The sequence below is a fragment of the Asterias amurensis genome, chromosome 10 (genome assembly GCF_032118995.1).
Source record: "Asterias amurensis chromosome 10, ASM3211899v1".
Classification (NCBI taxonomy): domain Eukaryota; kingdom Metazoa; phylum Echinodermata; class Asteroidea; order Forcipulatida; family Asteriidae; genus Asterias; species Asterias amurensis.
The window spans coordinates 2,410,446-2,482,534 of NC_092657.1; the positions used below are offsets into that span (position 1 = coordinate 2,410,446).

The window sequence follows — 72,089 nt, forward strand, 5'->3', positions numbered from 1 at the left end:
GAACTAAAAATGCCAGAGAGGTGCAGTTTGTACCTTAGTCATCCTGGCATGTCCCTGCATCCATTTTTTAAAGGTTTAGGGCGACTTGCACACTTCTTGATAGGAAAAAGCTCAAGTAAGCGGGGTTGCTCAGAAACGATTTCAACAATCTCCACTATGGGAGTTTTGTGCACAGAGCTGTCGGAGAGAAAAACAAGATGTACAATGGGTAATTTCGATCCCAGTATCGTGCTCAATCTTCAAAATGTTACCACCACAGGATTGCCATGTTTAAGGACTTTCCTCTCGTACGAAACTTAATGCTCTGAAGATTTTGAAGGCGGGGCTAGATGCGACGGCGTGAGCAGGCACCCATCAGAAAATGACGTACACTGTGCGTGTACACAACGTACACAAACACACGACGCAGTCAGGGAACCCAACCAAAAATAATAGTCATTCAAAAAATAAGCCCGGACAATTAAAAACTTTCAGCAATGGTCTGGAATAACTCTGGAACTAAAAATGCCAGAGAGATGCAGTTTGTACCTTAGTCATCCTGGCATGTCCCGGCATCCCTTTCTTAAAGGTTTAGGGCGACTTGCACACTTCTTGACAGGAAAAAGCTCAAGAAAGCGGGGTTGCTCAGAAACGATTTCAACAACCTCCACTATGGGAGTTTTGTGCACAGAGCTGTCGGAGAAAAAAACAAGATGTACAATGTGTAATTTCGATCCCAGTATCGTGCTTAACCTTTAAATTTTTACCACCACAGGATTGCCATGTTCAAGGGCTTTCCTCTCGTATAAAACTTAATGCTCTGACGATTTTTAAGGCGGGGCTAGATACGACGGCGTGAGCAGGCACCCATTAGAAATTGACGTACACTGTGCGTGTATACAATGTACACAAACACACGGCGCAGTCAGGCAACCCAACCAAAAAATAATAGTCATTCAAAAAATAGGCCCGGACAATTAAACATTTTCAGCAATGCTCTGGAATAACTCTGGAACTAAAAATGCCAGAGAGATGCAGTTCGTACCTTAGTCATCGTGGCATGTCCCGGCATCCATTTTGTAAAGGTTTAGGGCGACTTGCCACTCCTTGAGAGAAAAAAGCTCAAGTAAGCGGGGTCGCTCAGAAACGATTTCAACAACCTCCACTATGGGAGTTTTGTGCACACAGCTGTCGGAGAAAAAACACAAAATGTAAACCGGGTAATTTCGATCCCAGTATCATGCTCAATCTTCAAAATTTTACCACCACAGGATTGCCATGTTCAAGGGCTTTCCTCTCGTACAAAACTTAATGCTCTGACGATTTTTAAGGCGGGGCTAGATGCGACGGCGTGAGCAGGCACCCATTAGAAATTGACGTACACTGTGCGTGTATACAATGTACACAAACACAAGGCGCAGTCAGGGAACCCAACCAAAAATAATAGTCATTCATAAAATAGGCCCGGACAATTAAAAACTTTCAGCAATGCTCTTGAATAACTCTGGAACTAAAAATGCTAGAGAGATGCAGTTTGTACCTTAGTCATCGTGGCATGTCCCTGCATCCATTTTTTTAAAGTTTAGGGCGACTTGCACACTTCTTGATAGAAAAATGCTCAAGTAAGCGGGGTTGCTCAGAAACGATTTCAACAACCTCCACTATGGGAGTTTTGTGCACAGAGCTGTCGGAGAGAAAAACAAAATGTACAATGGGTAATTTCGATCCCAGTATCGTGCTCAATCTTCAAAAATATTACCACCACAGGATTGCCATGTTCAAGGGCTTTCCTCTTGTACAAAACTTAATGCTCTGACGATTTTTAAGGCGGGGCTAGATGCGACGGCGTGAGCAGGCACCCATTAGAAATTGACGTACACTGTGCGTGTATACAATGTACACAAACACACGGCGCAGTCAGGCAACCAAACCAAAAATAATAGTCATTCAAAAAATAGGCCCGGACAATTACAAACTTTCAGCAATGCTCTGCAATAACTCTGGAACTAAAAATGCCAGAGAGATGCAGTTTGTACCTAAGTCATCGTGGCATGTCCCTGCATCCATTTTTTAAAGGTTTAGGGCGACTTGCACACTTCTTGATAGAAAAAAGCTCAAGTAAGCGGGGTTGCTCAGAAACGATTTCAACAACCTCCACTATGGGAGTTTTGTGCACAGAGCTGTCGGAGAAAAAAAACAAGATGTACAATGGGTAATTTCGATCCCAGTATCGTGCTCAATCTTCAAATTTTACCACCACAGGATTGCCATGTTCAAGGGCTTTCCTCTCGTATGAAACGTATTAAATGCTCTGACGATTTTTAAGGCGGGGCTAGATGCGACGGCGTGAGCAGGCACCCATTAGAAATTGACATACACTGTGCGTGTGTACAATGTACACAAACAAACGGCGCTGTCAGGGAACCCAACCAAAAATAATAGTCATTCAAAAAATAGGCCCGGACAATTAAAAACTTTCAGCAATGCTCTGGAATAACTCTGGAACTAAAAATGCTAGGGAGATGCAGTTTGTACCTTAGTCATCGTGGCATGTCCCTGCATCCATTTTTTAAAAGTTTAGGGCGACTTGCACACTTCTTGATAGAAAAACGCTCAAGTAAGCGGGGTTGCTCAGAAACGATTTCAACAACCTCCACTAAGGGAGTTTTGTGCACAGAGCTGTCGGAGAGAAAAACAAAATGTACAATGGGTAATTTCGATCCCAGTATCGTGCTCAATCTTCAAAAATATTACCACCACAGGATTGCCATGTTCAAGGGCTTTCCTCTTGTACAAAACTTAATGCTCTGACGATTTTTAAGGCGGGGCTAGATGCGACGGCGTGAGCAGGCACCCATTAGAAATTGACGTACACTGTGCGTGTATACAATGTACACAAACACACGGCGCAGTCAGGCAACCCAACCAAAAATAATAGTCATTCAAAAAATAGGCCCGGACAATTAAAAACTTTCAGCAATGCTCTGGAATAACTATGGAACTTAAATTGCCAGAGAGGTGCAGTTTGTACCTTAGTCTTCGTGGCATGTCCCTGCATCCATTTTTTAAAGGTTTAGGGCGACTTGCACACTTCTTGATAGGAAAAAGCTCAAGTAAGCGGGGTTGCTCAGAAACGATTTCAACAACGTATAAAACTTAATGCTCTGACGATTTTTAAGGCGGGGCTAGATGCGACGGCGTGAGCAGGCACCCATTAGAAATTGACGTACACTGTGCGTGGGTACAATGTACACAAACACACGGCGCAGTCAGGGAACCAAACCAAAAATAATAGTCATTCAATAAAATAGGCCCGGACAATCAAAAACTTTCAGCAATAGTCTGGAATAACTCTGGAACTAAAAATGCCAGAGAGATGCAGTTTGTACCTTAGACATCGTGTCATGTCCCTGCATCCATTTTTTAAAAGTTTAGGGCGACTTGCACACTTCTCCATAGAAAAAAGCTCTGACGATTTTTAAGGCGGGGCTAGATGCGACGGCGTGAGCAGGCACCCATTAGAAATTGACGTACACTGTGATTGTATACAATGTACACAAACACACGGCGCAGTCAGGGAACCCAACCAAAAATAATAGTCATTCAAAAAATAGGCCCGGACAATTAAAAACTTTCAGCAATGCTCTGGAATAACTCTGGAAATAAAAATGCCAGAGAGATGCATGCAGTTTGTACCTTAGTCATCGTGGCATGTCCCGGCATCCATTTTGTAAAGGTTTAGGGCGACTTGCCACTCCTTGAGAGAAAAAAGCTCAAGTAAGCGGGGTCGCTCAGAAACGATTTCAACAACCTCCACTATGGGAGTTTTGTGCACACAGCTGTCGGAGAAAAAAACAAATGTAAACCGGGTAATTTCGATCCCAGTATCGTGCTCAATCTTCAAATTTTTACCACCACAGGATTGCCATATTGAAGGGCTTTCCTCTCGTATAAAACTTAATGCTCTGACGATTTTTAAGGCGGGGCTAGATGCGACGGCGTGAGCAGGCACCCATTAGAAATTGACGTACACTGTGCGTGTGTAGAATGTACACAAACACACGGCGCAGTCAGGGAACCCAACCAAAAATAAAAGTCATTCAAAAAATAGGCCCGGACAATTAAAAACTTTCAGCAATGGTCTGGAATAACTGTGGAACTAAAAATGCCAGAGAGATGCAGTTTGTACCTTAGTCATCGTGGCATGTCCCGGCATCCATTTTGTAAAGGTTTAGGGCGACTTGCCACTGCTTGAGAGAAAAAAGCTCAAGTAAGCGGGGTCGCTCAGAAACGATTTCAACAACCTCCACTATGGGAGTTTTGTGCACACAGCTGTCGGAGAAAAAAACAAATGTAAACCGGGTAATTTCGATCCCAGTATCGTGCTCAATCTTCAAATTTTTACCACCACAGGATTGCCATGTTCAAGGGCTTTCCTCTCGTATAAAACTTAATGCTCTGCCGATTTTTAAGGCGGGGCTAGATGCGACGGCGTGAGCAGGAACCCATTAGAAATTGACGTACACTGTGCGTGTGTACAATGTACACAAACACACGGCGCAGTCAGTGAACCCAACCAAAAATAATAGTCATTCAAAAAATAGGCCAGGACAATTAAAAACTTTCAGCAATGGTCTGGAATAACTATGGAACTTAAATTGCCAGAGAGGTGCAGTTTGTACCTTAGTCTTCGTAGCATGTCCCTGCATCCATTTTTGAAAGGTTTAGAGCGACTTGCACACTTCTTGATAGGAAAAAGCTCAAGTAAGCGGGGTTGCTCAGAAACGATTTCAACAACGTATAAAACTTAATGCTCTGACGATTTTTAAGGCGGGGCTAGATGCGACGGCGTGAGCAGGCACCCATTAGAAATTGACGTACACTGTGCGTGGGTACAATGTACACAAACACACGGCGCAGTCAGGGAACCAAACCAAAAATAATAGTCATTCAATAAAATAGGCCCGGACAATCAAAAACTTTCAGCAATAGTCTGGAATAACTCTGGAACTAAAAATGCTAGAGAGATGCAGTTTGTACCTTAGACATCGTGTCATGTCCCTTCATCCATTTTTTAAAAGTTTAGGGCGACTTGCGCACTTCTCCATAGAAAAAAAGCTCAAGTAAGCGGGGTTGCTCAGAAACGATTTCAACAACCTCCACTATGGGAGTTTTGTGCACAGAGCTGTCGGAGAAAAAAACCAAGATGTACAATGGGTAATTTCGATCCCAGTATCGTGCTCAATCTTCAAAAATATTACCACCACAGGATTGCCATGTTCAAGGGCTTTCCTCTCGTATAAAACTTAATGCTCTGACGATTTTTAAGGCGGGGCTAGATGCGACGGCGTGAGCAGGCACCCATTAGAAATTGACGTACACTGTGCGTGTATACAATGTACACAAACACACGGCGCAGTCAGGGAACCCAACCAAAAATAATAGTCATTCAAAAAATAGGCCCGGACAATTAAAAACTTTCAGCAATGCTCTGGAATAACTCTGGAACTAAAAATGCCAGAGAGATGAAGTTTGTACCTTAGTCATCGTGGCATGTCCCTGCAGCCATTTTTTAAAAGTTTAGGGCGACTTGCACACTTCTTGATAGAAAAAAGCTCAAGTAAGCGGGGTTGCTCAGAAACGATTTCAACAACCTCCACTATGGGAGTTTTGTGCACAGAGCTGTCGGAGAAAAAAAACAAGATGTACAATGGGTAATTTCGATCCCATTATCGTGCTCAATCTTCAAAATTTTACCACCACAGGATTGCCATGTTCAAGGGCTTTCCTCTCGTATAAAACCTAACGCTCTGACGATTTTTAAGGCGGGGCTACATGCGACGGCGTGAGCAGGCACCCATTAGAAATTGACGTACACTGTGCGTGTATACAATGTACACAAACACACGGCGCAGTCAGGCAACCCAACCAAAAATAATAGTCATTAAAAAAATAGGCCCGGACAATTACAAACTTTCAGCAATGCTCTGCAATAACTCTGGAACTAAAAATGCCAGAGAGATGCAGTTTGTACCTAAGTCATCGTGGCATGTCCCTGCATCAATTTTTTTTAAAAGTTTAGGGCGACTTGCACACTTCTTGATAGAAAAAAGCTCAAGTAAGCGGGGTTGCTCAGAAACGATTTCAACAACCTCCACTATGGGAGTTTTGTGCACAGAGCTGTCGGAGAAAAAAACCAAGATGTACAATGGGTAACTTCGATCCCAGTATCGTGCTCAATCTTCAAAAATATTACCACCACAGGATTGCCATGTTCAAGGGCTTTCCTCTCGTATAAAACTTAATGCTCTGACGATTTTTAAGGCGGGGCTAGATGCGACGGCGTGAGCAGGCACCCATTAGAAATTGACGTACACTGTGCGTGTATACAATGTACACAAACACACGGCGCAGTCAGGGAACCAAACCAAAAATAATAGTCATTCAAAAAATAGGCCCGGATAATTAAAAACTTTCAGCAATGCTCTGGAATAACTCTGGAACTAAAAATGCCAGAGAGATGCAGGTTGTACCTTAGTCATCGTGGCATTTACCTGCATCCATTTTTTAAAGGTTTAGGGCGACTTGCACACTTCTTGATAGAAAAAAGCTCAAATAAGCGGGGTTGCTCAGAAACGATTTCAACAATCTCCACTATGGGAGTTTTGTGCACAGAGCTGTCGGAGAGAAAAACAAAATTCACAACGGGTAAATTCGATCCCACTATCATGCTCAATCTTCAAAATTTTACCACCACAGGATTACCATATTCAAGGGCTTTCCTCTCGTGCAAACTTAATGCTCTGACGATTTTTAAGGCGGGGCTAGATGCGACGGCGTGAGCAGGCACCCATTAGAAATTGACGTACACTGTGCGTGTCTAAATTTACGCAAACACACGGCATACAGGAACCCAACCAAAAAATAGGCCCGGACAATTAAAAACTTTCAGCAATGCTCTGGAATAACTCTGGAACTAAAAATGCTAGAGAGATGCAGTTTGTACCTGAGTCAGCGTGAGCAGGCACCCATTAGAAATTGACGTGCACTGTGCGTGTATAAAAAGGCTCGGATGTTTTTCCAATTCATAAGCTCTTTTTATCCAAGCCTTTTTTTAACCCAAGTTAGTTTACCATCATTGACGCATGTAGTCCCCTTTTTGTGACAATATTGTTCTGTTAGTATAGGCTGAAACAACATTATGAACAAATAAAAATTAAAGAAGGAAATAAAGACACAAAATCTTCAGCTTTTATTCTTTATTTTCTCCTTTTTCTGAATGCTTCCTTGAACAGCACTAGCGTCAGAGCAGAAAATCTACTACTCCTAAAAGTGAGTCACAAATTGTATTCAATATATTATTTTAAAGATGTTCAAAATAATTTTGCTGAACCACCGCCCCCCCCCCAAAAAAAAAAAATAAAAACAAAAAAATTAATGTCCGATAACTTTGAATGGAATTTTTGTTGATTTTTAAAACCCTTTTTGTTTCTCCTTGTTTTATTTTCTCCCTTATTTTTACAATGAAAAATATTATTTTTATGACAATTAAAAAACCTTTTTGTTTTACCTTATTATTTCAAAAATTTCATTTGTATACTTGTTTTGGTTTTTATCAGTTAATTATTTAATTATTGTATCAAATTTGTGCCCAATTTGTGGAAGAGGTCACCCCAAAGTTTTCATACTTTAAAGGCAGTGGACACTATTGGTAATTGTCAAAAACGAGCCTTCACAGTTGATGTATCTCAAGATATGCATAAAATAACAAACCTGTAAAAATTTGAGCTCAATCGGTCATCAAAGTTGCGAGATAATAATGAAAGAAGAAAACACTCTTGTCACACGAAGTTGTGTGCATTTAGATGGTTGATTTCGAGACCTCAAGTTCTAAACTTGAGGTCTCGAAATCAAATTTGTGGAAAATTACTTCTTTCTCCAAAACTATGTCACTTCAGAGGGAGCTGTTCCTCACAATGTTTTATACTATCAACCTCTCCCCATTACTCGTCACCAAGAAAGGTTTTATGCTAATAATTATTTTGAGTAATTACCAATAGTGTCCACTGCTTGCTTTAACACCCCCTTTTACTTACACTCACAGACACACTTGCTATGGGGGTGTGGGGTAGAGGCGTTGGGTTGGGTTGGGTGGGGTAGCCAAAGCCATATCTAGCACCAAATGTAAATGCAAGGTTGGCAAAACTTGTGGCTGTGTTTTCACAAAAGAAAGATCTAGGTTTTGCCATTAAATGTCTTCAAGATTTCATTAAAATGATGAAATTAATTTTACAGCAAACTCACCCATACTACATGTATAATAAACAGGCTTGTACTTACACTTTAAGTCTAAATTACAAAGACACCCAATTGTTACAAAACTATGATATATTCCATTTGCCCACACAAAAATAAAGACAAATATTATTGCATGTGTACTTCTTCAGACACAAAATACACATTATTATCTATCATTTCGTCGAAAAATTATTTATATTCAAATTCTAAAAATATTACAATACTCCTGCGTCATTGCTATTTACATTGCATGTTTATTATTAAATGCATCGCATCAATTCAAAAGTAAATATTTTTAAGAGCGCTTCAACATAGAAATAAACAAACATAAGAGAAAGTCATTTTTGTAGATTCAACATAGTACACCAGTCCAAACAAGATATAGAAATTAAAAATGGCCAACAGTAACACCAAACAAGTATAATTTTGACAAAAATTTTAAATAAACAATAATTATTTCAGTAACACACAACAATGAAAATGAGCGGTCTTATCATCAAATACAAAAGATAAATTAAAAGCAAAATGAGCAAATGGCCGAACAGCCGAGCAAAATTAACACAAAAGATGCAATCAAACAATATCTGTGAAAGACAATGGCATTGTTCTTATACTTTCTCTAGTATTAGAAACAGATTTTCATCAGTACAAGTAAACAAAAAATAGGCATTTAGCAATATATACAAACTTAATTCCTGAACTAAGGAAAAATGTAAAATGTTTGGTCTTCGCAAGTTACAAAGAACTTTATCAAGCAACACTCTTAAAGGCAGTGGACACTATTGGTAATTGTCAAAGATTAGCGATAGCCTTCACAGTTGGTGTATCTCAACATATGCATACAATAACAAACATGTGAAAATTTGAGCTCAATTGGTCATTGAACTTGCGAGATAATAATGAAAGAAGACAACACCCTTGTCACACGAAGTTGTGTGCGTTTAGATGGTTGATTTCGAGACCTCAAGCTCTAAATCTAAGGTCTCGAAATCAAATTCGTGGAAAATTACTTCTTTCTCGATAACTACATCACTTCAAAGGGAGCCGTTTCTCACAATGTTTTATAATATCAACCTCTCATTATTATTTGTTACCAAGTAAGGTTTTATGCTAATAAATATTTTGAGTAATTACCAATAGTGTCCACCGCCTTTAATGTAATATGGTTTGGATAATTATTTTACCCAAAAACATTTGAATTTGAGAAACAATTCATGCATGAAATGATTCTCAGTTTTCTGAGGGTTGGTGTTCGTTTAAAAACGCTGCAGTCAGAGATGCAGTTTGGTACCTGCTGCTGTCACCTCAATGAACGTGGATGGATGTGAAAACAACTCTCTGACATTTTTGTTTCTTGCCAGGAGGTAGACACTGTAGCCAGCTGAAACTTTCACATAATTTTATGACTTTTAAGGTTCTTCCATTATTTATATAATTATAATTTTGCCTATAAATCAGCATGTTGACAAAAACCCATGGAAACAGAAATCGAGCGCCCCATGTGTCATCTATGGACATGGCTTATCGCACCACGTGATCACGCGTGTATGGCAAAATGATCATCACGTAATATAGCACATTGACCATTTCTACGTGTTTCTGTGTTCAATATTCATGACAATTACGTACATGCATAGATAAAAGTGACTTCACAACTAAATCGCACGCACAAAGATACACTCTGCATTCTGTTTCTCAAAAAAAACAATCTAAGACCTTTACTTTGTGACAGAGAGAAAAAAAAAGTATTTAGTAAATTTACAGGCACTGTTGTTCACAGAGGTACTCAATTTTATGTGATTGTTTCATCACAAAGTCTATCAAAAATATTTGTACTTTTCTTTACATGCAAGACAGCAAGACAGATAATATTAACAGTAGATTCTTATATAGCGTTCAAATTCATCACTCAGTGACTCTCATGCTGTTCAAACATTATTACCCCTGGTCACTAGGCCTGGGCGAATAATTTGAATATCCGGTTAATGGCGAATAGCCTTTTCCTAACCGTAACCGCGACAGTCACTGGGCCAGTTATTTCATTCCTTAAATACTTTTTCAGTTAATTTGGGAGTATACAGCCTGTGCTGCCGAGTTTGTAGCGCAATAAGCTAAATCAATCGCAAGAACCATCTCTGCCCTCAAAGGTACAGGTCCTATTTATACCCCTGGGCATCTGAATTTGGCCTTTCAGTCCCTACCTGATTGCGTTGGTTGTCCCTGTTTGGGGTTTTCCTCCCACATCTAAAACTTAACTTTTTTTCTCTTTTCCTATTCACCATCCGGTTATCGGCGCTTGCGCTGTTGGACGTGTAAAAGAAATAAATAGCAGTAGCAGTAAGCCTGGAGTTGATTTCACTAGATAGTCCTAACTTAGGACTAGTCCTAGGAGTTTTTAAAACCATAAGGCTGAGGCTAAGTTATGATGAGTAACTCGCCCTATGGAAAGTTTTGCGGTAACACCATGTAATGATAATCTCTAAATGAGTTGGGGTGGTTCTGAAAAGAACTGTTGGTTTCAACTCGAGCTTTCTCCAGAATACGAACAGAGCATACTGAACGAAACGTTGAGTTGAAATCAACGGTTCTTATCAGAGATTATCATTACATGGTGTTACCAAAACTTTTCTACATGTATAACTCATCCTAATTTGAGATTAGGCTAGTCTTAACTCTTTGTGAAATCCACCCCTGGTCCCAGACAAAGAACATGAAACAGTTCTAGTGCGAACTTCGTCCAATATTAGGATCAATCAAAACCAAAAATGGGATTTTGATTTTAGAATGACAGGTGGCTAATATTAATTAATTTAATAAATTAATACTGAAAAGGCATAATCATTGGTTGGCTCACCAAGATTAAAGGCACTGGACACATCTGGTAATTGTCAAAGACCAGTATTCTCACTTGGTGTATGTGTCCCCAACATATAGATGCATTTGATATCTCAAAATGCGACCTTTTAAAATAAAATTTTCACATGTTAGTTTCATTGTAGGCCTATACATCTATAATAATACACATTATCTTCCAGTATGCGCTAATCCACCAATCAGAAGCTCGAACTACAAGGGGGAGAAAAACATATATGCTACGACCTCTGTTTTATATCCTACTTCCTCTGTTTTTATTACACAGTGCGTATTGTGAAATGTCATTTTGTCATGCTCCGTATATGGACAGTGCAAAAATTACATTCTAAACATTGTGCGCGTGAAATATCGCTCTGAAATTTCATATTTTGCGCGTTGCAAGTGAGACTGGAAGATAAATATGCGTCCCATATGTGATAACTTATATCGTAGGATTAAATCAATTGAACAATTCAAAAAGCAATGGTAATGTGTTGCCTTTAAAGGCAGTGTTTACTCTTTGTAATTACTCCAAGGCTATGTCATACTTTGCCTTTAATGCAAAACTTTGATGTAATTCGCGGGAAAGATCCCTGTCCTGCCGTTAAGCCTACCTTCCCACCAGTCGTAACAATTCTCGGTTTGCGTCAGAATGTCGATACGGTCTCCAGCTTTGAAGGTGAGGTCACAGGGAAGAATTGCATTAAAGGGAAGGAGGGCTACGCCTGAATGCATGGATGCACTGCCGGAGCTATTGTTGTTATTGGTCAGCTCTGTTGAGGAAAAGAAAAAGACGGAAGCTGTGTTAGCCGAGTGATATTCCAGGACATAGTTATTGTACCCTATTGTCAAAACCTTTCATGAACCATTTATTTTAAAGTGATAAATTGATCATATGGATGCACTAATAGTTTTTTTCACAAAATGGTGACCACCCCCCAAAATTCACTCGTCCCCAGCGCCTTGCTTTAACCAAAGGCGCTGGGATAGGCAAACGTATTATGCACTGTCATTGGTTTAATAATGTGCAGTCCCATCATGCATCACACCCACACTGCACCATATTTCTATGCATAGTATGCATGACGTACTTCCTGAACAAGAATCTGTGCAAGCGATTAGCCCATCCCAGCGGTCCTGGATAGACTGGCCGCTGGGGCCGAGCAAACCCCCCAAAAGGCTTAGAATAGCACCTTCAAGAGTCCTCTTTCACACTCTGAAAACTATGTAGCCCACGAAATTTGTATTTTTTGTGTTACAACTACTTTTGAAGGGTTCGTGAAAGAGTTAAGAAGGATTTGAAACTTTGCATGGTGGGAGTATAGTTAGGCGAGGTTTGCGATAGCACCATGTGTTAAAGGCAGTGGACACTATTGGTAATTACTCAAAATAATTATTAGCATAAAACTTTACTTGGTAACAAGTTACGGGGAGAGGTTGATAGTATAAAACATTGTGAGAAACGGCTCCCTTTGAAGTGATGTAGTTTTTGAGAAAGAAGTAATTTTCCACAAATTTGATTTCAAGACCTCAAGTTTAGAACTTGAGGTCTCGAAATCAACCATCTAAACACACACAACTTCGTGTGACAAGGGTGTTTTCTTCTTTCATTATTATCTCGCAACTTTGATGACCGATTTAGCTCAAGTTTTCATAGGTTTGTTATTTTATGCATATGTTGAGATACACCAACTGTGAAGGCTAGTCTTTGACAATTACCAATAGTGTCCACTGCCTTTAAAGACCCTGGACATTATTGATAATTGTCAAAGACCAGTCTTCTCACTTGGTGTATCTCAACATCTGCATAAAATAACAAAACCTGAGCTCAATTGGTTGTAGAAGTTGCGAGATAATAATGAAAGAAAAAAATACCTTGTCACACGAAGTTGTGTGCTTTCAGATGCTTGATTTTGACACCTCAAATTCTAAATCTGAGGTCTCGAAATCAAATTCGTGGAAAAATTACTTCTTTCTCGAAAGCTAAGTCACTTCAGAGGGAGCTGTTTCTCACAATGTTTTATACTATCAACCTCTCCCCATTACTTGTTACCAAGTAAGCTTTTAATTTATGCTAATAATTATTTTAAGTATAGTGTCACAAGTGCCTTTAACTACATGTACCAGTTAATTTCCATGGCAGTACTTAAGCAGCATTAACAGAGTCTAGGATTCTCATGAAGACAGATAATCAGAGCATACTGAAAGAAACATCGAGTTGTCAACCACCGGTTCTTTTCAGAACCAGCACCACTCAAGAGAGATTTACACAAAGTGCTACCGCAAGTCTCATTTAATTACCCTTCTGGTACATTTAAACTCCTGGGTGGAGAGAAGCAATTATAGTGAAGTGTCTTGCTCAACGATCCAAGTGTCATCCTGACCAGGATTTTAACCCACACCCTGATAACCCACACCAGAGCCCAATTTCATAGAGCTGCTAAGCACAAAAGTTTGCTTAGCATGAAATTTTTGCCTCGATAAAAACAGGATGACCAACCAAATTTCCACGTGATTTTCAGGATAAGCAAACAACAGCTAAATATACCAGTACCAAGCAATATGCAACAAAATGAAATTTGGTTGGTAAAACTGTTTTTATCAAGGAAGAAATTTCATGCTAAGCAATTTTGTGTGCTTAGCAGGGCCCAATTTCATAGGGTTTTAACCCACACCCTGAGCGCTGCTTAGCGGTCGATTTTGTGCTTATAGCGCTGCTAACCGTAAGCACTCAAAATGGCATGCTAACCTTCCGGTGCTTACCGCACAAAAATAATTGACGTCACACTGCGAATCCATGGTAAACGCGCAATATGGTCGCCCAATTTTCCTGCTAAACTGTGAAATACGCTTGCACCTTAGCAATTTTTTCTGCTACAATAAGCACAAAAATTTGCTTACCGTTAAGCAGCGCTATGAAATTGGGCCCTGGACCTGAAGCTGTACCAAGTTCCCTTACCTGATGCAGAATGGCGATGTCTGGAATGTCTACCATCTACGCAGTCGTTTGCTGTTGATTTTGTCTTTTCTAAAAATAACAATAACAAAAATCATTATAAAATTGTTCTTACAATTCTAAGATGGGAAACTTTAGGAAACTTTAGCAGGGGTTAGGGTTAGGATGTTCTGCTCTCCCTGCTTGAGGGAGAGCCCTGCTTGAGATTCGGAGTATAGCACAGACAGGAGAGAATGGGATTGGGAAAAGCTTGTGTCTGCCTGCTGTCCGACTGATGATGATGAGGAGGAGGGGTACACTCAAGCAGCTCTATGAAATTGGGCCACGATTTAGGATCCAGCACGCTACACTCCACTGCTGGACCTCGACACTTCACAATATGCCATAAGTTTTTGAACAAAACCTAAGACTTACTTTTTGGTTTGCGGAAACTGAGACTTCGGAAGCCCCTGCGAACGATACTTCCCTTCTGTTTGTCTCTATCCTTTCCTTCATGGCTGCTCATTTCAGTACATTACAAAATGAACACCAATAACATGTATGCATGCAACATTGAAATATGCTACGCAGCACCTGTACAAAACATGGAAGGGAATGGGGTGTTTGTTAGCAGTTAAATAAAAAATCAAACACAATGAAACACAATCACCAACTAAATGTACAACTTCAATGCTACAGTTTTAATGCTCTTGACTGAAAAAAAGTAAAATTTTCGTCTCAGGAAGATGAACATTATTTTAGCATGTAAAATCCCATTAACCAGTTATGATATTATATTATTAACTATATTTCTAGTAATGTTTTACAACAATTGTAACTCTTCAACCCTCGCAAGAGCGCTACAATTATTGTAACTAGTAGGCCTATAATGTGTAAATATCACTATTGTACTCGGTAGTACTAACTATTCACTCAGTTTCATTCAATCACTTCTGACACTGACTGAGAAGAAACTGGCGCATCATAGATAGAGACCAACCAGCAATACCATCACTAATCAGATCCCATCCAACAGCTAGTACTGTAGTATGAGTAGGTTCGTTCCGCTATCCGGCTTTTGTTTTCAGAAACAATAGTGGTACGAACCACTCATCATAGTTCTAGGCCTGCACTATCCTAACCTGCAGTAGCTGAACGTTTGAAACCGGTTACTACTTCAGGAAGTTAACGTGTGTTCTAATAAATAAAAAACACTACTAAGTTTTACTAAGTAATACTATACTATATTCAGTTAATTGTCCATGACGTGGATTGACTTGTGCTTGTGGAGGAAAGTTGTATTACAAACGAAATGTTCTACGTATTTTGTACAGTTGATAATGTCGTTCTACTTGAACTTCTTGAGAGAAGCCTACATACAATAAACATTAAAATACACACGAGTCACTAAAAATACACACAAGCAAATAGAAGACCAGGCCCAACATTGAATTGAACAGAATATTTATATTTTTTTAGAATTAGACGGCAGTTTTATAAATCAATTGATTTGAGTGCCTTGACACAAAACCCCCAAACCCAGCCTTACCTTTTGAGTAACCTACAGTACAGGGTGGTTTGGCAAGTAGAAACTAAACGCGGCAAGGTGACAAAGCTCGGGAAAGACAGCAAATTCCCCTTTTGTTGTTTCGTCCGTTTTGATTCGCTTTTCATTACTCTGTCACTTTCCTCAACACTTTATTATTGAACAGCGCGCCCTCTTGTGGTGGTACTGGAGAGAATAGTCTGGCCTCCGCCGCTTTTGACTGAACTCAACGTAATGAGAGAAGTGGGTCAATTACAGACTAGAATAGTTTTTTGAACTCTCAAAAAAGTCACCCCTGCAGAAATAATGCATTAATCCAGCACTCTTTGGATACGATGTAAATCTTCGATGGCTCAAGAATGTAAACTTTCCGTCCAATTTCAACTGAAAATGTAAGTAAATGAGCTACGATTTCAACTTCTTCCATCTTGTTATTAACATTAGATGTATATAGTTCAACTGGGCCAAGATTTTTTGCGATAAATTGGTCAGAATTTGATATAAAAACGAGTTTTGTTTTGCATTCGATGTGTGAGATTTGTCCGAACGGAGCTTGGTTGTGTTGTGGTGCCTGGTCCCAGGGTGTTGTACCGCACGGTGTTGAGTTTCAACGGTAGGGTGAGTAGGCGTGGACCGACTCGACTAAGAGGGACCAGCTCGTCCGTAGCCTGAGTGATACAAATGTGTGTAAGAAGTTCATGATGTATTGTCCATGTTTTGATCATTGATGAGAATAAAAAATAGACGGGAAACATTTCTTGATCTGTTGTCTGGTGGTTGATAAATGATGATATTAACTGATTATTGATGTGGAGAAATTCTTGATTTTAAACTTTTTATTTAAATCATAGAGTAAGAATTAGGGATAAAAGCAGTTTACAAATTTCGGTATCAATAATTATAATTACGAACTTAAGTTAGTATTGGTATGATAATAAAGTAAAAATGATTGATCCTCCCTACGCTACGGTCGTGTATTAAACTATTAAAAGACTTATTAATTAAGAGCTTTGATTATTAAGGGCAGCAAAGTCTTGAATCTTATTTTTTTTGTAAAGCATGTAAAGTAGCCAGTATTGTAATATAATCTTGTACATGCATTTTACGAACCCCAATTTTACTTGCCTTCAGGAAGTTTGAATAGCACAGATTTTCTCTTAACCATTTTCTTTAAAACTGTATAATTAAAATTACATCTAAAAAGAAAGAAATTTGTTTTGAGTAAGCCCTTTCACATTGTATGTTATCTTGAATAGACACGTTTTGATAATGTACACAGTGATTGATATTTAATCCAGGAAATGGGTAATAAACAATGTTGTAAACAATCGGGAAATAAATAAATCTATTTCCCCCTTGAAGCAGGAAGAAATATCTTTGTCCAGAAAGCCAAGGCCATGAGTGTTTATCTCACTCTGTCGAGGGGTGGATTTCACAAAGAGTTAGGACTAGTCTTATCTCGAGTTAGGACGAGTTACTAGTCCTAACTTAGGACTAGCTGTACGTTTTTGATATCTCTTAGGACTAGTCCCAAGTTACGGCTAGAGTGTCTGATCTAGCGGTTCAAAACATTATGTTAAAACTTGCTGTGCCATTATCACAGACTCACAGTGGTTCAAAGTATTTATTAACCAGAGCTTGTGTACCCTTAAATAAATAGGCCAACCAGGAAACTAAGCAAGTTGAAATGCCATTTGTTTTAATGAGAAGGGGGGTGGGGGTGGTGGAAATCCAAATCACCCCTTCTGGCTTCCTCCTGGCTTCTTCCTTTCTTGGAAACATACATCCTGTAGCAGCAAATCTCTTTAAAACAATTAAAAACTTGTGCTGTTTTACTGTCAATTTGTTTGTATAATGTTTGTTACATCATTTAACAAGCATGCAATTAGCAATGCATTGCAAGCAATAGGCCTACCACAAGTAAACAAAGCAAGAAACTACATGGTATAAAAAAAATGTTTTCTTGAAAATAGGCAGTAAATTTGAGATCCATATGGTGATGGGAAGGTTGTACTGCAACTATAAAAGGACATTCATTTTGAAAACAAAGTAAATTTATAAATGATATTAGTATGTCAGATGCCTAATATTATATTAGTAACCCACACTCTGGAATAATACCCTGAAAAATCAAGCCTACGAATATTATAATATTAACATCCCGCATGCACACAGTTTAGATATGCCCAGACAACACTTAGACAGCTGCATTCACCGGAATCCGTTGTCATAGTAACGTGTCAACAAGTCGCTGTAGCATAGTGATCGGTTCAACAGTATGAGAGTACACCATAAGCTAAACAGATACTCATGACATTGTACTGTGTAGACATAGGGGAGGTGGTCCATGATTGGTTAATAGAGAGATTGTGAGTCATAGGTTAGCTGTATAAAGCTGAACTCAATTTAAAGGTGCTGCAGGCCTGGAATAGTGTGAAAACTGGTCTTTGAGAATTAATTACCAAAGGTGTCAAAAAGACACTGTCCAGGTATTGATTTCTGACTTAAGACTATATGACTATGAGACTTGTTATAGACATTGGACTGCTGGACAATGTAATTATTGTCAATAACCAGTCTTCTCACTAGGTGTATCTCAACATAAATGCATAAAATAATAAACTTGTGAAAATTTGAGCTCAATCGGTCATCGAAGTTGCGAGATAATAATGAAAGTAAAAACACCCTTGTCACACAAAGTTGTGTGCTTTCAGATGCTTGATTTCCAGACCTCAAATTCTAAATCTGAGGTCTCTAAATCAAATTCGTGGAAAGTTACTTCTTTCTCAAAAACTACGTTACTTCAGAGTGAGCCATTTTTTACAATGTTTTATACTATCAACCTCTCCCCATTACTCGTTACCAAGTAAGGTTTTATGGTAATAATTGTTTTGATTAATTACCAATACCGCCACTGCCTTTAAAACTTGAGGGCTAGTCCTAAGTTAGGGCGAGTAACTGGTCCTAACTGGAGCTACAGTGAGACTATTCTCAATTTTTTGTGTGAAATCAACCCGCAGTCCCTTTAATTAACCATTGAGTTAATGATTAACCTGATGATTAGTGACAGGTCTCTCTGTGTGGTATTGAGTGCTGTTACATGGTAACCTGGATATTCAGGTCTGTGGTGAGACTAATAATATTGACAGTTTGACATGATGGGCATTGTTCTTGCAGGGCCTTCCGGAAAACGAACAGTTGTTCTCTGATCTATAGATCCTCTCGACATTTAAATAGCCATGGAAGTGTCGTCAACCTTGCTAAGATGGACTTTGAACTTTATTGAGTACTGTTCTTTAATTCTATTATAATAATCGGTTCCTATACAAAGCGCAAATAGTAGGAACATGGTAGATAAATGTGCGTACAAAGTTATCCCCATTCATCAGGCATTCTTTTTGAAATCCCTACATACATAAATATGTAATTTACTCAACTCCCTTAGGGGCATGACTAGAGGGCCTACATGTTGCCTAGAACTGTTCTAGGCTACATTGTTCAAGTACAACCTCAAACTGCTGAAATTAGCACTAAAGGGTTCATCGAACACAATACTGACCAGGGCCCAATTTCATAGAGCTGCTTAAGCACACAATTTTGCTTTTGAAAGTGTAAAAATCCTTGCGTAGTAAAATAAGATTACCGGCCAAGACTCCACTTAATTGTTATGCTAAGTAAACAACAGCTAAATACCAGTCACAAGTAATTTATATGGCATGAAATTTTGGCCAGTACATGTGTCAAATAAGCGAGCTATTTTCGTGCTTAAGCAAATTTTTGGCTTAAGCAGCTCTATGAAATTGGCCCCAGAGCCTTCTCTAAGCCATTGATACTAATGTCTGGGTTTAAAGATACATGTACAAGCAATAATTTGTGGGTTAAAGTGCCTTGATATACATGTAGGACGCAAGTGTCATGACCTGGAATCGAATCCACACTCCTCCAAAGATTCGCCACCTCTCCACATTGTTGCAATGATTCACAATCTATATTACTCTTGACAAACTTTGTATGGATTTAGTTTGACTTTACTAAGTGTACTATTTACACATAGTGGTCAACAGTGCAGAGTACATGATGTATTTTGAGTGACCACTGCTTGTACTTTGTCCATTGCAGTGTCCACCAGCTTGATTGACCAGCACTAGACACTTGCAAAGTTGCAGTCAACTTATTTACTGATAACACTCAATTGTTTGACCAAAGTAACAACACCTTTTAATGTGACCTTAAGGTCATCAAACAGTTATTGTTTGCTGTTTAGAATCAGTAGACTAATCCACTAAAGGTGTTTATTTGATGTTTATCAAGCAATGAATGACCCATTAGGATGGAAGTAAACATGCACTGACCATGGTTGGACAGTTAGTTTGTGGCCAGTGAACAGACTTCTGTTTTAAAGTAAAGCCCTATTTACACTACAGCATCATTTTTACTGGGATTCCTTGCTTAATTTTAGCATGGTTGTAAAATGGTGCAAGGTTGACATTCCTTCCTCCATGGTTGACAGTATTTGACAAGGCAACTTGGACTTTAAAAAATTGTCTGTCCCTTCACACGCGATAATTCTTTTAGCAAGGAACCCTTGCTTCAAGTTACTCTTATGTGAAAGGGGCTTTATAGAACTTTGATGTGTTTGAAATCAGTTTATTTGCTAACAGTTCAGCGTAATAAAAAGTAAGTGTATTTGGCCTTGCTCTCTGGATTGCTGTTCAAATACAGTATTGACCAATGAATGACCAATTAGGACGGAGGAAGTAAACATGCACTGACCATTGTATACAGTATTGGATACAATGATGGAACCAACTTCTGTTTAGGGCTTGAACTTTGTTGTCTTTGAAATCAGTTTATTTACTAACACTAACAGTTCAGTGTACAATAAAAAGTAAGTTTACTCATCCTTGTTCTCTGGATTACTGTCCAAATACTACAAAGTATCGAACAATGAATGACCCACTAGGATGGAAGTTCAAACACATATGTACTGAGTCTGACCATTAGGGTAGGGACATTAGTTTGTGGCCAGTGGACCTACTTCCGTTAAGGACTAGAACTCTGTTGTGTTTGAAATCAGTAAAGTAAGTTTACTAGTCCTTGCTCTCTGGTTTACTGTCCAAATATTACAGTCTACACACTTAAATGGAGTGGATGAGTAGGAGGTAGGCTACATTTAGCATTTAGACATGTACCCTAAAGACAATGAGGGAAGTTTGAACTCAAAGTGCTCATTCAAATCAAATAAATCCTTTTCAATTTTGAGACTGTGAAATAGTGTTTTTCTTCTCTTTTTGATGCTGTTCATAACAGATGTTCTTTAACTGGTCCAGTAAGAATTGTGGACAACAAGCCCTGCCCTCCTATTCAGTGGAAAACTTGTTGAAGTATACCTTTGGTTTTTGGAACTATTCTATTGTTTTTCTATACAGTACCGGTACAGTAAAACTAACCTAAGAAAATTTCATATCAAAAGGTTGAAGCATATTTGAGATATCGCAGACATCCAGAGCAAAATGTCCAAGAAGGAAAAACTTTTCTTACTTACAAACACTTCTCAGATGCAAATTTTGGGGCATAAAAACTTATATCTTTTTACTTAAAGGCAGTGGACAGTATTGGTAATTACTCAAAATAATGATTAGCATAAAACCTTACTTGGTAACGAGTTATGGGGAGAGGTTGATGGTATAAAACATTGTGAGAAACAGTTGCCTCTGAAGTGCCATAGTTTTCGAGAAGGAAGTAATTTTCCACGAATTTGATTTCGAGACCTCAAGTTTAGAACTTCGAAATCAACCATCTAAACGCACACAACTTCGTGTGACAAGGGTGTTTTTCTTTCATTCTTATCTCGCAAGTTTGATGACCGATTGAGCTCAAATTTTCACAGGTTTGTTATTGTATGCATCTGTTGAGAAACACCAACTGTGAAGGCTAGTCTTTGACAATTACCAATAGTGTACACTGCCTTTAATAACCACATAACTTCAAAGTGAAAATGCTTTCCTATTGAAAGCTGTTATAGGCTTCTAATACCAAAAGATTTGTATGCGATTAATTTTTAAGAGTGATTACAAAAAAACAGTACCTTCCCTTTGAGGTAATGCCAAAAGTCCAGAGTGACAACCAAACATATTGTACATTCCCTTTAAATTTCATGTTGTTTTCAGTACAGGTCTGTAGTTCGACTAAAATCATAAAAATAGAACCCGGAGAACGCTGAGTGTCTCATTGTGCGTGCGGTTTTGTTGTGAGACCATTTTTATGGACGCGCACACGCCATTTTCGTAACGCGTGTATGGCAAAATATTTTGCCATACAATTTTGCCATACAATGACATCATCATTGACCAATGAAAACACTAGAAATGGTCTATGTGCGCTGACATCTTGCCATTTTGCCATACGCGCGTGTCACACGATGATTATTTTGCCATACGCGCGTATTGCGCGGTATTGATACGCCGCGTCCATAGACGACACAGAGGGTGGTCGAGCTCAGCGTTCTCCGGGTTCTATTTCTATGACTAAAATGAATCTTTTGTCCCCAGTGTGACACACCACAGGGTATTGATTTTTATTAATCAGCTTTGGTTAAACATATTTTGAGTGGTGATGCAACCATCGACATCCCATTATTACTCTCTTCCTACTCTCTGTAATTTTAAGAGTTGTCAAAAGTATCCCTCTAAATTTCATTTTGTTTTCAGTTTTCTGTACAATATAGACAGGGTCTACACCATACAATAATGTGCTTGATGTAGATTCACTAAAATGCATCTTTTGTCTTCACATTGTGACACACCACCATTATTGATCTTAGCTTTTAAAGTTGAAAATATTTTGAGCAGTGATGTAACCATCAACCTTCATCCCATTATCACTCTCTTCCAACTGTCTGACGTTTATTAGTCTTGGTCCAAGACGTAACTATCTTAAGTACGGTATTCTTGATAACCCAACAGAGGGTGCACTCTTCGTTCTTGAACTAATTGGCGCGGAAATCGAACCAAGGATAGTGATGCCTCTGTTGTTTTAAATTGATCTCGTTTTCAACTACATTCGTACACACATAAACTTATACAAATGGGTAGTGATTCATTATGGGTTGGAATTGATCCATAGGACAGTCTTGAAACCAAGTCTAGACTCTCATTGGAAACTTGTCCTTGCCTGATTGTGTTGATCTCAGAAGGGGATCCTTTGTCTGATTATTGATTAGTTTGAATGCGTAATGAAAAAAAGACTCTGTGCTTTCTACTGTTAAGGAAACATCACACAGTAGCGGCTGGCTGGCCTTGGTTTGTTGTTTTGATGAGTAACAAGAGCTGTGTACTTTTCATTATCTAAAACACCTTATGTTGTGGATAATATCAGTTTGCAGTAACACCATACATCCATAATGTTAGTCAAATGGGGTGTCTGTGTGTCTTTTAGACACCCAGTTTATGAATTTGGACACCCTGTTTTACATTATTTGGTATTATAGACATCAAGTAGTGTGTAATATTTTGTGTTTTCTACTGTTTTCTACCTTTGTGTGTTGTTTTGATGGGTAACGAGACCTATGTGTACTTTCCATTGTGATTTTACACCTTTGACACATCAGTTTGCAGTTATGCCATTAGTATTGGCAAGAAGGGTGTCTTTTGGACAGGCCCTGTTTTAAATTTGAAAAACCTGTTTTATTTTTCATTAAATATGAACATAATTGTAAGTGAAAATTTGGACACCCATTTTCTTTATCGTGTACAAGTTTGGACACCCTTTCACCAATCCTAGCTGAAACACCATCTTCTTTACTGTGTTCTTGAGAACTTGCAACTATGGATTTGATTTAGAAATTAAGAATTCGAGGGACTACCCTACTTACAATCTAACTTTTAAGTAGGCCTCATAAACAACAATGGAAATTTACTGGGTAAATTTAGACTGTTTTTTGGGGGGTTAAATTGATCGTAATGCAAATTTCACAATAAAAATTGATACTCGTCTGTTGAAGTTTGACTTCAGCCCAAAAAGGAGATTTAATTTGAGGGGCCAGGTAGTCTGTCAAAATATAAAAACCTTCACGGGCAGTGTTCAGTATTTTCTAATCGCTTTTGTTCAAATCTTGTCACGCAATGCAGGACAAATTACTTTTTCCTTGGACTGAAGTGAAAGAATACATGTATTAATCTGTATAATTAGGTTGTACGTCACACACCGTGAGTACTCTCATTCTGAATCTGTGGGGTGGAAACTCAAAAGACATATTTTGTGTATTGTTTAGCGTTACTTACTTCACTGGGTCAAAACAGTCAGACTTAAAGGAACACGTTGCCTTGGATCGGACGAGTTGGTCTTTGAAAAGCGTTTGTAACCCGAACCGCTCGTTATAAAATGATTGGGAATATATTTTAAAAGTAGAATTATATTATACATGTAATAATCCACACAAGTATCACTCGAAATTGCGTGGTTTTACTTATGCCTCGTCGACTAACACTTTCGGCCATTTATGGGAGCGAGTCAAATTTTTGACTGCCATAAATGGCCGACCGTGTTAGTTCGCAATATAAAAGGAAAACCACGCAATTTCGAGGCAAACTTGTGTGGATCATTGTAGTCTACTTTTAAAATATCTTTCTAATCATGCATTTTATAACAAACATTTACAAATGCTTTTTAAAGACCAACTCGACCGATCCAAGGCAAAGTGTTCCTCTAAGTTTAACAAAAAACTTTCTTTGTCAAAACTTTTCAGAATTGGTCTTTCACCTGTGGTTTGTTGTGGCCGAACAGTTAAGAGCCCCAAACATGCCTCTGGTTGGCAGAGTTTGGGTTAAGATTCACTGTTAAGACACTTGTGACCTTAACAAGACAATTAACCAATATCCTTTGATTGGGCGAAAAGACCATCCAGATACACACTTATTGCTAAGACTAAGAGAAGGGGTTTGCCCAGGTTTGCTGGTAGTGCAAATCTTCAATCATTTGAAGACTGCACTTTCAGTGAAAAAAGGAAGGAAGGAAAGGAAGTTTTGTGACAACCATTTTCTTCTTGTATCCTTTCCCTAAAAACTAATTGCTCACCTTTTTTTGTCATGTTGTTTTGAAGGTTTTATAAGAGTTATCTACAATGTCGTTTGTGGTGGTTGGACGATATGTTTCTTTTGTCTATGTTTAAAAGTGGAGAAATTTCAAGTACCAAGGATTTTCAGCCTATTGAGACTGCAATGTGTTTTTGTATGGTCTGTTGTTTCCATTTAACCCTGTTTTACCTCGAGAAAAAATGGAATAGTCTGGATTTCACTTCGCAATTATATTCGGCAGCAATGCTCTCTGGATAAAAGGTTTTGAAATGGTCGACTTAATTGTCAAAACTATTATTACTAAGTTCCTTATCATCACATCCATCAGCTTTCTTTGCTAAAGAGTTACCCTGAGAAGTTTAAGCCCTTCTTAACCATAGTAAAGTGTTTTGTTCAATGACCTTGCCCGAATACGAACTTCTTTTTTTTTATGAATGAAATGGCCGTGGAGGTCAGGGTCAAAATAACTCAGAATTGCCAGTGACACAATCACTTCATGATGATTCAGGCTTTTGACAATTACTTCATTTGGATTAAGATGTTTTGAAGGAAGGAACAGTGGACAGGTGCTTATGGCTTTTTTTCCAAAGGAAAACATTTTGTGTTCTAAGGAATTTTGAACATTGATATTGCTGAGAGGTACAAATTAGTAACGTATTCAAACTTACCTCTGAGGTAAGATGCACATTATTAGACGGTTGACTTCAGGAGCAAAATACCACAACTGAAATGGGTAAGAAAATAATTATTGGTAGTGATTGGTAGTGATAGATTTTGTTTGCTTTGTAACACTCTTGTGAAGAGAAATTTGAACTAAGACACGGTGCGGAACATGCTCTCTTAGATGAAAGGTTCATGCTGTTTGTTACATGTACATGTAAGTAACCACTCCTAAAATTAATGGCAATATTAGCTTACTTGGTTTGAAATACAGCAGCTTTTGATACATGAATTTGAGAATATTTTCTTTTAAGTGACAGACATTAGTTATGGGAGAAAAAAATAATAAATGAATTTGTGCAGGGAATGTTTAGGAAATAACTAGTGTAGTACCATGCAATTTTTGTTATGTGTACTGAAGTATGTTTGTTGGATGTAGTAAAAAGATCTCAAAGTCCAATCTACATGGAAGAAATTTTCAGTCATCTTTCTTTACACTGATTGACAATTATGATGAACAGTGTTTTTTGTAACTCAAAGTCTACATTCAGGTTGACATTAAATTGAATCCTGTATTGTAAAGTCTGAATCACACAAAATATGTAGGCTACTACATTTAGCACTGCAGTTATTTTTGTATCTCTCACAAGGAATAGGCCTTCAAATGGCTTCCAAAAGCCAAAAAAAGCACTGATTAAGTTTCTGTATTTTGTTTTTTGGTTAACTCAGAAAAAAGCTCCTAATAATTTGTACTGTTCCATCACCCAAGGCAGGAACACACAGACATTAGTCTGGCAACACTGACCCTTAATAGCAACAGGTTCAGGAAATAACCAAAAGCGTAGGTTCTGCTTGGATAAACCCATTCAGCTTTCAAAAAAGTGTTTCTCTGTCTAAACCTGGCGTCAAGTTTTCCCCTGAAGTGTGCCGGCTGGGTTGTTAGTAACAAAGCCCTGTAGCTTAACGAGCGAGTACGTTTGGGAAAGTGTTATTGAAAGCTCTATTATTAGGAGCTGGCAGCTGCCCAACTTTATGTACATTGTACAGTTTAGATCATATTCTGGCAAACCTTTTCAAAATGTTGAATGTATTCTCTTTGCACTCATTTCCCCCACCCCCTTACTGTAGTTGTACAAGCAAGTAGGCAACATGTTCCTGATCAGGCCTTGTACATTGTAACATAATAGAGTCCAGTTTGGGTGTTTTCAGAATATTGGATCTTTGTCGGTGAGAAAGGATCCTAGTAAATCACCCAAGTCTTCTAAACAGTGCCTTCAATCTTCTGTTTTTTGTTTATAAATTTCTCCGTGCCCAAATTCTTCAATATTTTCTTTTTATAGAAATGTTGGGTTTTTTTTTGGTCGGAAGCACAATAATTACTCTCCGGCTGTTCTCACTAACAAACTACAACGGGTACAAAACAATGGAGCAAGGATCATAGCCAAGACACGACGACGCGAACATATAACCCCTGTCCTAATCGAGTTACACTGGTTGCCGGTAAAGCGTCGTCTCGAGTACAAAGTGATCGTGCACACTTTCAATGCTCTGAATGGAGGATCACCTGCGTACATCTGTGACCTGATCGACAAATACAGACCAGGCAGGTCATTGAGGTCTGAACGCACTACCTCTTTAAGAGTACCTCTCACTAAAACTGCCACATATGGTGATAGGCAGTTTGGAAAGGCGGCTGCTACACTCTGGAACTCTCTGCCCACATCCCTAAGAGACTTAACAGAACTGAACAAATTTAGGAGCGCACTGAAAACTCATCTATTTAAAGTTGAATATTTTCACTGAATGGTTTAGTGATTTTTAATTGTCAATAATCCATGTGTTTTTTTAGCCTACTATTAATGCTTGCAATGTGTGACAGTGTTTTGCATTTGAGATTTTAGACCTAATTGCTTTTTAATACTTTAGGTTTTCTATTGATTAAGTTTGTTGTTGAATGTTTTGAAGAATGTTTACTCCCGTTGTTATAATTCAGTATTTTCTTATGTTTTAGTTTGTCTATTTTTCGATGTTCAGCGCCCTAGAGCATGTTTACACATGATTAGGGCGCTATACAAGTTTTGGTATTATTATTATTATTAATAACTGCCTGCTTATTTGCTGTACTATCAATAGCTGTTCTATAATTAAATTGGACTTTGAATCTAAATAACATTTTTAGTGAACACATTATCAAAACCTTTAAATACAACTGTACAGTGTTGCACATGGTACATTTCACACGTTGCTTTTTTCCACAGAAAATAATCATCGTTCACTTTTGATGTCCCTTCAAGAGTTTGTTTGTTTTTCGACTATCTAGGCCTACATTGTATGTAGAATGCATTTTAATCAAAGTTGAATAATTATTTTGAGTGAAACCAAAGGTGTCCACTGCCTTTAAAGATGTAAGGCTTGTGTTGGTGTTTTATAATTCATTTTGTAAGCCCTTTAATTCTATCGCCATTGCCAGATTATCAAATTGAGGAAAATAATGTTTTATTTTTTCCGACACCCACTTTTTAAAGTTTCCAATAATTATATTGTAAATCTGGGAAATTATCAGCTTTAATAATGTTGACCATTGCCAGATTATAAAATTTAGGAAAATAAAATTTATTTATTTTTCCGACATCCACTTTTTAAAGTTTCAAATAATTATATCGTTAATCTGTGAAATTATCAGATAAGCACATCAACACGTCCCGTTTGACGGTTTACACTTTCGCTTTTCCCAATTATCACACACACACACCCATCAATTAAGAATGGAACAATCCAGACCTAATTATGTGTGTGCATAATTGAGCCAAGTTAACGACCCCCACCAAATGGCGCGTAATTTATATCTCTCACACAGTGAAACTGTATGCTGTTTTTGTATTTGAGTACATCATACAGTGTATGCTGATCGGGAATGTTTTGTAAATTCGTACCACGTGGAGAATGCACTGTGTACATTTCAGTCAGTAAATTACCATGTAGATGTAGAGTTTGCGTTGTATTGCTCTGAGCACTGATAGACGGTCTGTATTGTACCATAGAGAGAGGACCAAGTGCCAAGTGTACACAGTTTATGCTTGGGTCATTGTACATTGTTTACATTGTTTTGTATGAATGCATTCATGAGTTCTTCTTTTCATCTTGATACTGGTAGCGTATATTAATGGTAAATATAAGATGTGTTTGTAGCTTTGCATGTTGTAAATTTTGTTTGTGTTGTCTCGAGGTTTCGAGGAATATACACTGCTCGTTCACCTGAAGACGAGCAGAGTGTACTGTCTGAAACGTCGAGACCACACCGCCTCTTTTCAGAGCCATTACTCCTACAAAAGAGATTTAATACATGAGTGTACAGTACAGGTCTGCAAGATTGCTATGTTTAGTTGACACTGGACACCTTTGGTAATTGTCAAAGACCAGTCTTCTCACTTGATGTATCCCAACATTATGCTCAAAATAACAAATCTGTGAAAATTTGGGCTCAATTGGTAGTCAAAGTTGAAAAATTATTTTGAGTAATACCAATAGTGTCCAGTGCCCTTAAAGAACTGTGTGGATTGACATTATAATAATGTACATACAATGATTTGTGTTGGTGTTTTCTAATGCATTTTCTAATCCCTTTAATTCTATGGACAAACACTGGGCTGTAGGCAAATTCCTCGCTCTGCGGACTGTTATTATTTCAAACAAAATTCTTCTCTGTGGGGATTGATGCGTGTTGCAGTTGTATACACTGATACTGCACAGCGGCCCATAGAGGAGAATTAACTCAACACCCAGGTGGAGGATGTACATTGAACAGTGTGTATTATTATTTATTTTTTTAGAAAATGGAATTGCAATGCAGCTGTTGCAAAAGAACAAATCTATGATATGAATGCAAAAAGTAGTTATTTTAATGGCCTGACATTTTGACCCTACCCTAGCAGAGTCTTCCTCAAAGGCTAAACAAAATACTCTGCTAGGGTCAAAACATCGGGCCTTTAAAAAAAAAATAAATAAAAAAAAAAAAAAATATACAAACTTTCTATGGTTTATATTGTTGGTTTTCGTGTGGTACAATACATTTTTGTAAACTGGAAGTGAAAATGCGAAATATTTCAGGTTTCACTTTCGGGTTAACAGAATGTACACTTTAATTTGTTACTTATTTCAGGCCTGATACATATTTCACAGAGGCAACAAAGCAATTGCTTTCATGCCCCCTGGTCATATCCTTGCAGGCCTGATACTTCACGGAGGCAACGGAGGCGATTGCCTCCGTTGCCCCTTGCCATTGCCTTGGTGCCCTTGAAATGCTCCATGGTATAAATTCACAATTTCCTCATAGGGTGCCCCTTTAACATCGAATAGAAAATGCCTTGATGCCCTTACCCTTTCAAAAACAAAGCATTCATGCCTGCCTAATGCTTTAATTTATTTATCCATTAATTGTAGTATAGTAATGTAGGAATTGTTTGTTAGCCAGTATACCGACGACGTATTAAAATGCAAATTAAGTGCATACTCTGTTAACGAAACCAGTATCCACTACCACTGTCGCGTCTTCCCCGAACAAAGGAAATCCCAACCTCGTTACAGTCTAGCACTGTGCTAGCCACGTGTCCGTATCCCATACCACTTAGACCAGAAAGCCTTGCCTCTCGTAGTGGGTGATATAAATCGTGAAGGATGCTTGGCTCTGCTTGCTCAGTGAAGCGGAGTGGGATGAGTTGAGTAAGGACAAAAGATGGAGAGGTCGGAAGGAGATGGTTTTCATGATCATGGGATAGGAGCAAGCTGTGTGCTGGATGTTTGATGCCGATTACCGTTGCCTTCTGTCTTAATGCTCATGGCAGTTTGATATTTTGTAACAAATATTTCATTTGCCCACTCTTTTGTTTGCATTTTGAAAAAAATAGACAGCTTTTTTAGTTTTTTCTAAATTCTGTAAAAATATACAAAAAAAGTATTTCTCATCAATCAAATTGTACTTTGCTGATTTGTGTTGCCTTGGTATTCATCCTTAAGTCTAACCTATGACATTTCTTGAGTGATTGCTCTTATCTCAAGATGTACATTATTTTGTGTTGTACGCCTTCAGTTGATGACACTTTTTGAGTACATTAAAAAGATCAAACATTACAGTCATGGCGCTTTCGGAATAAAATAGATCAGACATTACCCTTGAATGATCTTAGCCATGATTTTTTTTTATTTTTTATAAATAAACCATATAAATGATGGAGTTATTGTTTGTTTTGGAGCTAATTTATGACTTTGGTGGTACAACTGTACAATTATAGAGTTTCCTTGCTCAGTTGAGCAAAGGGTGGAAGAATGCCGGAGGAAAAAAAGGTTGAAGTGGTCAGAATGAGATTGTTGGGTGATGTGATATTCGCAAGCTGTGCGTGAACTGTTTGCATTAGACAATGCCCTATGTTTACGCTCAATACCATGGTCTGGTATTCATTAACTTATTTTGTCACAATTTTATGATTATGAAATTCGGAAGGGGGAGGGGGAGGCAATGTATCACTTGATGGTCAACTCGACTCTCCCTGGTTCTGTGGAAAGGTTCCCTGGAAATAAACCAGTCTTTCCATTTTCTGAGGAACAAATTTGAAAAAATCTCCCTGATTATGGAAACTTTGTCCCTATTTATTACATTACATTTCAATGTGATTCTCTCGAATTGTTGGACAAAAGTTCTGTGGTACCACTAGAAACGAGGAATTCATACTGTACATATTGTACCCGTACTGAGCATTTTTGTTGCATTATCATAGCCCATGATAACCGCGCACAGATCCTCATTACTTGATAGGTGGAACAAACAAAATTTACGTGGTCTCAGTTAAAATTGCAATTGTTTACTGGCAAGTCATCATAAAAGATCTACACTTGGAATCCTTGATTGGTAGTTCAACTAATGAGAAATAAAAACATTTCCTGTGATCTTGACTCAAATTTCATTTCTTTACTGACAGGTCTTCCAGAAAGTTAAGGCCGTCTGATATCAACAATGGCAACAACCATCCGTCCATCACGACACTCCGTCCAAGACTCTCCTGATGTAAACACAGAGGGTGCAAGTCACCATGTCTGCTGACCTGCTCAGGACAAATTCCTGTAAGTACTTTTTAATGTAAACAAGAGTTATTGGACTGAGGTTCCAACCCTAGTCTTTTGTGAAGTCTAAAATCTGTAAAGTGCAATTTACATATGTAGGTATAATATGGCGTTTCTGGCAGTGGCTGCTAAATGCACCTCATGGCACCTTGTAAACTCTTTCAAATCTTCAATAACATGTCTGGAAATAATTATTAATATAAACCACAAGAGAAACTTTGTTCAACCCCAAAAATCATTTCGAAAATAAATATTAATAAGCGCTTTAAAGCGCCTGTAGATAAAGGGCTATATTTTAAAAACTACTTTTCACTGGATTACGAACTCACTCTGCGGCAGTAAAGTTATTGAAGTTAATAACAAGAAGTACCCTCATCCACTAAGTGAAAGAACAAAATCATTACAAGAAAGTAGATTATGGTGTTACTGCAAACCGAATTACATAAATTGTAGTTATCAGGCCTTAAACTTCGCTCTTGATGGGGTGTAGACTTAGTGGAAGTCGGGCAACCAGCAGTTCGCACAAGAGCAGTGACCTGGCAAGAGCACAGCTGCAACTCGACAATCTCACCGCGTAGGACCATTCTTATTATTAATATTAATTTTATTTCTCTCGTAGCCCGTGTGAGGACTCCTTCTTCCGCTCCCATCAGCGGTCGTCTTTCAGCTGGTTCCACTGACAGCTGTAGCACAGTGAGCAGTGCCAGCTCCACCGGTTCCCATCGGAACAAGCGGCTCCTTAAGACGTACCACGACTTTGCTATGCAAATCTTCAACCCCGGCCATGCACAAGATGTTGAGAACCTGTTTCTGGCGGCGGCGCGAGACGGCGATTACGCACGGGTGGAGAATTTCTTACGCAGGAGGAGTCACGAGGTTGGTTTAAATTTTATTTGATTGACTGATAATTTTGATTGGTTGGTTTATTGATAATTGAAAAGAATATAAATTGAACAGGATTTGAACAGGATTTAAACAGGATTTGAACCTGCGACGGCCACTTTAACATACCGGTGCTCCACCAATTTAGGTGTTGATCCCATTATGCCTCACACTCTTCAGTCTCTTGATGATATCTAGAGCAAGGTAGTTGAAATGTATAGACCAAAAGAACTCACTCCGTGGCAGAGAAGTTAATAACAAAAAATCCGCTAAGCGAAAGTATTTGTCCCGGCTGATTTCCTGCATGTACCTTCCACCCAGGTAGTAGTTGATAAAAAGGACAGTTCTTTTCAGTACTAAGTTGTTTTCAGAATTCTGAAATCTACTCCATAGAGTAACAAGCAAGACGTTGTTCCCACAGAACAAAATTTACATAGCAAAGTAGAGTATACACAACAAACCGAATGTACATTATTTACTTAAATTTTATTAATTAGCCTGTTAATCGCTTTCCTTGTGTATTGCAGATTGTAAACATTGATGTTAAAGAGAAGCGAACCGGCAACACTCCCATCTTGTGGGCCGCCAAGAACGGTCACCTTAAGATAGTCCAACTTCTTCTCAAATATGGTGCTGATATAACAATACGTAACTATGACAACGAGACTGCTCTGGATGTGGCCAAGCCAGGTGTCCAGACCGCCCTGCTGCAGTCCGTTGAGCGCAACGGCTGCACACCACGCCACCTGCTGCAAGCTGCTTGGCAGGGGAATATTGAGGTCGTGCAACGATTATTGGTACGTATCAATTAGAACTTGGTGGTTTTTTGTTTAAGTTCTTTTTTATACATTTTCTAAATGCTCTTACTTATACATGTAAGAGCCAAACGAGAAGAGAGGAGACAATGAAAAAAAAGTCAGTTTTAGATGTTGGAGGAAAACCCCAGAGAAATGTTCCAGGAAAACTCACACAGTCAAGTAGGGACTGAAAACCCAATCCTTGGTGCCATTGAAACGCTCTGGTAGAAAAAAAATGAAGCACACAGACAGGGCTGGACATCTTAATAATTGGATAACTTTTTGGGTTTCAGAATGAGAGTAAGGTGCTAGACATTAACTGTCGTAACGCTGACGGCTTCACTCCGCTGCTCCTTGTCACCAGGGATGTGGACCTCTTCGAAAAGAGTGAGTACATGAACATATTAACAATAATACCAATGATAAATGGTGCAAAATGGGACAACCATGTTTGGGAGAAAGTTGTAGAGCTTGAGCAAGGTCTTGGGGGACTTCAGAATGATCATGTTATTGAACAAAGACGTCCGGATTTTGTAGTCTTAGATAAGACAAAGAAGATGTGCCCCATCATTGACATAGCTGTGCCTGGTGATTATGTAAGGGTAGCTTTTGAAAGAGGTTGAAAAGATCCAAAAGTACCAAGACCTGGCCTGGAAACTACGTAAGATTTGGTTGGAGGTTTGGTGGTTGGAGCACTTGGAACCATTCCCAACGCACTGGGAGACATGTAGATGTAGCAGGGACAAATGTCAAGGTAGATTTATTACAATTCCTTTGGTTTTCCCGTCATTCGAGTTGTGAACTCCTTGGATTGAGACACAAATTGAGATTGAAGGTTTAAGATTAAACACCTACAAATGTGTTTGCAATTTCCTTTGTTTTCCTATCAGTCGGCACAGTACTAGAGAACTACAGTCCAGAAGCCGTGGTCCGAGAGCTCCTCCACCATCGAGCCGACCTAACCACTCCCGACTCCGAAGGAAGGACCCCTCTCCACTTTGCCGCCTCCTCCAAGTCTAAGATCTCGGAGGAGATTGCGGTGATCCTGATGAGCAAGCCCGTCGGCATGGAGATGAGGGATAGAAGATCCTTGGCGCCTATCCACTCCGCGTCTCAGAGCGGACAGGTTGAGATTTTGATAGCGTTACTTGAGAATGGAGTTGATGTGAATGCTAGAGGGTATGCTGGATCAACGCCGCTTCATGTTTCAGTAAGTTTAGCAACGCCAGGATTCTTCCTTAAAGACATTGGACACCTTTGGTAGTTGTCAAGACCAGTAATCTCACTAGGTTTTTCTAACATATGCATAGAATCACAAATCTGTGAAAAATTTGGCTCAGTTAGTCATTGAACTTGCAAGAGAATAATGACAACAACAAAATACACTTGTTGCACAAATTTGTGTTCTTTCAGATGCCAAACAAACTATCAACAGACTACCAAGGCAGTTTGTGTAATAAAAATGGAAAGTTCTATACCACATCTGGTACATTACATAGATTCAGTAGTCCACAATTTTGTGAGTGTGGAAGAACACATCACATTTAAACAGTGTACATTGCCATTGTGTTTTTTAACCTTCTGGTGCAAACTTCGTGAACATCCAAACATCTGATGACATCATTATGAGAGAAATGTTTCTTACTTTATATGAACTAATATAATTTTGCTGTTGTTTCCTTTTTTTAGGCTTACTCGGGTCAACTACAAGCAGCCACCAAACTGCTTGATCGAGGAGCTGATGTTACTTTAGTCGATGACAGCGGGAACACTCCCGTTGATGTGGCCAAAACGAAGAAACTTAAACATGCTCTAAGAGGTATGTTACTCTTCTCTTCAAGCTAGTGAAGTCTTAATTATTATAATTTGACTCTTATTTAAACCAATTTCAAAAAATTATCATTGCTGCACCGGATCATATATTTCATTCCTTAAAAAATCTCAGCTCCTTGGGGAGTATAAAGCTTGTGCTGCCAAGTATGTAGCGTACTAAGCTGTTGTTATTACAAGAACCAACTCTGCCCTCAGAGGTACCCACTATGATCGCTTTACCGCTGGTCTGCTCCGGCAATTGGGCAAACCCAGGGGAATAGCCACCCCTGCTCTGGAGTAGGGGTAAGCGGTTAAACCGTTGAATATTCTTGAAACATGCAACCAGAACCCTTTGGAGCTGTAAGGTAACAAAAGTCCCGGGGCTTAGCCCCAGGGCTGGATTCCATGGGGATAAGAGATATGGTGTGAAAAGGGCTTTAGTGATAACGAGTATGATAAAAACATTTTTTTTTCTGTATACAGAAGCGTGGACAGAGGCTACTCAAGCTAAACGTGATATGGTGCTAACTCCAGTCAAACCCCCCTCCCGTATGGCAGAGAGTCGGGGAACTGGTGATGACAGGAGTACCAGTGATTCCATGGGGGTTACTCCGAGACCTGGGTCGTCCATCAACGCCACACCGGAAAGTAAGTAATCTCTCTCTCAAGATTTGCCCATTCTAGTCGTAATAAGACACAAGGAAACTTTATTAATCTCCAAAAGAAGAAATTGCATTGCTCACACGAGTAAAAAAAAATAAAAACACCAAATATAAAAACGTAACAACAGGCAGATACAAAAACAGCACAAAATACAACGCACATCCCTCAGTAAGTTGGATAGATTAGCTAGATAGATCAGCTGGAAGCACCACGGTGTCCCTGTAAAAAACATGTGTATAGCTGAGCTTCTGTTTTCCCCTTTCGATCCCTTGCGTGTTTTAGAATGAACAACATGTCCCTAATTCTCTCGCTCTTGTCGACCGAGGTCGGAGTCATGTTCATGTTGAGATTGAGTTGGGAAGGTCAGCTGGAAGCACCCTGATGTCTCTATAAAATACATTTTATAGCTCAGATGCTGCCTTCCCCTTCTCCTCCCTCAATGTTTTGGTTCTGACCAGTTGAGAGACATATTAATAGATGATGTTTCTGTAAGAGTGCCCTGCGAGTCTCGGACAACTGTTGTTTTTAAATGGATAGGTTTGGTTCATTGCCACACAGATGGTTATTTGTCATATGTTGACTCCAGCAAACATGGAAGCATTTTCACTTTACACTTCTTGGATGCATCTCAAATTGTTTACGTCATCTATTGAAATTCCCTCTTTATTTTCAGAACGTATAATTCGTAAGATGACAGAAGCTCACAAAGCAGTACTAGCGGAGGAGCAGATGTTACGTGACATAGACAGCGGTCGATTCACTCCGAGCTCGTTGCCACGGAAACTCGGTCTTCCCCGTGCCTCCTCGAGGTGTGGGACTCCGTCTTCTGTGAAACTCCCTGTTCCTCCTAAGACGCCAAGAGTCTTGGAGTATTCTTCCGGACCGGCGCCGGGAAACTCTCCTGAGAAACACAAGAAACCTGCTTCCAGGTTTGTTGTTCTGATGACTTCATCTTCGTCCTGGTTTATCTTTTCTCAAAAATCCTTATTCCCGTTCTTAAAACTGTGTGTCCGATTCATTTTACAACTTAAGAGATTTAAACCGATCGCTAGCGACCTGTTGGCGGCACATGAAAGAGTTGAGGGGATGCAACTTTTTTATTTCAAATGTCAAATAACTAACCACTAGGGAAGCTTACTGGATAACATGTAAATAATTTGAAGTGAAGCAAAGATTTGACTTCAATGTTATAATTTTGTTTCCAGGTCATTATTTGGAGGGCGGCCACGGACGAACACAATACCAGGGAGTGAGGGTGACGCCCAGTTGAGACAACAGAAGACGAGAACACATGCCAAGCTCGGCCAAAGACACTGTAAGTGTCAAAGCCATTAGCTGTGAAACCATGAAGGTTTTTTTATACGTGTGCAAGATTCACAATTTATGATCATAAACTTAAACAGGGCTTGAATCTTGGGAGCAAATAATAGTAATAATACTAATTAAAAAGAGAAATTTATAAAGCGCAAAAACAATAGCAAAAAGAATCTGCCTCAAGGTACTGGAAAAGAACAACAATAGAAGTCTGGACCAGACAAATCCACAAGACTGCCGAACTTGAAGCGCAAATTTTTTGGACCTGTATCAAAATGAGTTGGAAAAGGACTAAAGACAAGAGCACATCCCAAGCTCGGCCAAAGACACTTGAAGTGTAACAGATAGTTTCCGTGAGACCCTGCAGGTTTTTTCTTTTGTGTACATATTTTAATACAAGATCATGCTATTAATTTTGGTTTTTACCCATACACCGATGTGTGTCAGCACTGTATACTCAGTCCTGTGAAAACATCTCACAGGCATATTACTCGGGTGGTATTCAAACCCCTGACCCTTGCATTTCTAGAGCAGTGTCTTACCAACTAGACTACCAAAATTAAGATCATGCTAGTCGTGTACTGATGTCTGAATTACAGTGGTCCATCATACCTGACTAAACTACTGACTTTCCACAAAACTAATGGACACAAACCCTCAGAAATTATCAATCATTGATTTAAAAATGTCCCTTCTCTTCCAGCTGATCCTGTTTCCAAGGCAACGTCTGATTTCTCTCAGCTGCCTGTGACTGTCGTTGGACTGGATCTTGACGAGAATTTTCAAGACATGAGGTAGGATCATCAATCTTAGATATCTACACATGTATACTTAACGAATCAACATCACTCTACCATGTCTACTTACCTGTAGAGCGAATACTACATTTGCATTGTTCCATATGTCGACAGGCAAATGGCTAAGAATTTACACACAATTGCGCCGTCTAGTGTCCTATTCCTGATGCCCTGTGACATGTGCATTACATTAGCGTCCTCTTTTTCTTATAGCGCAGGCAAAGGTGACACATTTTCTTATCTCCACTTTCAGATTTCAGAGGTTGGTAACCGGCCCGCTCAACCCATTTTTGGAGAGACGGCGAAGTCATGAAAAAGTGGATGCCTCAATCAACCCCACACCACCAACTGCAGAGAGGAGACTATCAGCGGGAAGGAGGGGGTCAAATCCCAGTGTGCTTGATCTCACTGGGGCGTGCATTGACTACATTAAAAAAGGTAAGTCGTATCTGCTTATCCTTTATCCCTCCTACAATCGGTGCCTTTTTGTAACAAGTTGATACACCATTTGAAACCATTCAAGTGAATGGTATTGAATGGTATGATAGCTGTGCAGACAGTTGGTTCCCCAAATGGTTTTGAATGGTGGTGCAGCTGCTAAATTGATTTTAAAAAAATTTGAAAGGAGCTTTGTGGAATGAAAATGAAAATCACCATGATTTTTTTCTTTTCTTTTCATTTTCAGGTCGTAAGTTCCAGAGATCATTGAGCAACTTAAGCAGTAATACAAGCGTAGATGAAGAGTCTGGTAACTCGCCTCCTAAAAGAGCTCCAGTGAGATCAAACATGCAGATACATCCGTTAAATCTAGGTATGAATAGTCAGGTTGCCCTCCACTCAAGATTAAGTGTCTTTATAACAAGTAGGCTTTCAGATAAAATTTACACAACTTCTTTTTGAGGTTGCTACCAAAGTATGACCTTATCTACATTTGTATATATCAATTAAATCAACCATAGCGAAAGGTCAACAGAGCAAAGGGCACAATAATATGACTAACTTGCCAGTATTTCTTGTCAGAATACACACTTTTCTTGATTTAAAACCAACAAGGGCCCAATTTAATAAACCCTGTGAGCACAAAAACTTGCTTAGCACAAAAAACTTTTGAATAACAAAAATATGTTATCAGCCAGTTGTACAGTTACCATTGTTGCATCTGGTACCCCGATCATTTCTTGCTTAGCCAAGAAATTTGCTGAGCAGAATTTTTTTCTTAGCAGCTTTTAAGCATACAGTCTTGCAGGGTGCTTACTAAAATTACACAATTTATTTTGCTAACTGATATGCTTTAATTGATTTCTAACCATTAAGGTCACCTCGGATGAAATAATTTCCCAGGATTCTAATTCAAACTTACACAATTACTTTCAAACTAATTGCATCTTTTTTCTCTTACTCAACAACAGAACAAATGCATTGCTGTCAATTTCGCGTTAAACTGATACTTTAATTGATTTCTAACCAGTATGGTCACTTCAGTTTAAATAAAATCACAGAATTCAAAAAAATGTCTAAACTTCTGTAAAAATTGGCTTAATTTTCTTCTCTCTTCTCCGTCAATTTCGCGTAAACTGATACTTTAACTGATTTCTAACCAGTATGGTCACTTCAGATGAATTAAAATCACAGAATTCTAACTGAAAATTTCTAAACTTCTGTAAAAATTGATTTCATTTTCTTCTCTTTTCTCAAACATCACAACAGAACAAATGCATCTCCGTCTAAGCACCCCAAGCCCCATGCCAGACACCGTCCATCTCTTCAACCCAACATCTCGTCACGTCCTTCCACCTTCTCCCTCCCACCACTCTGAAAACGTCCAAGAAACGATCTTTGAATTTGAGGACGAAGACGAGCAACCAAACAACGAGCAGCTTCTTCAGAGGAGTATGTACAATCTAGACATCAAAGGAGAGTGTAATCCCAATGGACAGCTCATGCTAAGCAGGACAAAATCCATCTTGGATCCTCTGAAGACATTCCGCATTGAAACGACACGCATTAGTCAGCAGAAAGAGGTATCGACAGACTCAGGTCAAGGTTCAACAAGCATCTCCTCGTCGTCAGCGAGTACGTTCTCCACTCCGAGTCCGCTGTTGCGTTTCGACAGTGAGATGCATCTTGTAAAAAACCCTGTTAAGAATCGTCTCGGTGTGAAGATGACGCCGTCGGCGACGACGATCAGAGAAGACACAAAGTCTGCGGAAAACAGAAAGGAAAGCAGAGCAAAGACACTACCCACAAGTGCAACAACTCAAATTACTCTACACACTGCTGTAACTTCAGTTGAACCAAACACTAATAGCAGACACGTTCCCCTGGTTAAGCAACAACCGCAAACATCTGAAGGTAAACAGCAAACAGTAGAGAAGGACAGGCGAAAGACTACCTCACAAAATTCTGTACTCAGTTCAGATAATAAGACACCAAGAACAAATCCAAAAAGCTCAGGTAGTTCATCTGGAAGTGTTCTTGAGAGACAAGTTAGTCTTGAAACGGCGAGGTTGGATGAGAACATCGTTGCCTTGCAAAAGGATGTTGAGGCAAAGAACACTCGGGAAAAGCTGCAACTGTTGCATAGCAGCTCTGTGAAACAGGGTACTAAACCAGAAAAGGCTGATAATGGAATGAAACAGGAAACACCAGCTGATGAAAAAGTTACAAAATTTGCAAGTAAAGTCAAACAGGAAAAGGATGTTGATTCTAATGTGCTTGTAAAACAACAAGTTGGTGGCAAGACCCCAGGTCATCAGGATGCTACGGATACCAAACGTATACAAGGATCTAACTCAGTCCGATTGAACTCAAATACGAAACCTTCAGTAAACTCTGAAAACAGCAAAAGTCCATCAAGACAAACAAGCCGAGAAGACAAGCCAACGACTCTTAAAGGAGACTCTGTGAACAACAGTCAGAGCAATTCCCAGAGTAGCTCTGAGAATGAAAGATCGAGTGGAGAGAGATCTGGAAGTCAAGAATCGAAATTACTTTTTGGGAGACTGAGTGGTAAAAGTTCTACCACCAAGAAAACGGATTACAAATCTGTAAATGATAAATCAGGCGCTGAATTCCGTGTCACTAGAAAATCTGTCGAAGCTGTGAAGAAAGACAGTAAAATATATACCTCAAAGGGAGATTCGACGCAAAGGTCGTCGAAAACCTCAGAACTAACGAAACAGGGTAAATCGGAGGCATTAGTAGAGAAGGCGATCGTCAAAGCGGAGACCCCTGACTTTAAAATGGACTTGCTCTCTGCGTCCGGCGAGATGCCCAAGGTCAGTCCGAGGCCTGGATATAATCAGGGTTCTAAATCGCCGGCAGGGTCAGCAGAGAAAGCCTCGCCGAGGATTCAGGCCTCCAAGGGAGAACCTTCCCTCTCGAAAAGTTTTGGGTCGGGAAATAACTTGATCAAGACTGAAATAAGAAATGTTAATCATGGCATTAAGCTATCTCCAAACACAAGATGGACTGTTTCGTCGGACGAAGGGGTTGGGTTAGAGCTGGAGGAGCTGATTGAAAAAATAAACGTCAGTAACGAAAGAGCTCAAAGTAAACAGACCCAAGAAGATTCGAAAAAGGTAAAACCTGTTACAAAATCTCCAGCGGTTGGTCCTGGGAAAGCGAAAAGGAAGAGCTTTATACCAGATATCATTAAGAAATCAGCAATAACTGATACCAAAGTAGCTAAACATCTCCTGAGAGAGAAAGATATCAAAGGAAATTCAAAAACGGCAGAACTTCAATCGGAAGGTAGTGTAAAATCTGACTGTGCTGAGAGCGTTGAGGAGGTTTATGAGGAGGTTGTGTTCGTCTCCGATGAAGAGAAAGGTGAAAACGAAGAGGGAGTTAAATTGTCTTTGTCTGAAGATGCAGTGAAACTACAATTTAAGGAAATTACTGTTAGTGATGAGAAGAAAGCGATTGCAAAGAAAGTACCTCCGAGTAGGAATGTCCCAGCTGGGAAACCGCCGCCAAGAAAGCAATCCAAAGATCCCGGGAAAGGACAATCTAAGTCTGCCATCAAGGCCGTCGGCAAATCTGTCTCAGATTTGAAATCCAAGGAACAAAACAAGAAACCATCAGAGGTGCTTTCAAAGGAACAGTCCGTAAATGATAGAGAAACTGTTGTGAATGAAGTGTCAGAAGAGATGAAAGATTCACTAAGCCCTAAAAGTCCCCATCTCCCGAAACCAAAGGCTACCAACTTTCACTTTCACAAGTTCAAATCACCAGAGGTTTCTCCACGCAGTGATTCCTCGTTTGAAACTCCTCGAGATCCAAGAGTTATTGTAGAACACACGCCAGTCATCACAGATATTATGGATATAATTCCGTGGAAGCCAAGAAACCAGGTCACCTCTACAAGTAGCTTGCCCACTTACGACAGACCTAGTACGCATTCCAAATCCCGGAAGCGGATTGTCAGCAGTAAAGAGGCTCCTAGAAAACCAGCACTCAAAGGAAGTCTTAGGAAGATCGCCATCATCGGGCAGAGCTCCCAGAAAGGTAGAGGGAAGAATGGGCGACCGGGTAGTGGCGGGAAAGTAGGGAAGCTCGGAAGTGGAGGTAAAACTCGTCCGAAGAAGAAGCAAGATACAGATGCAATCAGTCTGCAGAAGAAAGCCAAGACCAAGACAGGTGGGAAGGCAAAAGCCAAGACCTCCTCAAAACAGGGCAAGTTACACCTCCTCAGCGAGTCTGACTCAACCACAAAAGCATTCATTACAGGGCAGGGTTGGCACATCCAGACGGAGAAAAACGAAACATCCGATATCATCATTCATGACCGCTCTGCTTTCGACAGTTCATCAGACTCGTCGTCAGAGTCAGATGCCATGCCTGCTGTCAACAAGGGTGCGATGCTTAGCCCTCACAACACCCTTATGCTGAATGAACTATGCAGGCTTCATCCGTTGAGCCCCAACGTGATCAAAGACATTGCTAATATCATGAGTCCATTAGAAGTTGATACACCTCACTTTATCCCCGACACAATGGGTGCGATCAAACAGTTTGGCGACTCTCTGAAGAGTGACTGCTCCTCTGAGAACGACCTGAACCGGGCGAACATGAAGAAGAAATTCAATTTTGAGAGAGAGAATGTAGAAAGGTTAGACGATGGAACAGTTGATCCTCGTAGAGAGCCGTCTTCCAGTCGTGAACAGCAGATCACCTCTGCCATTCAAGCAGCTTCCCCAAATCAATCTGAACCTGAACAAGTATTATCTGAAAAGACTATTCCTCATCAATCTGAACCTGAACAAGTATTATCTGAAAAGACTATTCCTCAGCCAGAAGAACCAGGTCAGCAAGACATCCCTCTTGCAAAAATCACTGATGATGAGAAAGTTGAAAGCGCTACCCCAAGAATTATCACCTCGGGAGCATCAGGCAGTCAGACAGAGAGAAGTGATGTTAGTTATGGAGGGGAAGATGTATCCTCATACGAAACAAATCCAGAGTTTCTTAAAGTCTTCAGGATACGTGATCATGAAACAATTGAGAATGCAGAAACAAACGCTGATACAGGTGACTTGTCTAACCATCAGGAGAAAGTTGTGAAAGGATCTGTACCTTCAGAACTCAACCAAGGGGAGGGAATCGAGAACCAAAGTACAGAGGAGAAAGACCCAACAGCAGATAAAATCTCTCACAAGCCACCTCGACCTTCCAGAGCAAATGTAATCATCTCGGAGCTTACCAGGGTCCCCCGAGGGAGCATCAAGAGAAGACACAGTGAGCCGCCGACTAAAGTAGCCGAGAAAAAGAAAAACGCTGATGAAGAGAGCGCAGCCGATGCCAGGAAGGTTGTCAAAGTTAAGAGTTCTTGGAAGGAGTGTCAGGATGCAGCTCTCGATGAGGAGGACCACAGTAAGATCTTGAGACCAAAGTGGAGAGAACAGTGCAATAAGGTCGAAGACATGGTGTCTCCGTTGAAGAGTAGGCTGCCGGATAAAGATTTCAGTCCGCCATCATCGTCTAAAGATTCACCGACAAGGAGGAGAGGGTTCTCCATGCCGGAGGTTCTGAATAAGAACCGTCTTGGCGATGAGAGTAGGTAAGTGATTATTGTTGTTATTATTATTATTGGTTTATTCACACCATATTGCAGCCCGAAGGCTAAATAAGCCCTTTGTGTCGCTTTTGTTAAAAGCGCTAATAAGCCATTTGCTTGTTAGATTTGAATAATGTCTTGTAATGCTTGATTACAATTGAATTCCTCAGACTATAGAGACAGTTGCTATGTCAAATGGTGCGGGGTAAGCTTTTGTATAGCAACCTCCAGATGAGCAGACCCTTGTACCCATTGTGCCATACACATCCAATCAGAATCGTGTATGGGTGTTCACTGTCTCTTACATAACTATGCAAAAGCTTGCCTGAATGATGTGACATAGCAACTGTCTCGATAGTCTGAGGAATTCAAACTTAAGTGATGACTTGTGATCAACCACGTCATAGTACCAGACATTATTAAAATCTAACACGCGAATGGCTTAATGCACAGTGGTTACAGTTGGTAAAAAAACATCAGTACACAGAAAGAAATACACAATTACAAAGACTATAAAAAAGCAGGGCGTAAAAAAAAAAGCACAAACACCAATGAACAAACATATTTAAAAAGGCAAGACATAAGGAAAGAAATCCTCCAGTTAAAATAGACCTATTACGAAATCCAAGTGATATTAGAGTTCTGTTGCCATGGATCTTCATTGATGGTGTTTGAAACAATTTATTTAAATTGGTTATAAATCAATCAATCAATCAATCCATCACTCAACCAATTACTAATATTAACCCCAATGGTAAAGTAATTTCGGCCTTTACATCAAAACAAACACAAAAAGACTGTATTTATCTGACTTATCTTATTCTCATACCCTGTTGAAATTTCAGACAAGAATCGCAGCTTCCACCTGCTTCTACATCTCAGCGCAAAGAAAGTAACATCTCAGATGGTTCAGAAGTCTTTCTTAATGATCAGATTGACCTTGAGGAGGATGACGAGGATGTTGACGAAGCCGTACGAGACAAAGAGCAGATTCTTACGGAACACGTTAAAAGTGTCTCCATGAGCACCATTCAAGAGTTCAACACGCTACTATCGCAAACTGGTGACGGCCATTTTGAGTTCCCGTCGCTGAATCGTCCGTCGTCGAGGGAGGGTGATCTTGATTCCGTTGAGCCTGAATCTTCGGATTGGTTGAATCAAAGTCTCGCTGGGTCAGAGTTCAGCGAAGCGTCTTCAAGACCTTTCTCAGCCTTCAGGACTTTTATGTCCGATACCAATGAGGTAAGATTTATATTTTGTCCATATGTTTATCACTCCATCATTCATCACTTCATTGTGGCGTGGCTGGGGCTTTCAAGAATCCTCCGTTCATCAAACAAAAAGACTCCCTTGTTATCCAGAAAATTGCCACCAAAACATATGGTGAATGTAGTTTCAGTTTACTGGACCTCAATTTCCCTCTTCACATTACAAGCTACCACAATTTCAAGATTCTTCAAGACTCTTCTCAAAACATTTTTGTTCAATTTATTGTATACCTACTCGATACTAAATTATATATATATATGATATAACAAACAAATTGTTGTGCACAACACTCACTCAAGTGTTCTTAAGTAGCCATTGAGTCAAATGCCCAAAGAGTATATTTTGTGATATTTATTTTCAAAAAAATTACAAGTTCGTATTTCTGCTTTATAAATACTTTCAGTTGTACACTACAGTAACTCAAGAGATCTTAACAAGCCACTGAGCCAACCCAAATGCCCAAAGAGTTTACTTGGGATATTTATTTTCAAAAAAGTTTATACTTTAAATATTTAAATATTTTTCTATAGTTGCACAATACTCACTCAATTGTTCTTAAGAAGCCACGGAGCCAACCCAAATGCCCAAATCATATACTTACGATAGTTATTTTCCAGAAAATTATTATCGTTTGTTTTTTTCTTCTTCATAAATACTTTCAGTTGCACAACACTTTATGCTCAAGTGGTCTTAGATAGCCACTGAGCCAACCGAAATGCCAAAACAGTAAACTTGTGATATTTATTTTCAATTTTTTTTAAACATCGTCTCCTGAAGATGACTGGAGCAAGCTAGTCGAAATGTTGAGACCAATTTAAAAACTGATTCCGCAGTAGTACAGTTAATCACGATCCTATAAGCTAAAGTAGTAGTCCCAGCCTATTTTCTATACCATCCGCCCAGGTAATACTTAGTAAGCAGGACAGTTCTTTTCAGAACTGAGAAGTGTCCCGAACACCCGAACAATTAAGCAAGACAATTCTCTAAGAACAAACTCTACCTGGCAAGTAGATACACACATGGTGTTACCGCAAACCAAATATATATATTGATACCTCACCATGCAATGCGTCAAATTCTATATAAGCTTTATACTGTTTCTTTTGTTTTCATTATAGTTGCATAACACTCACTCAAGTGGTCTTAGCAGTGAGCGTAGTCAGAGCTCAAGTACAAACTTCTCAGAGTCCGAGGGGGAACTGCTTCACTGGAAGAAGGGCAACATATTAGGAAGAGGAGCGTTTGGAGTGGTGAGAAATTTGTTTTTGATTTGAATTTTTCAAAAGTATAGAAAAGGAGTTAAAGTCTACCAGGTATTTAAAGCCATTATACACTTTCGGAACAGAAAAAAAAAAAAGTTCACAGATTTACAAATAACCTACAGAAGGTAATGGTAAAAGACTTCTCTTTAAATATTATTCCATGAAATGCTTTACTTTTTGAGAAAACATTAAAACAATTATCAATTCTCGACAACGAGAATTACGGATTTATAGTAAACACATGTCATGACACGGCGAAACGTGCGGAAACAAGGGTGGGTTTTCCCGTTATTTTCTCCCAACCCTGATGACCGATTGAGCCTAAATTTTCACAGGTTTGTTACATTAAGTTGTGATACAAAAAGTGTGGGCCTTGGACAACACTGTTTACCGAAAGTGTCCACTGGCTTTAAGGTGCTGCAAATTAAATAAGTTAGGCACTTTTTTAGGATCAAATCTTTTAGCACTGGGAATATTTAAATTGGATTTAAAACTTTGCTTGGTGGAAATACGTAAAGTTTGCAGTAACTCCATGTGCATGTAACGATAATCTCTAATTGAGTTGGGGTAAATCTGGGGATATTGTTGCCAAAAGCGCCTTGGAATCTATAGCTCCAGGGGTGATCAAAAGGGACATTTTCTATCATTTCAATGTAGCTACTAAGATCTAGATTCTCAGTTTCAGATTTTCTGACTCTTATCCTTGTATTTGTTGTAGGTTTACTGTGGTCTCACCAACACTGGCCAGCTCATTGCCGTTAAGCAGGTGCAACTAAGCGACAAAGACAATAAGCACAAGTCAAGACAACAATATGAGAAACTCCAGGAAGAGGTTGAGCTTCTTAAGACTCTAAGACATAGGAATATTGTCGGGTGAGTAGCGGGCCTGGACTATCATCTTAGCGAGGGCAAGGCCATTTTCATTTTGCAAAGGGCACTTCCATTGTAAAATTTTAAAGTCTATGGGCCAAGATCAGGGCAATGGGGGACATGGCCTTTGTGAAATTCCAGGTCAAGAGTAAACAAAATCATAATGGCTTGGCGCGTCCTGGCCGAGCGGTCAACTGGATTCAAGCTCTGGGATTTCTGATCACCAGGGTGTGGGTTGGAGTCCCGATCGTGACACTTGTGCCCTTAAGCAGGACACTTGACTATTATTGGCTTGTCCTTTGGATAGGACGTAAAGCCAGTGAAAGAATATTATTTATATTATTTATATCTTGATATCTCAGGTTCTTGGGCGTTTCCCTCGAGGGTAGCACAGTCAACATCTTCATGCAGTTTATCCCTGGTGGTTCCATCGCATCCCTTCTGGCCCGCTTTGGGGCCCTGGAAGAACCAGTATTCTGCCGTTACACAAAACAGATTCTACAAGGAACTGAGTATCTTCATTCAAAAGACGTCATTCACAGGTAAATGCCATCTTCAATCAATCAATTAGTCAATCAATCAAACTCAATCAATCAAAATCAATCAATTGCACCGAACATGCCTTGCAGGAAATTACTGCATGTTGAAGTGTCTTGAGCACTATATAACAAGCCAGTATTAATTATTAATATTATTATCAATCAATCAATCAATCAGTCAATCAATCAAACCAATCAGGTATTTGTTGAGCGCCATCATTCTAGTTACCTATTCCGAAGCACTCCACAAAGTGAAGAACAACTTTTATCGTGTAAAATGTAAGCACAAATTCATTATGATCTTGATGGAATATTTGAACAGCTCCTTTCAAGGAACAACACTCAATGATATAAAAACTTTCAGGATGCAAAAATATTCCCTCTATTCATTAAACATGTTGTACCTGTATGAGGGCAAGGCAGCTTTTAACTGCCATTCTTATTGTATTTTTTTACAGGGACATCAAAGGTGCCAACATCATGTTGATGTCCAACGGGGTAATCAAGTTGATTGACTTTGGCTGCGCTAAACGGCTCTGTATCAACATCAGCCAGAGTCAGAACCTTCTGAAGTCAATGAGGGGAACACCGTACTGGATGGCACCCGAAGTTATAATGGAGACCGGTCACGGCAAGAAATCAGACATGTGGTGAGTAGGCCTATCAGATCTAGATCTGAATAAATATTCTCAACACTTGAATTAGAGCCGAACAAGAATGAGAAGATGATGAAGAAATTTCATTTTTAGATGTGGGAAGATAACCCTAGAGAATTATTCCAGGGAAAACCTACGTAGTCAAGTAGGGACTAAAAACCCAATCTTAATAGTGCCCCCGGTGGGATTCGAACCAGGGTCCCAGAGGTGGAAGGCAAGGCAATCAAAAGCCCTCAAAGGACGAAGCAATCAGTAGAACAATATCTGTATAAAATGCAAAACTTAAAAGTAAAAAAGTACTGACTATGCCTCAGTGGGAGGTTTGTTTTATGTTTTAAGACGTCTTTTTGTTATACCCCTTTCAGGAGCATTGGATGCACCGTCTTTGAGATGGCTTTGAGAAAGCCACCGTGGTCTGAGATGCAACCAATGTCGGCCATCTTTGCCATCGGGTCAGGCTCAGGTCCTATACCACAGCTGCCTGAAAAGTTCTCTCGCCAGGCAAGAGAGTTTGTCAATGCCTGCCTAACAAGGTAAGCATCAAAGTAATTAATTTTTTGCACAAAATTAATTTTTGGGTGCACAAAGCAACTTTAAGTCCGAAGAAAGAATGAGGGAAAAACAAAGTTTTTGAAGAAAACAAGATTTAGGGTTGGGAAAAAAAGGGGGGGGAGCTGCAATTTCATCCCATTACATAAGGCAGGATTTTTGTCAAGCACTGGGTTAATGTGGCGGTGCTCAACTTAACTAGAGCGGGATTTGGATCAAGGACCAGATTATTGTGTAGGTGTTCTAGAGAGTTTGTCAATGCCTGCCTAACAAGGTAATCATCAAATTAATTTGTTTTGGGGTGTAGAAAGAAAAGTTGACCAGAGTGGAACTTAAACCTGAGAACTTAAAATCTGAAGAAAGAAGGAGGGAAAAACAAAGTTTTAGAAGAAAACAAGATTAAGGGTTGAACTGAGAAAATTTACTAGAGCGGGATTTGAACCAAGGACTGGATTAACGTGCCGGTGCTCTACCAACTGAGCTATCTAGCCCTCTAACGGGTGGTTTCCCTATGTTGTCAATTTCTTTGTTCCGGGTGCAAGAAAGGAGCAATAATATTTAAGGACACAATGGTTACGACTGGGACTAAAACCCAAATCTGCTGACGCAGAAACACCAGAGATTGAGTCGGGTGCACTTATCCGCTTGGCCAGGACACGCCACACATAGGTGTTACTGCAAACCAAATATCCACTGACACCTCAACATGCAATGCCTCCAAATTTAATATTCCGTTCGATAAATTTGATTCCAGGGATCAGAATGAGAGACCAACAGCGACTCAGCTTCTGACCCACAGCTTTATAAGGAAGAGGCGAGAGCGAGGACGAGACAGATTTGAGACAAGAATCTCATCCTCGACCCTTGAGGATGCAAACATCACATTCAAGGAGCATCCCGCTTCAGAGGACGACAAAAGAGACCGGGAGATGAAACGGCAGAGACGAGATCACTTCTCATGAATGGTAACTTTCTTCAGACAAGAAAATCCTCCTCGACCCTTGAGGATGCAAACATCACATTCAAGGAGCATCCCGCTTCAGAGGACGACAAAAGAGACCGGGAGATGAAATGGCGGAGACGAGATCACTTGTCATGAATGGCAACTTTCTTCAGTCAAAAAAATCCTCCTCGACCCTTGAGGATGCAAACATCACATTCAAGGAGCATCCCGCTTCAGAGGACGACAAAAGAGACCGGGAGATGAAACGGCAGAGACGAGATCACTTCTCATGAAAGGTAACTTTCTTCAGACAAGAAAATCCTCCTCGACCCTCGAGGATGCAAACATCACATTCAAGGAGCATCCTGCTTCAGAGGACAACAAAAGAGACCGGGAGATGAAGAGGCAGAGGCGAGATCACTCTTCATGACCGGTAACTTTCTTGAGACAAGACAATCCTCTCTGACATGATTATTTAATAATAACTTGCAGCTGAGAAGCCGAGTTGTGAAGGACGAGGCTACAGCTTTTCTGAGAGTCCTTGGCCTCACTACCAGAAGAAATCATGATACAAAATGCAAGGTAATTTCTGTTTAATTTGAGACCTCAAAGAAAGACCATCGTCCCTGAGAAAAACCTTGCAATGAGGCCATCTTTGAGACTTACAAACAGGAAAGAAATTGGGAGGCAACAAACCGTTTCTTAAATTGTTGTGACCTACTTAAGATACAAAACTTCTCTTGGAAAATACTTTTAAGGATTGCACCATCTTTGAAGTTCATGATTGTTGGCAAATCAGATGTGAGATCATTTGAAAGGTTTAAAAGTGGTGTTAAGGGTGGGTGGTGGCGGTGGTAGGTGTATGGGATGGTTTTTTAACGAGATATCTATTACGGAATATCTGATACAAGTGTTTGAGTAATAATCTTGCCTTCTACGAGTAGTATTAGGGGCTTAAACACCAAAGATATATTTTGTATCAATTTTCATATCATGCCTCAAGTTTTTTATACACAAAATAATTGTTGGATATATATTTTTTGCTGCATTTTCTTTTTTAAATAAGATGCGCGTTGGCTGTGAAGTTTAATTCAAAGTAATGGCTATTTCGTTTGATAGTTGCAAGTGCCAGTTTTTGCAAGTTTTGTATTTCTTTTGTATTTCTTTTCTAAATTATGATCCAAAGTGTGTAATTTATGCAAAATAAATTTCTGCCTTACAATTTTTTGAAGAAATAAAATAAGACAAATTCCATCCAGAATAAAACAATTTCTTCGTCCATCATGTTTGAAAATGTAAACATTTTTTCAGCAATAAAGATAGTTGGTTTATATTTGATGGTTTTCAATGTGCTCAGTATCATGATTGCAAATAAATGAATAAGCAAATAAATGAATAAATTATTTAGTTACTATACTGATCATCACAGTAGCTAATTAATCAGAGTGCCTTATAGATTACCATATTTAATGTTAATGCAAATAATGGAAGATTGGTAATTTCTGCAAAATTAAGCTAGTGACAAAATTATCTGCAGTTGTCACTGTTTCAATCGATTAGATTGCCTTTCAATCTAACACTTTAAAGGAACACGTTGCGTTGGATCGGACGAGTTGGTCTTTGAAAAGCGTTTGTAACTGTTTTTTACAAAATGCATATGGGTAGAAAGGGCAAATTGTTGACTCCATAAATGGCCGACCGTGTTAGTTCGCGCAGTAAAAGGAAAACCACGCAATTTCGAGGCAAACTTGTGTGGATAATTGTTTTCTACTTTTAAAACGTCTTTCCAACCATATTGGATTTTATAAAAAACAGTTATAAACGCTCAGTTATAGACCAACTCGTCCGATCCAAGGCAACGTGTTCCTTTAAGAAATAATAAATTCACAACCAAACATTGAGTCATTGCAAAATACCAATTATTGTATCCATATATAATATTCATTTTGCAAAGACATTAAAATGAGGGTTATAACATGCAGTATAATATATTTATATCCTAACTTTCCACTTTCTTTGTCCTTCTTTGTTTGAAATTTCCAAAAAGCTTGTTATTTATTTTTATTTTAAGCATTTTTTCTCTCAGCACTTTTGTTTTAGTCATGTATTTTACCTCCGTTTCCCATTTCTAACAAATATTTTAAAGATCTTCAGACTCCAGCTTACTTAAAGCATGTTACAAGGGGTAGCAGGGATTATATTGTTTATTATCTTCAAGTACGCGCTAATCCTCCAATCAGATTCTCAGAATGGAGTGGTGATAAAAAACATATATTGCACGGCTAATATCACTACCATGCGTCTTGTGTGTTCTATGTCACGCGCCAAGTTTGCTTGAAGTTAATACTTCGGCCTCGTTGGATATGGGACGCAGAAGTGCTATATTTTTCCGTATTCCACTCGCGCTTGTGTGATAACTTATAATACATCTCTAGGATTGCACAGTTAGCTTAGAATGGTGATCGCAAGTGCACAAATTTAGCAGATCCATGCAGATCCATGGATTTGGATCCTAATTTTGTTGTAAGCAGTGGCATAAAATTGGGCCCAAAAATTATTTTAATGAGCTGATCAAGGCCCAATTTCATAGAGCTGCTAAGCACACAAATTTGCTTTAAGCATGAAGTTTCTTCCTTGATAAAAACAGGATTACCAACCAAATTTTAATTTGTTGCATATTGCTCAGTACCGATACTCAGCTGTTATCCTGAAAATCACTTGGAAATAATGGTAGGTAATCCTGTTTTTATCAAGGAAGAAGTTTCACGCTAAGCAAACTTTTGTGCTTAGCAGCTCTATGAAATTGGCCCCTGCTCTAACTTTAGATATTATAGTCATGGTATTTGTATAAGTTTCGGTTGGTATTGGCATTATACAATTATTTCTTTTAAGTGTATATAGGATGGGCTGTATATATATTGTACTATATATTGAATTATAAGATTAATTTATTATTTCTGTTTTGGTCTTCTAATAATATATTACTTGTTTCAGCTGTTTAAAAACAGTAATTGGTACACACAAATGTCTCTTGAAAGTGTTGCTTTTGTGTTGGTGTTTTTGTAGGCAAAGATCCTGTTTCTATTTGTTAAAAATAGGTCTCTAGGACAAGTTTCTTTTGGAAATGGTGTTGCTTTTGGAAATATATGGTTCTTTGTTAATAATATGTTTCTTTCGGAAATGATATTTCTTTTGGAAGTATATATTTCTTTTGGAAATGTATGTTATTGTTGTAGTATTCCACAGTATTCTGACATTCTCCTGTCTTTATTACACAAAAGGCCTTCATTGCACAATCAATGAAGTACATATTTTATTTTGAACTATTAGTTCCTTTTGGAAAGATGTTTCTTTTGAAATATATAATGAATAGGGTAGGTGGCCTTAGCTTTCGATCCAAACCGGACCTTCTTCAGAGGCATAAAACAAGTACAAACAAATACATATCCATTTATAGAAAAAGAGAGGGGAAAGGGATTAAGGGAAGGATCCAGAAATATATATATATGTGTTCCCTTTGGAAATATTTTGTTCCTTTGGAAATGTATATTTATGTGCGTGTTGTCTTAGACAGTTGTTTCTCCTGGTTTTTTTTCTACAGCATGCCTTCATTGCAAAATCAATGTCTTCAAGTTTTTACTTGGTTGATTTTAATGAAAAAAATGCACTATTATTTGTATATTAAGAATTGTATCTGTATTTAAAAAAAGTGTCTTCTATGTTGTACAAATTAATAAGCAATATTTGTATTGATAAAAATTGCTGTCTTTTCCTCAGCAAATAGCAATAACAAAGTAGTTTTTACAATTATTTTATCAAGGTGTGTACATTATTTACTTTCAGAAAATCATGTTATTTGTTTCTTTGTTGTTGTTTGTTTGTCTTACTACGCCCAGGCAAAGTTTGTGAAAGATTAAGTGAAAAATGTTGATATTTTGCGGTGAAGAATATTTAATAAAGCTGTAATAATGTGACAAGAAGAGTTTATGTTTACTTGCCTGTTTCTTATTCCACCAATTTATTGCTTAAGTTATGCTATTGTTATTATGCTGATGTCAGTTTAGGCACGATATTGGTAATTTGAATAAAAGTTGGATTGTTTGCTCTTCTTCTTTGGGGGAGGGGGGGGGGGCTCCCTCTTTTAAGCGCTAGTGGTGTGCATTTCAATATTAATTTGTTTACAAGAGAATCAATGTAACATACACAACAATTGTTTGATTGTAATGGACAAATATTTTGAACAGCATTCAAATTATCAAATCAAAAATAACATAAATAAAAATTTTAAAAAAATCTCTGGTATCTTTTAATCCCCGAAGTTCAGATTTCGAATTGGGGCTTTAATTTAAAACAGCCAACGAGCTGATATTTGTATCCTGTATAGGGAGTTCTAATTAAAGCCATTATACACTTTCGGTACAAAAGAAAAAATCGGGGAAAAAATCACAGATTTACAAATAATTTACAGGGTTTACAGAAGGTAATGGTGAAAGACTTCTCTTGAAATAATTATTACTCCATGAAATGCTTTACTTTTTGAGAAAACATTAAAACAATATCAATTCTCGATAGCGAGAATTACGGATTTATTTTAAACACATATCATGACACGGCGAAACGTGCGGAAACAAGAGTGGGTTTTCCCGTTATTTTCTCCCGACTCCGATGACCGATTTAGCCTACATTTTTCACAGGTTTGTTATTTTTTGTATAAGTTGTGATACACGAAGTGTGGGACTTGGACAATACTGTTTACCAAAACCGATTATGGCTTTAAATGGAAGGTACACATTTGGTAATTACTCAAAACAAATATTAACTTCAAAACTGACTTGGTAACGAACATTGGAGAGCTGTTGATAGTATAAAAAAATTGTGGGAAACGACTCCCACTGAAGTAATGTAGTTTTTGAGAAAGAGGTAACTTCTCACTAAAATAATAAAAGACTTCTAGCTAGAAGTATTTTATTTCTATATGAAAGCACACGAATTCGTCCAACAAGGGTGTTTTTTCTTTCATGATATTCTCATAATAACTTCGATGACCAACTGAGCCCAAATTCTCACAAGCTTGTTATTTTATACTTATGATGAAACACACCAAGTGAAAACACTGGTCTTTGACAATTACCAAACGTGTACAGTGTGTTTAATTAAATAAACAAATAAATAGATACAGATGAAGCGTAGGTTGAACGGATAGCACGAGGTGTTGTTTATAGGGAAACTAGTTCCCGGTTAATTGAAGGACTTGACAACGATGACTTCCTGTGTCGCATGCAATTATGTCCTCTATGCAATACTATCCGGAAGCTCGCCGCGACGCGCGCACATAACAGTCTAGTCATGTACATGTCCACCTGACGGTTTTTCCGGAGCGGACAGCTTTGCATGGCGGACACAATTGCATCTGACACCGTTATCAAACACAGAGTAGTCACCCGTTGAATCCCCCACCCGCTCATGCACGTGGTCATGCGATTATCTTGAAATCGAGATCCCGGAACTTTAAGAACTGAGATAGATGTCATTTTGAAAGATGACTACCCACGTTGTTTATTTTGTTACAATTTTTATCTGGGAAAACTGCAATCTCCCCAAACTGAGAGTTACAAACCACAGGAAGCCATTAATATTACGTGGATTTTTCAATTGGACGTTTTGTAAGTTGACTACCGGAACTATCTGGGAAAATCTACATGATCCGGGAGCAAATGACACAAAGATTGGAGCATCTGATCGAGACTTCAAGTTTAAACCAAATGTTCTTTTCAGAACCTCCCCAACTCAATTAGAGAGAACCATTGTGTTATTGCAAACCTTTCCATATGGAAATAATTAATACATGGATTTTTCTTTTGGACTCTACTAAAATAAGTACCATTGAATGATCCGATCTTTCAAGGGGTCTGTATGATTCTGAAAATTTACGGCAATACAAACTACGTGGTAGGCCTACAGCAGTTTTGGGAGTTTAGACAGTACAATGTCAAATATATTTTCACTTTCGAAGTTCTACCGGTTATGGAAAAAAACATCACATGTTAATCCCCAACTATTTGAATGTAAGAAGCGTAACAGAAGTAACGCTTCTCAGATTTTGTATTCATGTTAGGGACTATTCTTCTAGGGGTTACGACCGAGCAAGTTATTGTGGAAAAGAAAGACAATAGGTGCGGCGAGGTCGTACACCACTGGGAACGAGGTTGGGTGTATTGTTTACAGTATCATTGCATTCAAGTACTATTCATTATTAATATTACCACATAGAATATTAATAGACTATTATTATTATATTCACACAAGTATTAGGGAAAATTATGTTGTGGTTAACTGTAATTTGATATCGAAGAGACATTGTTAATTTTACATCCAGAAATAGAAGGTATGTTTTTAAACGGAATGTGCGCGTATTATACTTGTGCAACATTTTTCTGCAAACTCATCTCCTTAAAGACACTGGACACTATTGGTAACTGTCAAAGACCAGTCTTCTCACTTGGTGTATCTAAACATAATATGCAGGAAAAACAAATCTGTGAAAACGTGAGCTCAATTGGTGGTCGAAGCTGCCAGATAATAATGAAAGAAAAAACACCCTTGTCACACGAAGTTGTGTGCCTTAAGATGCTTGATTTCGTGAGGTCTCGAAATCAAAGTCAAATATTTTAGTTGAAAATTACTTCTTTCTCTAAAAACTACGTTACTTCGTTACCTTTTTTTTTTTTTTTTTTTTTTTTTTTTTTTTACTAACAACAGCTCTCTGTTGCACGAGTCGTATCAAGTGATTGTTTATGCTAACAATTATTTTGAGTAATTACCTATAGTGTCTGTGCCTTTAAATTGGATGCGCGTGCAGCCCTTTTTCTGAGAGTATGGCCGACAACTCAACCCCTTTAAATTCGGATGTGGTTTACTATGAAGGCCTACACGGTTTTTTTAGAACACGAAAATCACATGCTCTAGAGTTGAGATGTGATTTTTTTTTTAAGCAAACAATCAGGAAATTATGTGGTTAAAATCTGAAGAGGAAATTCCGGTAGTGTATTACGGGAAAACTCAATGAACCCTTAAGGACTTTCGAGTTAATTACATTAGAGATACTGTGAGGAATTATCAGCGATTCTAAAATTTATAAGCATAATTACTGATGGAATTCGAATTGAATCAAATGCAAAAATTATTTTTCATGAAAAAGGGGGGAAATGAACTGATATTGAACTGGATATCCAAAAAACAGTGACTTTATAGGATTTAAAATGTTGTTGCCAGCAGGCTTATTTTCAATAGAAATACACGACATGAATGTTTTTTTTCTCTTTTCGTTTCAAGTGAGTGTTAGTGTAGCACGTTAAATATGGGTGTCACTTGATAATATTAGCAGGATAGCAGGCATGCAAATGAAATTCCAAGACCCTGTGCTCTTGGCTGAATACAGTAAGATTTTTTTGGAACTGTATATGAAGCGATACAAAGAAGTGTCGAAGATGAGTGAATACAAAAAAATAACCAGGCAAAGAAAATAAAGATTCTAGATTATTTAAGATTAAGGATGAGTGTGGGGAAGGTCCGAAGGAAAACAAATAAATTGTTAAATCCAGGAACCAGGCACTTTAAGTGTAACAAAGAAACAAAAACACAACTTCCCCTTTTCTTTGTCACTTCGTGTTGCGTTTTGGTGTAGTTTGAAGTAATCAATGTTTAATAGTCGAGACAAGGAAGTCTGGGACCAAGACCGACACCAGGTGCAAAGTGAGCCCGTTTGATTAACAAATAGTAGGTTATGAGACTGATACCGAGACTAGCCACGAGACGTATAACCCGAGATGAAATGAAGGAAACTGATTATGATGAAGTGTGCAATGTCTTATACATACAGAACACAGTTCGAAACAACAACATTCAACATTTAAAAAAATCTTCAATGGCAATCGACACCTTTAGTAAATGTCAAAGACCATCTCACTTGGTGTATCCCAACATTATGCAAAATAACAAATCTGTGAAGTTGGACTCACAATTGGTCATCGAAGTTGCAAGAAAATAATTAAAAAAGATAAAACACCGTTTTTTATTGTGTGCTTTCGGATGCCTAAGGCTTCAAGCCTGAAGTATTTTATCATTTGAGCGAACAATATTACCTCTTTCTCAAAATCTACGTCACTTCATTCATAATTTGTACTCTTTTTAAATGAGCAAGGTCTGGGAGGGCACATTTTTTTTTTTTTTTTTTTTTTTTTGGGGGGGGGGGTATTTTGTTGTTGTTTACTTTTGCCTTTCCCTAGACGACCTCTGCTTGTTATAATTGTTTTGTCCGAAGAATTGAAATATAACAGTATAAATAAATAAGTAAGGGGGTGTTTCTCGCAGTGCTTTAGACAAGCTCTCCATTGATCTATATCGATTAATTTGCTATGTTGAGAAATTACCAATAGTACTGTCCAGTTTCTGCAACCCATGTAGATATAGTTTTATACAATTTATTCCCCTATTTACCTACAGCTGATGTGTTAAACAAATGAAGAGTTAGGATTTTTATCGAGAGGGTTTATATGGGGAACACAGTATACGGTTTGGGGGGAAAATCACGAAGTCGAACTAATTACTTGCGGATATAACTATTTCCAAATTGAGTAATGGATATTATTTTATGGTTAAGACAATTCCTTATGTCGTTTCCGAAGTGCAGCAAAGACTTTTTGGAAGTCATAGTTTTAATCGATAAGCGGACTTAAAGTCCCCATAATGTACCCCTCGCTCGACGCGGATGCACCTATCAATACGGGTCTAACCATTTCCGCTTCTCTGTGAGCCAGTCACATTTTTGACATCCAAAATGGCGGACAAAAAATGCGCGTGTAAAAGTGACAGAGTTGGTGTTTGACTTTATCCCTGTGGATAAAGACAGGTGTTGGCTTTATTATTGTATACATGTACGTTGAATTTAACAGCGAATCTCCATAAACCATGAAAGCCATGTGAAAAGATGCGAGGTCATAATGGTGATTATGTACGGCTCAAAGGCAGATCTCTGTTGCCGTGTTCAATAGTGGTTCCATTTGTTGCTAAAACGATGACGTATCGTTGTCTGATTGTGGCCAAATTAAAACTTATGCAAGAAAGTGTGGGAACTTTTTATGGCATTGATGCAATGATTTACAAAATAACGTTGATCGTGAGTTGTTGTTTCTGATTAAGTTTGTTTGTTTGGTGTCTTGTCTCATTTGCTTTGAAACCAAAACTTTGAAATATATTTAGTGGGAAGTGAAAGCAATGTAATTGTTATCATAATCATGAATTGCATTCTGACATGCGTGAGTGGAGTGTAGGATGTCGTGGAGGCTTATAAGGCCACATAAAGAAAAACTGTTGATCGTCCTTTTTTGCGGATGGGGGAGGGAGAGAGTTTTTTTTTTTTTTTTTTTTTTTTTTTTGACATGTCAAATCATGAAATCTAGAATAAAGAAATCATCACAATCACTATAAAACAGAGGGTTTGTGTGTTGTTGATGTTTTCAATAGTTTTGTCAAACAAATTTAACTCGATGACAATTTCTGTAAACTTTTTCCAAAAACTAAGCACAGTGTAGCCCAAGTAAATATTTGAAGAATTGTTCTTGCTTTGCCAACATGAATAACAATTTCTTTAAACATCTTTTCAAACCTGTACATGTTGAAAAAAATATCAGATGAAAAGGTTGTTTTTTTATGAAGAAAGAAAAATATACAAAAATGGGGTCGGGGGTTTTGAACGGTCGGGCGGGGACGATCAAAAAAAACTATGTGGTCTAATATTTGTCGATATGAAAATAATTATGTAAGGGTCTTGTGTTATCATTTATGAATTGTGATAATTTCAATAATTTAAACAACAAAATTGTGTGTGTTTATTGTATGATGTTGTTTCTATATTAATCGTTCTTTTGCTGTTGTTATTTATAAAACTGCTTCTTGATTTTGATTTTTTTTTTTTGCTTGTGTATGTTATTTTCTGGAATAGGCGCAACATTATTGAATAATTTATGATTTTTTTTATTTATACATTTTCTACTTTTTGTTTTAAAGTAATTTTAGAAGCAAATTAAATATTGTTCAAAATATTTAATAGTACCGGAACCAATATTTTCGTTAAAGTGAACAATTGTGTGTTTTTTGTATTTATAAGAAATGTACATACTCACGTCAGTATTTTTGCAACAAGATTACAATCTTAAATCAAATCCGTAACAATGAATTCAAAATTTTGCTTTTGCCATCGATCAATCTGGCGTTCTTAATGAACGATTAAATTGAACTTATGACTGTTTCGTTTTCAACAATATTAAAGGTACGTTCGTGTGAAGTTGAAACAAAAATAAATTTAAACTCTGATTAAACTTCCTTTTATTTTTAGTTCATGAAGGCATAATCCAAACTATTCCCAGCGTTAAAAATTGCATTGCATAACCACATGTAATTATTATTTTTCCTCATAAATAATATCATTTTACATTTCTTAAGTTACTTCCTCCAAATCAACGGCTGTTTCGCGTTCGTCTAGACTCCATATTGCGCAATAAAAGGAAAGAAACTAAACTTAGATAACAAAATTTTAATGGGACAATACACTGCCTTTACATTAATTGGACGCTTTGGGCTACAAAATGCGTATACCATAATAATAATGATTAAAATATGGGCCAACTTTCCGTATCCTGCCACCACCTTCCCACTCGTTTGTACAAAAAGGAATATCTCTTTTATGAGTAAATTAAATACTATTGTATTTCACAACGAATGACAAGTAGTGGCATGGATATACAGCAACTTTTCCAAAAATATGTTTTATAAGAAGAATACAATGATCCACACAAACATACCTCGATAAGGCGTGGTTATTCTTGAATCCGACCAACAAAATGGCGTCTGGCTCAATGCTGTCGCATGGTGATCTGGCTAGACGTACGCCCCAAACCCAAATACCCCGTCCTTCGCTAATTTGCACTGCCTCGTTCAAAAACTTAAATCCATATAAGAATAAAATTGTATAAGTTCAACAGCCTTGCTAACAGAACTCATTTAACTCTTGATTCTTTGTTATGGCCCTACTGTTGTTCATACTGAAACATACGGTTCTTTTCAGAACCACCCCAACTCATTTATATAGATTCTCATGTACATTGTGTTACCGCAAACCTTTCCAAATCGTATTTCCACCATGCAAAGTTTCAAACCCGTACACGTAACTTGACATTCCAAATGTCTATTATGTGATTCAGCTGAACGAACAAAACCAAACTATGTTGTCCTTTAAATTGCTGACCAGTATTCCAAAACTACTTATAGGTTAGTAGTAGGCACTGTCAGATGGAATGCAAGCTATTTAGGCCTACAGTAAATAACAATAAACACAAATAAAATACAATGGTGGACCGTGTTAGCGTACGATGTAAAAAGGAACACAACACAGTTTTGAGGTTTATGTTTGTGCATGTGTGGATCATTATGTTGTACTTTAAAAAATATATTCAACAATTATTTTTATTCAACAATAATGATATTAATCTTACATCAGTTTAGATGCCCAAGCGTCCAATACGGACAACGCAAGTTCCTTTAAACTATAAACGGAAATTTTCACTTACTTCTAAAACTTAGGAATTGTGCCAAAATAATTACTCTCACAAATTAATGATACAGATAATTTAAAGGAAGGGAAGAAGTTAGTGGTATTTTTCTTTTTTAAGGTAATTTTTTTTTCAAATGTTAATTCACTTACATATAAGTACAAACATTTTTTTTTTTTGATAACCTTTGGGTTTTAAATTGGCACTATTTTCTGCCGACACAATTATTATTATTTGTTATCTTTTATTTTTCTTTCTTTACTCATGGGGATACCTCTCATTGAAACTCAGCTGAGATCTCGAATTCAAGCATCTGAATGCACACAACTTGTGCGACAAGGGTGTTTTTCTTCTTCCATTATTCTCTCGAAACTTCGCGACCGACCAATTGGTTTGTTATTTTGTGCTTGTTGTGAGATACAGCAAGTGAGATGTCTAGTCTTTGACAATACCAAAGGTGTCCAGATTTCACAAAGATAGTCTTAACTTAGGACTAGTCCTAGGCAATGCTAAGAGATAGGACCAGTTCTAAGTCAGGATGAGTTACTATCTCTTAGTCCTATCTCTTAGTATTGCCTAGGACAAGTCCTAAGTTAGGACTACCTATGTGAAATCCACCCCAGTGTCTTTAAGTATGGTCAGAGCACGCTGACCGAAACATCGAGCAGTGCATTGTATTGGTGTCATTGAACACGGTCCTAAAATGATAACTTTGATTCTCTCACCGTATGACAACACCCTGGTGTCAATTTAAACACCGCAGCCTTTGCACTGGTCTTCTTATAAGTGTTTATATCACACAAAACAACAATAATTGTTTCAATCTTGAGTTATTTGGGGTTGAACAATGAAAATCCCTTGTGGTTTTTGTTAAAGTATTTTTGTTTTCACGCGAAATTTAATTTTGTAACGTATTTATATCTGTCTTAATTGCTTCTATTATTTTAGCGGTTTTACTGTGTAGTTAGTTGAATTTCTAAAATAAATGTCACTGTCTAATTAACGTTCCATTCCATGTCCAATGAACACAAAGCAAGGTGATCAGCCTAAGTGGGTTCGAACCACCTTCTTCAAAATAACAATAAAATACATACTTTTAAAGGGCGGGTAAAACCATGATTAATTTAATATTATGGATTTGCTTTTGTTTTAATGTTTACAGTTTCGTGAATTTAAAAGCGTTTCAGTGTAATCTCCTTTTTATAATCTATTTATATTAATTATATTTTGTACGGGTCAAAACGTGTTGAACAATTTCATCATACTTTAAAGCCATTGGACCCTTTCGGTAAACAGTGTTGTCCAAGGCCCACACTTTGTGTACCACAACTTCTATATCAAATAACAAACCTGTGAAAATTTAGGCTCAATCGGTCATCGGAGTCGGGAGAAAACAATGGAAAAACCCACCCTTGTTTCCGCGCGTTTCGCCGTGTCATGACATGTGTTTAAAATAAATCCGTAATTCTCGTTAACGAGAATTTATATTGTTTTGCTGTTTTCTCAAAAAGTAAAGCATTTCATGGAATAATATTTCAAGAGAAGTCTTTCACCATTGCCTTCTGTAAACCTTGTAAGTTATTTGTAAATCTATGAACTTTTATTTTTTTTTCTGAACCGAAAGGGTCCAATGGCTTTAATACACAAAAATAAAATGTTGTAATCTTATTAAAGGTGATAATTTTAATTAAATAAATAAAAAGTTAATCTCTCAAAGTGCATAATCTGTATTTATTTAGTACGGTACACTTTCTCTTTAAACAATGTTGAACTATGCCATCACCATTACGCATTAAATATATCGTATACTTTCCCTGATATTGACCAAACCTCAATAATCAACCACAAAGTTATAACTATTACTTTGGCTAATAAATTCTTGATTTAAAACAAAAATTATCCGATACCCGAAAGCGGATAATCGCCATTTACATGTATCATTAAAAAAAAAATCGAGAAAGACTCTGCTAGGGTCGAAACGTCAGGCCATGAACTTTGTTTGCAGATACAACTTTGTATACAAATACATTTTCTATAAATGTATATTGATTTGTGCTTGTTTTTGTCTTTGACGTAGGGTCGCTTGGTTTGAAAGTTAAAGGCAGTGGACACTATTGGTAATTGTCAAAGACTAGCCTTCACAGTTGGTGTATCTCAACATAAGCATCAAATAACAAACCTGTAAAAAATTGAGCTCAATCGGTCATCGAACTTGTGCGTTTAGATGGTTGATTTCGAGACCTCAAGTTCTAAATCTGAGGTCTTGAAATCAAATTTGTTGAAAATTACCTCTTTCTCAAAAACTATGGCACTTCAGGGGGAGCCGTTTCTCACAATGTTTTATACCATCAACCTCTCCCCATTACTCGTCACCAAGAAAGGTTTTATGCTATTAATTATTTTGAGTAATTACCAATAGTGTCCAATGCCTTTAAGGCCACCTACACTTTTATTAGTACATTAATAATATAGGTTTCTTTCTCTCTCTCTCTCCCTCTCTCTCTCTCCTTTTTAGGGGATATTTATTTTACAATCACTGTAATTTGGTGTGTTATAAATTATGTTGTCATTTCCTCGTGCTAAGGTCTGTAACTGGTGTTCACACTTTTAACTTGTGTTGTTGTTTTGTGTTTTCCTTGACAATAATTTGTCGCTCTTTTCCTGGCGTTACCTTAAAGCCATTGGACCCTTTCGGTTCAGAAAAAAAAAATAAAAGTTCATAGATTTACAAAAAACTTACAAGGTTTACAGAAGGCAATGGTGAAAGACTTCTCTTGAAATATTATTCCATGAAATGCTTTACTTTTTGAGAAAACAGCAAAACAATAAATTACGGATTTATTTTAAACACATGTCATGACACGGCGAAACGCGCGAAAACAAGGGTGGGTTTTTCCATTGTCCCGACTCCGATGACCGATTGAGCCTAAATTTTCACAGGTTTGTTATTTGATATAGAAGTTGTGGTACACAAAGTGTGGGCCTTGGACAACACTGTTTACCGAAAGGGTCCAATGGCTTTAAAGTGGTGGTCTTTACCCACTGCTGCAGCTGTATTAAGGGAAAATGTGTCCGTTCGGTAATCACTCGTAAAGTTAGTGAGAACCCTGGTATTTGACAAAATGTACATTTTCACCTGATTTGAATGCTGACTGTTTTAAATTTGATAAAATGTACATTTTTTTGTATTAACTTACTATTCAACAGATTTGAATGTTGACTGTTTTAAAAACATTCTCTTGATTGTGTATAATTATATAATCGACTTTTATTGTCAACATTTTTGTGTTTTAATGAGTGTTTGTAATGACTGGGAAACCCTTTTAATTTCAACTATAAACTAATCCAATCAAGTATAATTACCTAAGCTCTTGACAGTGGTGGTAATTTTCCACTTTGATTAAAAATGTTAATGAGTGTTTGTAATGACCGGGAAACCCTTTTAATTTCAACTATAAACTAATCCAATCAAGTATAATTACCTAAGCTCTTGACAGTGGTGGTAATTTTACACTTTGATTAAAAAATAACCTGATTTGTTTTCCGCATCCTTGTTTGTGCGTTCCATATCAACTTCTCCAACCGAACAGGATGACGACACATAGTTTATATTTACAAACATACAGACAGGATAGGGGAATCCCCATTGTCTTAATCTAATTGTATAAATAATAAACTCTACGAGTGGTCTAATCACTCCTTTCGATTTTCAAACATCGCACCACTTCTTAAACTGGAACAAAGACAGTTAAGCACTCACCGTTACAAGATCTACGAGAATATCATTTCTTAATTGTATTTCCATTAATTTTTGATAAAACAACTGATTCGCAAGGTAGCTTCGAGAGTAGTTTGTGTAGAATTCAAATCAACACTTCTGAATTGTAACTGCGATTGAGGAACACCCGATTCGCTAAAATAGATTTTAAAATATTCTGTGGACGAATCCATCGAGTGAAAATGCCTCATTATCTTAAGGTAAGAATAAGTTTGTGTATTATTTAGTCTGCTTGCAGTAACTGTATTTCTTTAACCCCTGTACTCAATAGGATATTTTGGTGAATCTTCAGTGGTTTATAGTTCTGCAGTAACAGTTGTCATAACTGTGTCCTACCTTTTCATAATTTTCATAATCCTCATCGCATTATATCAATGGAAGCTTATATTGGACGCCTTTGGTATAATTGTCTTCTCACTTGGTGTATCTCAACATTGCACAAAATAACAAACCTGTGAAAGTTTGAACTCAATCGGTAGTCCAAGTTGAGAGACAATTGAAAGAAAAAACACCCTTGTCACTAGAAGTTATGTGCTTTCAGATGCTTGGTATCGGGACGTCAAAATCTAGTTCTGAGGTCTCGAAATCAAATTCAAATATTAGTTTTAGTGGTAAATTACTTCTTTCTCGAAAACTACGTTACTGCCAGAGGGAGCCGTTCGAATCAACCCCCCCCCCCCCCCCCAGTAATGTGTTTTATTTTAGCTTGGGAAATCACTGCAGTGCTTATATGGGTAACACCAACGACACTACAGTTTATAACATGATTTTTCTATACATTTGTTTTCCTGATATTTTTTTCTTAATTTGAAATTGGACACGTGTGATGGGTAATGATTTATTCATCCTTAGTGATGTTTGGGTACCTTAAGGTACTCCTGTTTAACATAAAAACACAAACCGCAAACCGCAAACTGAAATAAAATTGCGGAATTCCACCATCCAGCAGAATTCACAAATCTATTAAAATTGTAAAAAAAAAAAAAAAAAGTCCTCAACAGATACAAACTTATATCGAGGAAGCTTTTACCGTACAGTTTTTGTTGTACTTTGTTACAATTGTCAAAACACGTGAATGTTATATCTGTACTTCCCTATGTCGCTCCATTTTATACTTCCTCAATCCGCCAAACAATATTTTATGTTGTCATGGCCAACGAAAAGGAAATTCCCCCAAATTAAATACGAACAAAAACAGTCATGTGCAATATTTATTTTATTGTTACAGACCGAGTCGCTAGTACTGCCTGTACTGTTTCTCATCGCTTTGCTCTCATCAGTGAATACTGCCCCAACGTTTATGCGATCAACGGCATCGAAATGCAACCGGCTCAACTGCATAACCACGGGGTCAAACGGCACGCCAGCCGGTGCAACATCCCCCGGCGACGGAGGCATGGCCGAAATCACCGAGGAAAATTTGAAACAGGAGTCTCTGATAACGGTCAAGAGAGCAGCAAGCACTGATCTTAACTTAAGCGGCAACGACCAGCTCACTGATGTCGTTTCTCTTTTAGAGAGTCCGGATAATGGAATGAAAGTGACAACTGGAGATGTTTTACTTGCGGTTTCTGATACGCAGAGTAAACGCATCGCAAAGAGCACTACTGAGGGTGGATGCACCGCGAAGAGGAGTGCAGGGCTATCCACTACGGAAACAACGTCAGAAACAATACCTATGCGAGCAATGTGTCAGTGGGTTTACACACTGAACGTTAGCGAAACAAGGTAAGTTTGTGATATTAAAGGCAGTGAACACTACTGGTTTTGAAAGACCAGTCTTCTCACTTGGTGTATCTCAACATAGATGCATAAATAACAAACCTGTGAAAATTTCGAGCTCAATACTGGTCGTAGAAGTTGCAAGATAATAATGAAAAAACACCCTTGTCACACGAAGCTGTGTGCTTCCAGCAGGTGCTTGATTTCGAGATCTTAAATTCTAAATCTGAGGTCTCAAAATCAAATTCGTGGATTAACTACTTCTTTCTCGAAAACTACGTTACGTCAGAGGGGGCTGTTTCTCACAATATTTTATACCATCAACAGCTCTCCATTACACGTTACGAAGTAATAATAATAATAATAATAATAATAATAATAATAATAATAGACCGTTTTTATATAGCGCTTTTCACGCCGGAGGGCGTCTCAAGTAAGGTTTTATGCTAATAATTATTTTGAGTATTTACCAATAGTGTCCACTGCCTTTAAACATCCTAACGTTTATTCTTGGCCCTAAATAAAAATGGAACCATTGATGTGACGTCACACCAATTCGGAACGCCAGATTCATACTTCCCGAGAAGGCGATACGAATTTTGAGGAGTTGCCCACAAGTCTACTGAGGCGAATTATTTGTTTTCAAAATTCACATAAAGTATGACCGGGCTTTATATACTCGCGCCTATCATGTCCGCCATTTTGAAAGTTAGGCAAAGTACTCCCAGAATGGCGGAAATGGTTGACGCATGTCACATTTTTTTCAAAAAATATCAAAATTTACACAATGGGGTGTTAAAATAAAAGTAATATCACAAAACAATTATATTGGTGGTATTTTAAAACCCTCTAATAGTGTAGCTGTACGCTAAGGATTTGACTCCAAAATGGCAAAAATGGTAGATGCCAAAAAGAATAAAAATGTTCACTCTTTAAAATGTTCAAATTCAAACTGTGGGTGTCCTAAATCCAAATCGGCCACAAATTTGACATGTTATTATTATGTTGCATTTGCAAATGACACTTTCGTTTTTTTCGTCACAATGTGATATCTTTAATTTATTACAGTTTGGGTCAAACTTCCGCTTTGTCCTTCACTTGGTTATGATAACCTAATGTTATCTTCAAGGGAAGACAGAGGTTCTGGTTTGGTCTTTTTGTATCAGGATGTTATTTGTCACCCATGTATTTCCTGATGGTCAATCAACCCCATCCATCATTTTTGGGAGTTACTTGTATACAATGGATGAAAATGCGCTTTTTAAGGCCCGTTTTGATACCGCTTCCTTAATTCCCGGAACGGGAAGCCCGTTTCCGAACGGGAACCCCATTTCCGAACGAGACATTCATCAGATAAGTCCAAAACAAGGTCCTGTCCTACAAGGACACTAAATTTATCAAACTGAAAAACAAAAATGTTTATTCGAATAAACACAAATTAACAATGAAAATAAGTCAAGTTAGCGTTAGGTTATGATTGAATGAAATTAAAGGAATTTTGCTGACAAATATTTCGAATGGTCAAGAGGGCTAGGGTTTGTTTTGATCTTTTGTCAACGAGATTTAATTTGTTGAATTACTATCTAAAATTGTGTGTCCAGGTACTGCCTGATGGGTTAAGTTTTACTACTTGGATTCAGTTACACCATTGCCATTTTACATACCAATGTTGTACACATGGATGTCAGAAGACTTTTGTCCTGCCCCTTCTAACCTAAACCATTGTCCCACATTAATTGGCACCCCTCCCACAGGACATGGTATGGTGCAGCTTAGGGTATCATGGCGTTTGTGCTGGCCAGTGTGTACGATATGATTAAAACTATGGAAACATTAACATAAATGTCAGTATGAGCTGACAACATCCATAATTTCAGGGGTTGGAAACTTAAAATATAGAAGAGTTTGCGGTAACACCATGTAATAAAAATCTCTAAATGAGTTTGGGTGGTTCGATGACAATCTCTAAATGAGTTGGGGTGGTTCTGAAAAGAACCTCCACAACTCATTTAGAGATTTTTATTACATGGTGTTACCGCTAACTCTTCTATATCTTATTTCCACCATGCAAAGTTTCAAATCCTACTTAAATTTAAAATGTCTTATTTTTTTCTGAACATATAGGAACCCCTCAAAAATGGAGTTTGCAGAATTGAAAGACGGCGCATGCGCACAGTGTATCGACAGTACTGGTAGGGTGGTGACTGACAGTCATTGTGAACTCGTCTACTACTCAGCTCCTGTTGAAAGAAGAATCAATGGAAAGTACGTATTCAGTCCAATTGTTTCCCCGACCCTTTGTCTAAAAATATTACTCAAAAGGCAAAGATACGATTGCACGTGACGTCATTGACCACCATTTTGAACAAGAGTGGAAACGCGCACGCGCGCGTGTATACGCGCTGCGCATGACTCCCAAGCTGCTGATAATCTTGTACACTGTGTGTTTCATGAGAGCCGGTGTCGCATGCATTTATGCCCTCTATGTAATTCTATCCTTCTATGTAATACTATCCGGAGGATATTATTGCATATGCAATAATGTTCGCCGGACAGTTTTGCATATGCAATCGTGTCCGCCCAGACGCTGCTGCATAATGCAATTGTGTCCGCCCGGACACATTTGCATATGCAGGTGTGTCCGCCCCGTGAAAAACCGTCCTTGCAGTAAATTAAACGCCCTTGGTCGACGGAACACGCTCGCCACTTTTTAACAAGCTAAGTGCATGTCATGAATGCAAGGGAAATGTTCGGCCGTTGGTTTGGGTATTCGCTAAAATCATAATACGTGAATATTCATGTTGCATAATACGTAGGTTCAGTGCATGCACGCTCACTTACGGGCGCACATACAATGTGTACAGTCAGCTTTTGCATAGCCCCGGACACGATTGCATATATGCAATAGTGTCCAAAGCGGACGGTATTGCGTGGCGGTCAAAACTGCATCTGATGACACCGGTGTCTCAGGGAATTATGTTAACAACGTGGGCTGAATAAGGGTGTGTCAGAAAGAGGGCGCTATCAGAAGTAGTTTATACACAGTTCGCCATGTGGAGGGGGGGTGGGGTGGGGCATAATCTCGGGGGGGGGTGGCACAGAATCTTCTGCCGTAGCGGAGCAAATGTTTAGACTCTTCTCAATTTTAAATGTAGCTAAGAGCAACATTTATGCTTACCAGAATAAGGTTACCCGCTAAAATACCCTACTTACAATGTGCATTGTGCCAGAAACTTGTTAAGCAGTATAGTTTCCTGCTTAATTGTAGCTTTATGAATTGCCCCCTGGCAATATTTCTCGATTTTAACAAACCATGTACATAATAATTTCAGTATTTTTGATTTGAATTGTTATTATTATTTTTGTTTTTACCAATAAATTTGTCGTAGATGGGTGAAAGGAACCGAGAACGTCCCCCTTGCTGGAGTATGCGTCAAAAGCAAGCAATAGGCAACCGCAAGGTGGCGCCCTTTACCGAGACAAAAACGGGTTCAATACAGCAGGTTTGAATAAATAAAGTGCTATTTTATATTTATTTTAACAACTATTTAGCCTATTATATATTTTATAAATGGACCTTCTACATTGGTTGACTTCCTCACACCTCCTATGGTACTCAGAGGTAGACCAATGAGCTATACATATGGAATAATATCTAAGTGGCCGAGTCCTATGACCTCTAGCCGAGCGAAGGTGCCAAACTCATTTGCTTAAATATAGCAAACCTGTGGAAATTTGAACTCGTCGAGGTTACGAGAGAATAATGAGAAAACACCTTTGTCTGTGAGAAATTACTTCTTTTTCAAAAACTACTTTAATACTTAAGAGGGAGCAGTTGCTCACAACTTGTTTTATTAACGGCTATTGCTCATTACCAGGTAAGTTGTTAGGCTGACAATTATTTAGAGTAACTACATTATAGTGCCCAGTGCCTTTTACTAAACCACAATATTCATTAAAGGCAGTGGACACTATTGGTAATAACTCAAAATAATTATTAACATAAAACCTATCTTGGTGACGAGTAATGGGGAGAGGTTGATGGTTTAAAACATTGTGAGAAACAGCTCCCTCTGAAGTGCCATAGTTTTCGAGAAAAAAAGTTATTCTCCACAAAATACGAGACCTCAGATTTAGAACTTGAGGTCTCGAAATCGAGCACCTGAAAGCACACAACTACGTGTGACAACGGTGTTTTTTCTTTCATTGTTATCTCGCAAGTTCGATGACCGATTGAGCTCAAATTTTCACAGGTGTGCTATTTTATGCGTATGTTGAGATACATCAACTGTGTAGGGTAGTTTTTGACTTTTACCAATAGTGTCCACTGCCTTTAATATCACAGTTTCGAAGCAATTTGCATTTAATTTGACATTACTGTATTGAACCATACAGTTTGTTGACGCCGAAATGGATAAATCGATCATTCGAAAATAAATCAATGATTGGTTCTTCAATTTGGCTAAAATAAAATTAGGTTGAAATCAATTTTTAAACTGATTTGTGATAGACGTCCTAAACGTTCAAGTAGACGTTAAAAATCATGGCGTTTGAATGGGACACTTCGGAACGATATAGGTGGCAGTAGATTAATTTTAAAAAAAATGAATTAATATGAACCACTTTTAATGTACATTGTGTGCGTGCGTGTGTGTTTTTTTTTTTTTCTTCTTTTTTTTGCTTGGGTCGATTTCACAAAATAAGTCCTAGGACTCTTTAAGAGTTATTAAAAATATGAGGCTGGTCCTAAGTAGGGACCTCGAGATAAGACTAGTCTTAACTCTTTGTGAAATCCACCCCTGTTTTGCAAGCTTGAAGGCAGTGGACTGCACTATTGGTAAATACTCAAATTGAATGAAGCCTATAATGACATTTTTAGCCTATTATGCAATTTTGAAATATAAATAAATATTTATATATTTATATTCATCATTTTCAAAAGATTAACTTATTTGTATAAAATAATTATCCCTTATTTATTATTTATTTCCTCAAAAAGTATAGGGAGCAGACTTATATAGGGAGTTTAACCTCGATATAGTTTGTACGCGTAATAACATTTAAAAAGTTAATGCAATATTTGTGTATAACATTAAGAAATACATTGTTCACG

The 72,089-nt window shown here is 38.2% G+C and overlaps 3 protein-coding genes across 3 annotated transcripts; 2 read left to right on the plus strand and 1 right to left on the minus strand.

The window, feature by feature from the left end:
* Positions 1 to 7,225: 7,225 nt before the first annotated feature.
* On the minus strand, positions 7,226 to 15,766 carry LOC139943205 (SH3 domain-containing YSC84-like protein 1). The gene is made up of 4 exons (XM_071940020.1): positions 15,615 to 15,766; positions 14,501 to 14,659; positions 14,090 to 14,158; positions 7,226 to 11,903 (listed from the first exon to the last, which is right to left on the minus strand). Exons 2-4 carry the CDS (start codon positions 14,589 to 14,591, stop codon positions 11,686 to 11,688), a joined length of 378 nt encoding a protein of 125 aa, XP_071796121.1. The 5' UTR covers positions 14,592 to 14,659; positions 15,615 to 15,766; the 3' UTR covers positions 7,226 to 11,685.
* A 171-nt stretch (positions 15,767 to 15,937) lies between these two features.
* LOC139942870 (uncharacterized) lies at positions 15,938 to 53,838 on the plus strand. The gene is made up of 21 exons (XM_071939672.1): positions 15,938 to 16,003; positions 31,318 to 31,459; positions 32,079 to 32,335; positions 32,869 to 33,138; positions 33,432 to 33,525; positions 34,029 to 34,348; positions 34,828 to 34,957; positions 35,434 to 35,598; positions 36,287 to 36,542; positions 36,819 to 36,928; positions 37,631 to 37,721; positions 37,978 to 38,162; positions 38,410 to 38,535; positions 39,432 to 43,785; positions 44,628 to 45,024; positions 46,170 to 46,301; positions 47,032 to 47,186; positions 47,546 to 47,725; positions 48,181 to 48,372; positions 48,744 to 48,911; positions 49,682 to 53,838. Exons 2-21 carry the CDS (start codon positions 31,429 to 31,431, stop codon positions 49,887 to 49,889), a joined length of 7,821 nt encoding a protein of 2,606 aa, XP_071795773.1. The 5' UTR covers positions 15,938 to 16,003; positions 31,318 to 31,428; the 3' UTR covers positions 49,890 to 53,838.
* Positions 53,839 to 65,313: 11,475 nt separating this feature from the next.
* LOC139942522 (uncharacterized) lies at positions 65,314 to 70,482 on the plus strand. The gene is made up of 4 exons (XM_071939341.1): positions 65,314 to 65,454; positions 66,483 to 66,982; positions 69,101 to 69,241; positions 70,366 to 70,482. Exons 1-4 carry the CDS (start codon positions 65,437 to 65,439, stop codon positions 70,424 to 70,426), a joined length of 720 nt encoding a protein of 239 aa, XP_071795442.1. The 5' UTR covers positions 65,314 to 65,436; the 3' UTR covers positions 70,427 to 70,482.
* Positions 70,483 to 72,089: the final 1,607 nt, after the last annotated feature.

Coding starts and splice junctions, on each gene's coding strand:
- LOC139942522 (XM_071939341.1), top strand. Junction 66,983..69,100: donor CTGAACGTTAGCGAAACAAG/GTAAGTTTGTGA, acceptor CTGAACATATAG/GAACCCCTCAAAAATGGAGT. Junction 69,242..70,365: donor GAAAGAAGAATCAATGGAAA/GTACGTATTCAG, acceptor AATTTGTCGTAG/ATGGGTGAAAGGAACCGAGA.
- LOC139942870 (XM_071939672.1), top strand. CDS start 31,429: ATGTCTGCTGACCTGCTCAGGACAAATTCCT. Junction 43,786..44,627: donor CGTCTTGGCGATGAGAGTAG/GTAAGTGATTAT, acceptor TTGAAATTTCAG/ACAAGAATCGCAGCTTCCAC. Junction 46,302..47,031: donor GAAGAGGAGCGTTTGGAGTG/GTGAGAAATTTG, acceptor TATTTGTTGTAG/GTTTACTGTGGTCTCACCAA.
- LOC139943205 (XM_071940020.1), bottom strand. CDS start 14,591: ATGAGCAGCCATGAAGGAAAGGATAGAGACAAACAGAAGGGAAGTATC. Junction 14,159..14,500: donor CAGTTTCCGCAAACCAAAAA/GTAAGTCTTAGG, acceptor TGTTATTTTTAG/AAAAGACAAAATCAACAGCA. Junction 11,904..14,089: donor ACATCGCCATTCTGCATCAG/GTAAGGGAACTT, acceptor TTTCCTCAACAG/AGCTGACCAATAACAACAAT.